The sequence below is a fragment of the Phytophthora infestans genome, genomic scaffold, assembly GCF_000142945.1.
Source record: "Phytophthora infestans T30-4 supercont1.18 genomic scaffold, whole genome shotgun sequence".
NCBI classification, from domain to species: domain Eukaryota; phylum Oomycota; class Peronosporomycetes; order Peronosporales; family Peronosporaceae; genus Phytophthora; species Phytophthora infestans.
In genome coordinates, this window is record NW_003303741.1 from 325,184 (window position 1) to 390,750 (window position 65,567).

The window sequence follows — 65,567 nt, forward strand, 5'->3', positions numbered from 1 at the left end:
TCGTGCTGCATCATAGTATAATGAGTGACCGTACGTAATATCGAAGTCACTTGCAAGATCAAGGAAGTTGTGACTTGCACCCACCCACTGGATGGTCATGTGTCCATTTCACAATTGCTTTGTTGGGACAACCCTTTTAATGCTACCAGCTCAAAAATTATCTTTTTTTGCCACACACCTACTGTAGGGCTAAGTAAGTACACGAACCAGCCATTCAGTCTTCTGTCACAACCTCGAAGTGGTGTATAGTGAGCACTAAGGATTCGATGTCAATAAAGTTTGTTTCATTATCCACTGTACCATTACAAGGTGTCCATTGCTCACACCTATACTTCTTCGGGTTGCTATCTACAAAGCCAAATTTCCTGAAGTAGCCGCAGCAGCCTCGTCATATACTTGTTCTTTCTCACTCTACTCATCGTCCACTTGGCCAGCTCTATACAGCGTCATGGCGACTAATTTGAGTGGTACAATGTCGTCTGACCATCCACTGTAGAATGTCAGATCGACCGGAAGACGCGGCAGTCAATCGCTGATCTAGGCATCGAACACCCGTCAAAATGGCTCTCTACCAGCTCCAGCATGTCCAAACTACAGCTTTTGTTTTAAACTGCCATTGTCGACATTGAGGATACCTCGAGTAGCTCGTCCAAGCTCAAAGTTCGGCTTTTCCGATGATTCGGAATCGAGAGTACCGATGGTCTTGAGATTCATTTAGTCGTTATTGTCCTTTTCTCTTGCGTTTTGTGGCCACGAAAGCCTGTCGAGGTTACAAACTTAACAAACAATTGACGCGCCATTCGAGTAGGATTGGCCCTCACTTGTCCAGATGCCAGTCGTGCTGCTGCCTCCTCTTCCTGTTTGGCACGCGCGAGAGCCACAGGGTCCATTAATTCGAGCTCAACACGCTGTTGAGCTTCTTCCTCGTCTTGCTTCGACCGTAAGTCGAGTGCAAGGAACTCGGAGCACAAACCTTCCAGCGTCAACGCCAGCTCTGGCCGCTTAATCGCAGTCACCAGAGCAATAGAAGTTGACGGCTGACTGTGCTGTTTTCTACGGTCATTTACTGAGATCTTCGGTTGCTGCGGCGTCTGAGTTATCAACTTTTTCTTTGCAGCACGTACGTGTTTCTCCATCTCACAGATGACACACGGTACTTTTGGTCGACAGAGCACACACGTCTCGGCTCGTTGTTTGGCCTCCAGCGCAGCGATCGCAGTCGCGATCTCTCTCTTCTCGATGCTTGTTTTCGCTGTCTGACTGGCCTTATACAGTGCTTCTTCCTCTTGCTGTTGCTGCTCTTCTTCACGCACACAAGACTGGAACGTCTCCAGCTGAGCCAGCACACTAAGACTCGAGCGATCAGCTCTGACAGCTCGTCGAAACATGTTGCGTAGCTCTTCCTTGTCACCGATTGGCGTACAAATGGCTACTGTCATCCCCTCGGCACACACCACGTCGGTAACTCGAGGTCCCGTATATTGCTCACTGGAAGCTCCGAGCACTTCGACTCGCTCCAACGACAACAAAGAAGCTCCACTGACACTCTCAAGCTGAACTCGAACGAATCTCCCGAACGTATCGGCAGGAGCTGTCCATTTGAGCTCATTCTGAGTATCACAGCTCAACGAGACGTGGACACTGTGTCCTCTAGCCTTCGCAAGCGCCTGTTTACCGCGGATCTCAAGGTCGAAAGCGTCCTCAGACACCATTACCGCATACTTTAACGCAGTGGATCTGGCCGACTCAGCGTCAATTGAAGTGGAAGACACTAAAACCACTCGGATGGACACAATTCGACAGTGTTGAGCCAGATTTACCTGCCAGAATGGACACATTTCGTGCTGCGTTTGCGCGAAATGTGCGGTATTTTGTCCACTCGACCGTCGAGATTGTCGCTTCTTTTGGCCTTCTCTTGCTGCGTGGTCGCCACCCAGTGCAAATTCTGCTATAGCCGTCGCGTTCTGACTGCTTTGAGTGACAGTGACTGCCGCATCGAGACACAAATTGCGTGGACGTTCAAACATACAACCAACGCGTGTCGGGTGAGGAAGAAGAGGCAACTTTACGTCATGTCCGGTACTGCCACCGATGTTCTTCCCCCAAGTATACAGCTCTCCTTCCGTCGATACAAACGCGGTGTGTGCTGGTCCACAACTCACTTTCATCGCCATGACAGTCGACGCTTCTGGCACTGTAACACGAGTAAATCTCGGCGTGAAGTTGGCTACGGCGTGGTTACTTCCAGCCACGTAGACACACCCACCGCTGTTTCTCTGAATCGCACTTAGCACTGCTGTATGTGCGGCTCCACACGCCACTTCCACCACTTTCTCGTGCTCGAAAGGCTCAACGACACGTGTCGGTGTCGAGATCACTCCAAGTTGCACTCCATTACGTGGAATTCTGTCTTCTCCGATGTCTCTGTCGTCTCCCAGTCCAAGGCGTCCTCCGTCTCCACATCCCCAGACATACAAAGCGCCAGCAACAGTCAGAAGCGCCGAGTGTGATGGTCCACACGCGATCTTCCGTACCCGAACGCCGAGACTTGTCAGCGAAGACAGAGCCATTGGAGCCAACGTGAAGCTCTCTTCCACTAGGACTGGACCAATACCGAGTTTGCCGTGTGTGGCAGAGCCCCAAGCGTACACCGTTCCATCGGTACAGAGTGCCAGGCTATGGCTGAATCCGCAGGAAATCGCTCGAAAGCGGAGGTGACGAACAGCAGGAATAACTTGCGCTGTATGAGCGTCACTATGCCACGAATCAACAGGGTTCCCTTCACTCTCATCGTTGCTTCTATCTCGCTTACACTCGACGTTTTGAGCGCCACCTAAGCGTCCAAACGAGCCAACTCCCCACGTGTATAACTTCCCAGAGGAATGGATAGCCAGAGCATGACGAGACCCCACTGCAATACTCTGAAGCGCTTGAGAGCCGTCAAAGAACTTAAGCACTGGGCCTCGAGCAGTCAAGCCGTTGATGTACAGCAGATCTTGACATTGTTCTGCGTTATGGTCCGGAACTACCACTGCGGAGTGTCCCTCACGTGCTCGCCGCTTGAGTTTCTGAGTAGCATGCGTGATCTTCCGCTTCATCTTGTCGTATTCCTCGTCGCCCTTGATAAGACGCTCTCTCTCAGCTGTAGCCATCTTCTCACGAAGCTCATTAAGGTCAAACCACAAGGCATTCGCCTTGTCCACTACAGCCATCAACGCTCTCTCACGACGCTCTTTGCGATGGCGTCTGGCTATCTCGTCCTGATGCTTCATATGCTCGTGAAATTTCTCTCCAACACACTCTCTCTCGAGCTCAAGACACTCTCCTAGTATCTTTAAGAGCGCCGTACGCGTAGGTCTGGCTACTTCCACGCCTCGTACGAAGAGAGATAAAGACAAGTTATCCACATCCAGATCAGGCTCCACTGTCTCCATCAGCTCATCCAGCGATCTCATACAGCTCCTCCCACTTAAAAGACCGTAGTATTGCCCCACAAGTTGCAGTCTCCGTCGTCTATCTTCGTCTGTGAGTGTCAACGGCACTAGCTTCTCGAACACCTGGGCGTATTTTCGACGGAGTCCCAGTTTGTCATGAACGTCGTGGCTTTCTGAGACTTGTGAGGGAAGAGCAAACAGTCTCAACATCTCGCTACGTGCAGTGAGAGGGTTCTTCCTCCAGCTCGAGTCTCGTTTTGCTCCAAACCGGGCGAGTTCTGCTAGTGCAGCGCCACCGGGATCACTGTCTTCGACGACGTTCGTAGCAGTGGCTTCATCGTAGAAATATTTCCATCGTCGCTTGTTGCCACCCCAGCAAAACACTTCACCGGCGTCGGTAAGCGCGTACGCGATGGCAGCGCCACAAGCGACCTGATTCACACGTTTCCCCCATAGAAAAGCCGTCGCTTTCGACACCTGTCGGTCGGCAAACGCACGTGCTGACGCCTCTAGCTTCGTCCTAGCGGGAGATAGTCGCTTGTCGGGATTGTCACTGTTCTTCGGCTTGTTCTCAATAGATTTAACTCCAGAAGAGAGTGAAGCCATCGCGTTGGACCCTGCTGGACTGACACGTTGTTGCCATAGCTCACGTACGACGTCGTAGTCCATAAAGTCGACGAAATCGGGTTCTTTGGGTTCGCAGTCGAAGCGTTGATGAGCTCCCTTCCCAAAGACATAGACCTGTCCTGCAGCATCCAGAGCTTCAGCTAACCTCACACGGGCAAGACAGCGCGCTTCCGTCACCAATTCGCGTCGTTGGGAAGCGATGACCTCGTCACTGAGCGTGTTGTTGGCCTCCAGAAGCGTCAAAGCCTCTTGCTTCTCTTCTAAACTCACCAGCATCGCCAGCTTCTTTGCAAGCATTTTAGGTGGTAAAAACCTGTTGAATTTCTCTCCACGTTGACGAAGCTCAGCTGGTACGTCGACGACAGCGAGCCACGCCTTCTTGAACTGCAGATACGACAGCATCTCCAGCTCTGGCTGTCATTATTAGAGCAGTAGTCAGCGCGAACCATAGCTACGTTATCATAGCAGAACACCTACGTCTTCATAGGTGGCGAAGAGCTCTTCCATCTTGTCCAAAGGCATTTTACGTCCAATGAACTCGAGAAGTTCCGTGAAGGTGGCTCTGTCAATCGCGCCTTCTTCGTCCTTATCAAACATCTCGAACAAATCTCTGGGCGCCAGTGACTGGCCCGGAGCAAACCCGCCAGTCCGATGGGGATTCTTGGGGTCGCAAGTGTACAGCGCTAGTCGAAGCTCGTCGAACGAGATGCAGCCTCGTCGACGGCGGTCACAGCGTCTGAAATACGCGTGTGCCTTGGGCTCCGTGAGATTCACACTCAACTCGTGTAGCAGCACTTTAAACTCCTCGAAATCGATATCACCGGACCCATCGGCGTCGTATTTGTCGAATAACTGCAGCGACGAGTTTAGGATCATGGTACGAGTACTTATCGTAGCTGACAACGTACAGCTTGCGGGTCCAGCGCTGCCAGAGACGTTGGGTCACTCTTCTCTGCACCTTTGAGGCCTGACTCTCCAGCTTCCAACAGTGTCGACTCGATTGGGATGCCATCGACGTATACCACACCTGATTCCATGCAAAACATTAGATATTTTGTAATGAATACTGCATGTTTTTGCGATGTTTTAACGTGGGGAGGAATCTTGAGAGAAGCACGTACGTTTGCGCTGTTTGCGGCCGATCATTGCCGCCGTGGTGTGTCACGACGCTGCGTCAAAGGAGCCTCGTCCATTTTGACAGCAGACGCCGTTTCATTTAGGTTGCAGTTTCTTGGGGTTTGCCACATTATATTGTGTGTAGGCTACTTTATCTTTGAAATGCTAATGCGATTGGATAATATGCACTTACGTCTTGGGTATTGGTGGAAAATCTGGCGGTTCGCTTGGGCCATTCAATCGTTGGCTGCGCTGCTGTTTGGAGCGTAGGAGCTTTTCACTTTTCAAAGTCGATTTCTCTCCGGATAATCTCACAAGGCTAAAATGGTGAGCTCTCGCTGTGTACTCTAAGCTACATGCAGCGTGTCTAGGTGCATTCGCTTCCCCTCGCTCTCCTCTCTCCAGTCATGTTGGTTGCGCACTTTTTCGCGTCTCAGACGCGACGGAATTGGGCGACAAAGAGAGGACCTCCATGAAACAGATACAGACAGACACACAGGAATTGCGGGGTGAAGCGGGCACCAAACAGCGGCAAATTGGCAGGATTCCAACACTTAAGACGTGTGCACAGATCACTGACGTTATGGCTTTGACTGTAGGGCAAGCGCACGAAAAAAGTTGGCATTTGCGGCAAGTACGGCACGCGCTACGGTTCGTCGCTCCGTAAGGTGGTCAAGAAGATCGAAATCTCGCAGCACGCCAAGTACAACTGCGTGTTCTGCGGTAAGGACTCGATCAAGCGTAACGTGACGGGCATCTGGGAGTGCCGCTCGTGCCACAAGACCATCGCCGGTGGCGCCTACCTGCTGAACACGGCTTCGGCCGCTACGGTCCGCTCGACTCTGGCTCGTCTTCGCAAGATCCGCGACGACGCCTCGGCTTAAATTCGCGAATCTGTGGACTAGGAACTGAGTGAGATTGAGAGAACGGCCTGCCCTCGACGAGAGAAAAAGACGCGGTCGACCTGGTGGAGCACACTGCAGGACGCATGCCTTGATTTATTAATGAAGCAAAAGCGGAGGCCTTGCATGCCACCATTCGACCGACTCCAGTGCTATTATTGTTTTTATTGTACTTGTGATATAACGGAGATGTGTTTAATAATATCAGGAACTGTCATAGGGTTCAGTAATGCGAGCAAAGATACTCGCAGATCACTACAACCTATTACTACAGTATGAAGAAGACATGGTCTCAGCGTTGCCAACGGTGTGATGGAACAACGGTGTAGGCGGGTATTGTATTGGGACGTTGGTGTTATTATCTATGGGGAAGTCGTCTATCTACCAAGTTGCCAACAGGAGGGTCGTAGCTGTATGAACTCTTACCCCCCATCAATTGCGCCTGTGTTCATCGTTCACATTACTTCTTGGGTTAGCTGATGTGCCTTTTGTCATCCACGCTCATTAGACGATGGTACGTAGGAAAATAGTCTCCTTGATCTTCTCGAGTTCGCGCGTGACTACCTTGGCGTGGAACTTCTCCACTTCTAGAGCGATGTAGCCATGACGAGGATCCGACTGCAGGTACTGCGACGTCACGTTGATGCCGTAGTCAGACAGCACCGAGTGGATCTTGCTTAATACACCAGGCACGTTCTGGTGCATGTGCAGGATACGCATCGAGTTGTTGCGAATAGGCAGCATGTCGATCTCCGGCGTGTTGGTGGACGTCGTCGTGGAGCCGTCGTTGATGTAGCGCACGAGCTTCGAAGCCACCTCCACAGCGATGTTGCCCTGTGCTTCCTCAGTGCTGCCACCGATATGAGGCGTCAGGATCACGTTCGGGAGACCACGCAGAGGCGTGTCGAACGGCTCACCGTTCTTGGCAGGTTCCTTAGGGAACACATCGACAGCCATACCAGCGATCTTGCCGCTCTCAACGGCTTCCTTAGCAGCGTCAATGTCGATAACGGTACCACGTGCGTTGTTGACAAGTAGTGCGCCGTCCTTCATCTGCGCGATAGTTTCGCGGTTGATCATCTTCTTAGTGGTGGGTGTGGCAGGGACGTGGAGAGTCACGGCATCGGCCATACCAAGCAGTTCCTCCAGTGTATCCACTTGACGGGCGTTACCCAGTGGTAGACACTTGACAGGGTCGTAGAAAACCACCTTCATGCCGAGTAGTTCGGCTAGTACCGACACTTGCGAGCCAATGCGTCCGTAGCCAACTATCCCGAGAGTCGTGCCACGCACTTCATGTGCTCCAGTAGCAGACTTGGTCCAGATGCCCTGGTGAAGCTCAGTGGAACGCAGAAATAGCTTACGATGTAGTGCAATGATCTCACTCAACGTCTTCTCCGCCACCGAGCGAGTGTTCGAGAACGGCGCGTTGAAGACCGGGATGCCCGTCGCAGCAGCAGAGGGAAGAGCAACCTGGTTGGTACCAATGCAGAAGCATCCCACAGCCCACAGACGATGCTCGTGCCAGCCTACCGTGTTGAAGAAGTCCGGATCCAGCTGCGTCTTGGAGCGGATGCCCAAAATGTGAGCGTCACCGCCGACACGTGCAAGCTCTTCACCAGACATCGCGCGCTTGTGCGTCTCCACTGTGTACCCTTCACGCTCAAAGACTTCTTTGGCGCGCGGGTGGATGTTCTCCAGTAGAACCACCTTGATCTTGTCCAGCGGGTACGTCACAGGCCGGTGGAGGTAAGAGTCGTGGGCTTCTACCTCACTGAGCTTCTTGTCCGACGAAGCATCAGGCGTCAGTACCGCCTTGGAAGCTGGCGTAGAAGCCTGTACAGTGGCGAAGCGGCGACATGCAGAGGCCTGCACGCCACGGGAACGGAGCACAGAGCCCAGCATTGAGATGGTACTGCGGTAATGAGCTTCACGCACTGGACGGCGGATGGAGATCTGACTGGAAAGATGTTTGAAGCGCAAACACAGTTTGTTTCGTTCTAAGTTAAAGTGAGCATACTGAATATCGTGCGACGAGACGAATCAATACTTTAAAGACAAATAAAGGTCGCATGTTGGTGTAGGGAACACAACGTGCGGAGCGCCACAAGAACTTGCGCGAAATCGATGGCGGACAGACGTTGACCAATGAGACGACGCCATTCGCAATCCAGGTGATTGCGTTGCAGACTCTGCCTCGGAGGCGCCATCCTGTTTGACGAGATTCTCACAAGCGTTCACACCTCCGAAAACGGCACGTGTACTTCGAAGTATGGCCCAGGCATAACACCTGAGGCATTGCTTCATCTTAATGCTCACCAATGTGGAATGCTTTGCTATTCATACATGATGTACACCTCAGATGGCGATTTACACTACAGTAACGAAAAATCGTATTTATGGCAAAATTACTGGAAGTGCAACCTTGGAAATCATCGTTCTGGAGGGCCGCCCTACATGGCGCCTATCGTGAATCACGATTCGTGATTGCAACGGCGACGAGCTTTTTGGCACCAGCAGCACTTGTCCACACCGAGCACTTGGTGTACGTCTGTGAACGCATCTGTTAGGGTCGTGTCTGGCCTTTTTTTTAAGGCTCTAGTTTCTAACCGTTAGAAACTAGACAAACGTGGTCCACATAATTGCTCAACCAAATCAAAAGCTGAGAATCAGTTTCCGTTTATCCCATGGAGCGCTTTGAAGCGTCAACGCCGCAGCACCAAGGTCATCCGAGCTATCCACCGTCTGCGTCTCCGCTGTCTGTGTCATCCCCCTCTTCTCTAACGACATCAGCGTCACCCCCGATCCCGTTTTCCGCAATCCAGAGCTCCAGTGACACCGGCGAAGATGATGTCGTCAAAGCAAATGACTCAGTTCTGATCCCGCCACCAGAATCAGACACAAACACATCAATACCAGACAGCAATATGCTTTCAGAGAGGCAGTTAATCGCTCGTGGAAGAGTGCTATTGCGAGCCTACCAGAGCCAGAAGAAGCTATGGTTGCAAAATGGAGAATATGACTCGACAGAGGTGCCTCAGACTCTCATCGGCAGTCAGGTAAACATCTTCCAACCCATGATATCCTCTAATGGAGAATATTCCACAATAGAATATTCGTCGCCCACCAAGAAAGCAGTCGCTACAGCCGAAGCTCCTTCCATCGACACTAAATTGGAGGATCTCCCACTCCCACCGCCACATCCAAGCTTTCCTCCACCCAGTAGTATCGTCAGTGGACTCAGCAACTTCAGTATTGGGGTTCTACCTCCATCGGAATTGAAGGTACACCAGCCCTTATCAGGCAACCAAAGTGAGAAGAGCTGGGCCGACTTTATGCAGTTATTGAAGGCCAATGGACACACGATGGACTCGGTGGACGCTCAATTGGCTCAAATCTGGGAGGAATTGGTGTCTGCCTACATAAATGCACGAGGTCCTCAACCTTCTGTGGACAAACTGAGTGAAGCTGTGACGCAGTTGCTACAGCAGAAACGAGAGGCTGAAAGTGCAATTGCCAAGCTGACCGAAGTACTGGGATCTCGTGCGTTTCTAGCCGGGAAACTGTCTGATGACGCAGTGCAGTTTGTGAGTAACCAGTTGAGACTGGAGCTGGAAGCCTCCCAGATACTTGTGGACAAAGTGAAGACCGAAAGTATTTCTCTTAAGGAGGAATCGACTGCGACTGTCAATGGCAATAGTCGGGCGGATGAGATTGCCAGATTGCGTCAACAGTTGCAAGACAAGGAGGAAGAGTTGCAAGCTAGTCACTCTGCAGTTGCAAAGTTGGAAGACCAGCTAACACGACAACAGGAATCTGCTATAGAGACGCAGACCAAGTTTGAACGGGCGTTGAATGTGAAGTTCCGCGAGATTGACGCACTCTGTAGCGGAATTGAGCTGCCAGTGGATTATGAACGAATCAAGACGAAGGAAGGTGTTACGGGCTACAAGAGGATAGGCGGTGACAGTAGCAACGAGCTGGAAGACCCTCGTATCCGTATAGCGCTCCAACAGCGCTCAACATCACGTACAGAAGACAAGGATAATGTCTCTGTTGCAACCGAGATTACTAGCTCCAGTAGTGCGCAACGTCCGCGTGGTATCAGCGCCATGGCCGCAGCTCCGGATAATGTTCTGCGTCGCTCGTTCTCCACGCCACACATTTCGCACGACAGCAACGTGTTCGAGGACATCCACGTGCCTCCCGATGACGGGAGGAAACACACGATCGAAGACTTCTCGACGCCGTTACCTGCTGGCTGGGAGATGCGCGTGACTGCGTCAGGTGCTGTGTTTTTCTTCAACAAGTACACGACCACTACAACGTGGACAGACCCTCGTCTACTTACACCCTCCTCAGCGTCTCAGAAGCCTCTCGCTCGCAACTCCAGCGCTACGACAACAGAGTCGCGTGCGTCCAGATCCAACTCGACTGTCGTGAACACGGAAACCATCAGAAAAGAAGAAGAAGAAGGCGTTAAGTATCTCGACGTGGTGTTCGAAGCAAGTGGCCCTATCGGTATCCATTTCCAAGCCAATGTACCGGACTCTGGCGCTACAGTGAGGGGTTTGCTACCGGACATGGCTGCTGCGAACAAGAATTCGTTGCAGCCATTCGATGAACTGGTCGCAGTCAACAAAACCCCCGTGGATGCCGCTCCGTTCCGACATGTCATGTTATTACTACAAGGAGGTTTACGCCCCCTGACACTGACGTTCAAGCGAGATCTGAGTAGTCCTCAGCGCCCGATGCCTCCTCTTCAGGATGCACCACCCAGTGATAGCAGCTCTTCTGATGGGTTCGACTCGCACTTAGACGAAGAAGTTCTGATCGACGAAGGAACTGTCGTCGACTTGGAGCAACTACGCGTTCCAGTTGAGCTACCACCGACTGTGTCTGAAGAAGAGGAAGACGACGATATGAACGTGGCGGATGTCATCATCACCAACATCTTTTCCCTCTTCTGGAAATCTCCGGAGACGACCGGAGAAGTCCAGACTGTGTAGACAGTAAACAACGCTGTATTTAACATTTTTTTTGCGAGTTAAAAAACGTTTTTTTCGCGCTACTTAGAACTGCAGGTGTAAGATCTTGGGACGAGCGATCGTGACGTCTCCAATGGAGTGTTGTATCATCGGCCAGTCCGGTGAAGACGTGATGGTCTCCACGACCGCTTTGCCCTCTGCGTTCGCGTAACATAGTACTGTATCCTCCGACTTTGTGCCTGCTACCGATGGATTCCACGCGTACGCCTGGTTCAAGCCCGTGACGCGGTTGATCGTTGGATTGGCTACCCATTCCCGACTCTTGTAGGCAGCACAGCCACCTTGATGATGGAGTTTCCATTCATCGTCGAACCCTTTCTCAGCGTACGCATCTTGTGCCATCTTAAACATTTCTCCAGCCTTCGCTCCAGTGTTGCGCGTGTTGGCAATCAACACGGCGTCTACATAAGTAGCAGCTTCGTGACGACGTAGTAAATCGTCCGGGATCGTAGCGTTCGGTGTCGTTGTGACATACACTAGACGAGTGGTGGAGGCGATCAAACCAGCACGTTGACCGCAGATCACGAGCATCGCCTTGTTCTTGACGCGTTTCTTGGTTGGTAGAGGGTGTCGGATAGTGTCGACACGCTCGTCTGCAGCTACCAGCATGACAACGGGCGTGATTCCACGTGCCCACATCTTGGCGGATAGTTGACCAGCAATTTCCCATTCACTCATGGTGGGGCGTACAGCACGAGCCACTTGGCCAATGATCTCGCCGCAGTCTTTGCCCAGAGCACGGAACACTTCCATCTCGTACTCTGTCAAGATAGAACGTAGTTCCGCGAGACGACCAGACACTTCAGTATTGATGCTGTCGACCGCGATTTTGTCGCTCTGAGCGAGCTTCTTGGCCATGTCTGCGTGGCTGCGTTGAGCATACCACGGGTCTTGCACGAGCTTGACGTGTTCCTCAAGACCTCGCATCTCTTCGTTCACTAATTTGTGACCTTCAATCTCGTTGGTCAACACTACCACTTGGGTGTTGTCGACGTAAATGGAGCCAGCTCCACCTTCTGTAGCCATGAAGACGTAGCTACGAGCACCACTGGTGATCCAAGCAAAGTTGGCTGAGAGACTCAACACGACGGCGTCGTGCCCCAACTCCCTCATCATATTCCGTCTGAGAATCATTAACATGCACAGATAATTAAATTGAGACTTCTAAGTAGGAATAAAACGGCATTATTTCGTACACTTGAGTCACTTTGTGAGCGAAATCAGCCTTGCGTTTGTCGACGTCATGGTCGAAAGCGTCCACATACTTGTGGTCGTTCATGCTTCTTCCAGCTTGGAGGTCAAATTCGGGAATGACGTAGCAAGCCCAAGCAAATCCTGTTTTGACAATTTGCAACTTCAACCACTCACCTCAGTTTTACAACCTGATCATCAGCTAATGGAGGTTGGTAAAAATGCATTGACATCATGAAGAAGAATACATGTAAGATAAAATTGTGCTGGTGGGTGGCTCTGAGAGCTCTTGGCCTAGTTGCCTATCTGCTTCTTGTTCAGTTGGTCACGGAAGTCTCGTTGCAGGACGCGCATGCCACTAACAGATTCCTCGGAAACGCCCTTTTCGTCCGCATAAATGAGCAGCTTGGCGATCCACTTGAGACGCTCTTTCAGCTCCTCAACACTCAATCCGCCGTCGTCGGCCGGCTTGGGTTTTGGCTGCTGAACAACGACCTGCGGTGTCTCCACAGGCGCACAGAAGTCCTCGTCCGTGGGCTCATCCATGATGACGCTCTCTTCTGGCAAGTTCAGCAACTCTTCCACTGTCAACGGGTTCGCAGCATGCAACCACGACAGCATGACCGCCAGTTCCTCCGAGATATGGTCTTCCACGCTATGATACTCGAGAGGGAAAGTGGAGTTCTCACCGAGTATCAACCCCGTCTCATACCAGCAGCCAGCAATCAACGAGGACGGGACTGCATCCCAACACTCGAGACACCAGGACAGAGCCTGCTTCACACCAACGCTGTCAAACTTCGCAGCAGTGCTCATGTCAGCGTCAGCATCAAGTTGATCCAGCGCGTGTTGGATCTGACGACGTCGATAGCGTCGCTTAAAGGCTGCAACCGTCCCAGCAGCAATTGGCTGCATGCTGGTAGGGGTTCCAGGAGGAAGAATGACCACCTCAATGCTCCTCAACTCCTCAGCATTGAGCCCGACATGCACCGCCGCGTTATCGACAAGAAGCAAACATCGACGTTGCTGCTCACCGAGCGTGGCATCCACATGCTTCAGCCAATTGCTGAAGATCTCGCGCGTCATCAACGTGTTCGAGTTGTGCAGATAGTTCACCTCCGCAGCCGTCGTGTTGGTGAATCCTCTGGGTTTCTCGGCCTTGCCAATGAACAAAGGCGGCAGCTTCTCCGACCCGTCAGCATTGCAACAAAATGCAATCGTCAGTCTTTTCGTCAATCTTCTGCCCGTCCGATCCGGGAACATGGTGAAAAACAAGCCCGTTTCGTCCATACTAAACACGTTTTTGGGGTCAAAGTCACGTAGTCGACGCTGCAATTCGCTCACCGCTTGCTCGACAGCCTGTTTGGTGCCTCTATTACCTTTTTGTCCACCGAATCCGTGGCGTTCGTTGAATTTGTAGAGCCAACCATTGGAGAAAGTAAGGGGGGAGTCGATTTCCAGGATTTTCGCGAACCTCGCGGCTTTGGTTCGAATAGACTCCCCCGTGACTGGAACTCCCGTCTCTTCGCAGTAAGCCACCCATCTAGCCAGCGCAGTGTCCAGGTTCGGGAACCGCACGGTACGGCGTGACTTGCAGACCAACTCCTCGTTTGTCATATTCTCCAAGTCTGGTTTCCTTTTGAGGAGTTTAGAAATCATGGCTTGTGACGGTTTACGCGGCAGATTGAGCGTTTCCTGCGCCCACGCGGCCAATTGTCCTTGCGTGATGGTGGGGTTATCCTCCTTGTGATTGCAGATCTGCAGACGCTGCGCGTTCGTGAAGGACGTGCGCGAGCGCGGCACCTTCTCGGGAGGCGTTGCCATCGTTAGCGAGGGGGAGCTGCTTTCTCGTGGAATTATGAATGGGAGAGGGAAGCCAGTGAGCTTGTGTACCGCTTTAATGGTACATCCTTTGAAACGGAATATAAAATGTTAAACGTTTTGAATAACGCTATAGTCTCAAATTATAAAGCTAGGGTTTTAGAGTTCTAATTTTTGAAGTTATACCCTTACTTCTTTTCACACAGTTTCTTCATGCCCCGGCAAAAAACCTCGAAGAAGATTGCTAAAGGTACGCAATTCACTCGAATATACCGTCAAACTGCTGTGCAATACAGCACACGGGGTTAGAAGGGTTAAAGGAGACACTAAGTATGACCACTCACAGTGGTACTTAAAGAAGACGGTGCAAGAGAAAACCGTGTATTTGTGTGGCTACTTCTGAACAATACTTCATTATGTTTGTACTATAGACCTCGCCCAAACTGAGCTCGAGCTATACCTACCTGTTTTCCTTAATCGCCTAAAGAACCTTGAGCCTCTACCAAGCATAGAAATTGGGAATGGAAGATGTCCTTCCCGAGGTTAGTGGGGTGGTGTAAATTGTGATCTAGTGAGACAGATTTGACTCGCCTTGGTCACCATAAAGTGTGACTCGCTCAGTGCATTATTTAAGTAAAGGATACAGCTTATCCAAGTGAGCATTTCCGTTCCGTCACCATATTGGTACATATAAAACCCAGGTTGTTGCAGATGATTTAACTGTACATGGCTTTTTTTAGAGACTCGCTTTTAATTTTACAATGGAATTTCGTAGTCACCACACTGTAACGATATCTTTCTACGTTGGTGTTTCTTGTTCTCACGATTTCTTTCGTGCTAATGCATTTCCTGCTGCAGCTTCTTTATGTCTTGGTACTTCGAGCTTCTCCTGGTAATTATACGGCTCAGTACCAGATTCGCGATTTCAATGAGCAGAGTTTTCGCTTAGAACACACTGATTCCTAGCCAATCATTACCTCAGTCTTCGCCACATCATTTCCCCAGATCTCATAAATGACATTGCCTGGTGCACCAAAGCACCAAATCAGGGTCATGACAGCCAGTAAGATGGCGAAAAACGACCAAGATGCCACTTACTAGACCAGAACAAAGGCTGAACGAGGACGACCGGGGTGGCGAAAGCCCTGAAGCAATTTCTGCGTGTTTCCGTATTCTACCGCTTCTAGCGGGATGTCAGTGCTCATTACGATTCCCCTAGCGCAATAAGTGCTACAATGAGGTTTGTTTTTGCCTCGTGTGTGGAGAAATGGCACTATGCGCACCTGTAACTGCCTAATTTAAGTCGAAACACGTCTACTGTGCCATCGCCTTTTCAGCGTTATGACCGAGTGCTAGGAAGTATCGGTGTTTGATGCTGTGCAACTCTTTCTTAAGTGGTCAATGCCAAGGGCTGCCTCAGTATAGCCCGTCGTAGCTGCGACTCTTCATAATACATCCGAGGTTCGGAATACAAAGTTTGTGGATAGCAAGGCCTTCGCTGCGCCATCTCGTTTGGGAGCAGCGACAAACTGTCGGGTACGTGGAAGTGAGACGAGGATCGCAATGTGACCAAGTAATCTGTCAGACTGTGAGAAATTCGACGTGGCGCAAGCGGGGGTTTCCCGATTTTAAGTGCTCTACTAGGATTGCCGCCTCACGAGCTCTGTTTGCTGCACTACGATCCACTCTCACTGCACTCAAACGTAAATGGAATATGGAGTTTACAAACGCTCTCGAGAAAAATGATATCGAGGGAGACATCGATTATTAAGTCAGCGACTGATGTAGCAGTGAGGCTGGGATGGACGACGCGGCTTATTATGCTGTCGTGAGCAAGATAATTCTGACATGGCCTTGTCGCATATCCTCACTCCACCTCAAAATGTACTAATTGCCAATGGTCCGCAGGACGTTCAGGACCACCCGGGTGAGAATACTGCGGATGATCTCGATAGATGCTGTGTTAAGAACTCACAACAGGTCACTTAATCTGACCTCCTTTTTTCGGAGGCATCACAGAAGCTACTGGCAAACTCTGAAGGCGGAGACGGTATCGTATCGCCTGCAATAAACGTTGTGCAACGTGCAGAGCCTTTAAGCGGAGACAGAGTCTCTTGGGATGCGGGTGCTTCAGTATTAGCGACGCCAGTGCATCACAGACCTCAGGTGATATCCCATTAATCTTCTAAACCCTCATGTGGAAACTCCAAGAGGCGACAAGAAACGAACTCGCCTTGGGATCGTTTATGGCAACTGTGATTGTACCGTCCGCCTCGACGACTTCTTCGCGAGGGCAGTGATATAGCCAGATTTGATTCGCGGGCGAGAGTGTATCGATCACTTTCATGTACGTTTGGATCAAATATTTCTTCGAAAACGAATTCCCGCTGTGGTCCTGAAAGAAGAAGTGCCGTCTGATTTTGTCTACCTATACACATTCAAGCGACGATTTTACGTGAGTTGGTTCAAAGGACCGCAAATAACAATTTCGTTGAATGCGTCGAAAATTATGCTGGATTCGATCCCACTGGCAACTTATTCAAGGAACAAAGATTGGGCGTTTCCAGTGTAAGTGATCCGGTGATGCTGACGTGTTCTGTTTTCGCGACTCACTATTGTCTAACTATTTTTGCGATGTCTAGAGCATTCGCCGGACTTGTGCGCGAGATATAATAAGCTTGTAAGCGTTTTGACAGCTATAAGAAGGACCTGGCGTGGGTTAGGAAGAATTGGACACGTGAAGCGAGCTTCTGTCTCCCGTTCTTGTCTCTTTTGACGCGTTTGCTAACGGCTACAGCTCACAAAGCTGCGCAACGTCTTGGCTATCACGAACATTCACATTCCGAGCCAAAATTACAGGATCTGGTGGCAGAACAGAGCTTCGTGGTATACAAGCTTTCTCCCTGGAAAAACGCGCCTTAACGACGTCGTCATGCTTCAGCGCATCTGCTCCAAGATCTCGAAGCTGTATGCTGTTGATCCTATTAACGTGATTGATCGGAAGCTGAATTTCTCAAGCTATCCAATGTCAAGATACAGCCACGATATTACCCCTGTCTACATGAAGACATTGGATAATTGAATGGTTCGATGGTCGAGCTTTCACCCATGTCCCAGCATAACCAGCTCAAAACTATCACGCTGGTACGGTATGATCCTCTTGATTCAGGGCGTAATACCAGGTTTTTCGAAGAGATTTGGAAGAGTTATACACTACCACTACTGAAAGCATGGAGCCGAAAAGATTATTCTGTCAGCGATCCTCTAAACGGCGCCAAACAAAGAAAACACGATAAAAGATCAAAAGCCTAAGCAGAAAGATGATTCGCGAAGTTCACACACCCTGAAAACGAAGAGCTCGATGATCTTGTCGTGATATTAAGATGGTTACCCATCCAGATCAAAGGAGCGCTGTCAGCGGTGGGGTCTTTTGTCTCGATCAGACGTATAGCTACCTCACTGATAGCAGAATACTCGAAAAACACAAAACGACCTCTGCAAACGATTGGAGATCCTGCGCCTCTGTATCATGCGCGAGCTATTGTACAATTTTGACGGTGTTGACGACGCTACAATAGATGGCCCAAGCTGCAGACGTTACAAGTCGATTCACAAGTACTTCACATTTTCTGAGATTAGTGAAGCGGTTTTTGAGCGTTTACTAGCAAGCAAACGTTTGATCATCGTTGCCCTTAACCGATTTAACGAAAACTCGCTGATTGTAGGAGAAGCCCTTTCTCACTTTAGCAAACTTCCTTATGTAGTTTATCTGCACGCTGCGTCATTGTCGTCATTTATCAAAGGAGACAACGTTGCGACCCGTTGCTGACACGTTGCACACGTTGCTGATGTGCTCGTGACTTTGCTGTTGCTCTAACGAGATCCAGTAAAGGGAAGGAGAGAGCTACGTCAATGCTCTTATAGACGGTGTTGACACAAATTACGACCCTTTTTCATTTTCAACACGGAAGCACTGCATTTTAGCACGACTTTGGTCTGAATCTTTGGAGGGTGCATGAGTGGCGTAAACGTGTTCCAAAACTGGGCTGGTTGGTGAAATAGCGAGTTCACCGTCCAGCTCATCAGCCAGGGAACCCGAAAAAATAATATGCGTAAAAATTAATCCGAATTTTTTAATTTAATTATTAATTTATGGCTGTCAACAACGGGAACAACCCCAATTTTGAGTAAGGTCTAGTCAAGTTACAGCGTGGGGACGCTCTGAACGTCGCGGAAAAATTAGCCTGCGCTGAATTTAGGTCGCCTGATCTCGAACGGTCGTCTTCAAGAGCCGCCGAAGAGCGTTCTATTGTGAGAGCGGCGTTCAAGAAACGCAATTGCGCACTACGTCGACGTCGCGTACATCCCGCCAACGTCTAACGAGTGTGAGCGCTTCTTCTCTCTCGCTAAGATGGTGCTGTCGGATCTACGGAAGCGAATGTCTCCAGCCAGGCTCGAGATGATAATGTTTTTGAACTACAATCGTGACTTGCGAAGTTTTGCAAATAATTGAATTATTAATTTTCTCAGCTCACATCGATGTATTAATCTAAGTATTGCATTTTCGGGTTCCCTGTCATCAGCTATCATTTCCAAGCTGCACAAACCTGCACTCCTCACGTTTGACGCCTTTTCCAGACATTGGCGCATGTACACTCAACTATTCGCCCGACTCTGAGTTTTGACTTCATAAAAATACTCCCAGATGCTCGTTTGCATGCCAGCCAGTCGAGATAACTTGGAACCAGCCCGTCAAGGACATGCTGCGAGCGACCTGGTGATGGCGGATGCTACACTAAATCTAGATGCTCAAGCCGGGAACACTTCAAGCTACGCGTTTCGAGCTGATTGCCTTTCCGCGGTCATACGCGTCGTGAGTAGCAACTTGTGACACAAAAAGCGGTGGTTCTGTCTCTTTATCTCGCTTGACACAGTAGCAGCTGCACCACCAGCCTAATGACGCCTCAGCGTACGTTTTTACAGAATAGAGCTCGTAAAGTAGGTAAAACATAGCAACAAAAAGCGTAACTATTCTTCGGTACGTATTTGGCGCGTTGGCGCGCGGCACCTCGCTTCTCGGCTCTCAACTTCAAAAGATTTAGTCTCATATTTTCGAAAATATGAGTACGTGGTCTCCTTGCATATTCTCCGAGTCTTTTTCACGCGATGATGATTTCTACTCCTCCATTTGGAGCAAGTATAGGCCCAGTAGACGTCGAGCTAGCACCTTCTAGCAGCTTGTAAACGAGTCTAGGCCATCAATACACACTTTTGTAGGCGATAGTAGACACAAACGTGCAGCTGGTAGACACAAATTGACAACGGTACACAGGAGCAGGCTCAACAGTCCATCCGTAGACAGATTACTGGCTTTTGGAGTACACACCTGGTTCGTGTACATGGAACGGACTCACGTGTGTCGCCGTCGCGGATTCAGTTATTGGCAACTGAATCTGCCAATGGCAACCAGCCATTCAGTTACTACCATTGCACCACAACGGGTGGCATCGCGAAAACTTGACACTAGTAGACCTACCACTGCAGTACCATGCCTCCATCGCAGAGCTGGTCAAAGCTTGGGGAATTTCGGAGCGAAGATGCGTTTATTAAGTATCGATGGGAATCGTTCTGCTGCTCTGTCGTGCGTGGTGTGAGGCCATTTGTGTGCTCAATTTGTCCTGGAGACCACGAAATGATAGAGAGACATCTGCACTGCAAGAGCGTAACGTATCAACCTACTGGAGTCTCTACGAAATGCCCTGTTCGCTGGAAAGTACGTCAGTGTGCTGTAAGCTCTCACTGGATTGTACTTACCAACGAAGCTGCTCATCTACGCGGTGATGTTGCTTGTGCGGTCCCGCCGCGCCCAAAAGTGACACCGGAAATGAAGGCGTTCATACATCGGATGGATGAAAACGCAGTTCCACCTCGTCTAATTTGGAGCAGCCTACTGCGAGCACCTGATCTCCCAAAACCAGTGCTTGGCTACCCGTCGTACGCCCAGGTTCAGCGTAGCGTTCGATATATCCGCTGGCTTCAAGGATCATAAAACTCAATTCAACGCGTCCAGGAACTCGTCCGGTCTAAGGCATATACGGTCGACATTGATCCTGAAACCGCTTTTGTATTTGGCAATATTGAGGACGAGAATGGATACCCATTTGTAGGAAATGGAGAGGACGAGCAGCCACTGATTTTGGGAATAACTACCTTGAAACTATTACGAAGCATCGTGGCGCTACAGAACAAGGAGCCATTTCTTATTTTTCACTTGAACGCCACATTTAAGCTCAGTGACCTAGGCTATCCAGTTATTACCTGCGGTTTCACCGACAAACGGCGTGTTTATCATCTTGCTGGATTATTCATAGTTAGCCAGCGAACTGAAAGTGAGTATTACGAGGCTGTCGAAGCTTTCGCGAGGGTATTTCAAACACATATGAAGACTGCATTAATAATTGACGCTGTGATGGGTGATGCAGAAGCTGCTCAGCTTAATGGCTTGGTGAAAATCGCTGGTTTCAGCAACTCCAAGTACTTGATGTGTTTTTTTCATGTATTGTACAATGTAAGAAAACGGATTCGGCACTTGCCAGATGGGATCCGTGGAGTTGTTTATCGTGGAATTATGGATATGCACTATACACTTAGTGAGGAAGAGTTGAGATCGGTATGGAGTAAAGTGATGAATGAATGGAGGCGTGACTCTCGATTGCAAGATTTTGTTGGCTATTTTTATACTCAATGGCTAAGAAGTCGATTCTGGCGTTGGCAAATTTACCATTCACCCGGCGGATTTGCAACAACGAACAACCCGTGTGAAGTATTCAATGCGAGCATTAAGAGATATACACAGCGAAAGGCTGTTGACACTAGACGCCTGATTTTGAAGCTTCTCACTATTGCGAAAGACTACTCAATTTGTGTGCCATCTTATCAGCGATCGTCCCTGCAGGCTCCTCCGCAAGAAGCCAAAATGCTAGCAAAAGTTCTAGTCACAACCCAGCGGGTAGCGGTATTCCGTACACATGAGGAATCCGTTGTTCGTGTTCGATATATTGGTGATCAAGACCGCGATAACAGCGATATTAGCAACATTTCTGGCATTGGTGATTCTACTGTGCAGGAAGCTACGGGAAGAGAGCTGATTAGCTCTGAAGAATGTCTGACGGATGTCGAAAAAAAGGCGGCATCAACGTTTTACAAGTTAGCTGTGAAATGGTCAGTCCGACGGGCGCATCATGCTGGAATGCCGCCTGGAGGTTGGCTAGTTCGTACTCGCACATTTGAGTGCACGTGTGCCTTCTATAAGAAGTTCCTATCTTGCGCTCATGTGATATGTGGTCGCATGGCTTTGGGGCTCAGTGTACCGGGTGTTGGCGGGCTGCACATGCAGTTTAAGGATCGTAGAGTACGGCTCGCTCGCAAAACAAAGGCGAAACCAGCGCGGTTATCAGTATTAAGCAACGAAGATCAAAGGCTGTTGTATGTCGAGAGCGGTTGTTGTACAGCGCCTATAGGACGAAGCGTCGCTTCATCACCAAGCTGGGACGCCATAAATTCGTCGGTGGAGGCATTTCTTCATGAATTTCAACCTGAAAGTGCCCAATTGGAAGAAAGTAGCTATAGTACTTACCAAAACTACAGATTGGGTGGAAGTAGATGCATCGGCGACGATTACACCAGTTTTGTTGGTCACTGTGGGATTCAGGGATCGGAGCCATTTGGGCTTTCCGATGTCGCTACCAATGACTTTCAACCGCAAGGTGCAGCGGTAACAAATGAAAGTCGTTTTCAGACAACAGCACGGAATATTGATTCCTCCACACTCTCGACAGTATCGAGAATTGACATAGCGGCGCTGTTGGCTCCGGCCGCACAACCCACACGAAGTGCACCCCCGACTCGTCAGAATGCAGAATTTGAAGAAGAGCTCCCGATTCGCAGACGTGTAGGAAGGCCCCCAGTCGCTTCTCCAGCTTTAGATATTCAGTATTTACTCCGCTGAAAGAATACCCAGATGCTGGACGTCTCCTTAAAAAAATAAAATTAATTTTACAGCGACATGCTTTTTTCGTTACGTGTATTGCATATTTGGTTTCGCGACTAACTTGAGCCGTGTCCTGTTTCACATTAACTCGACGCGAGTTAATAGGAGCCGCGTCCTGTTTCATATTAACTCGACGCGAGTTAATAGGAGCCGCGTCCTGTTTCACATTAACTCGACGCCAGTTAATAGAAGCCGCGTCCTGTTTCACATTAACTCGACGCGAGTTAATAGGAGCCGCGTCCTGCTTCATATTAACTCGACGCGAGTTAATAGGAGTCTTCATGTACCCACAAATCTGATAAAATCTGATACAGAAACGAGTGGTTGCAAAAGGAAGTCAGTTCTCGTTTGGAAGGAAAAATCGCGGATGGCAAAACGCGTGTGCGTCCAGCGCACTGAAAAGGAGAAGATCGCTATAACAAGGGTATGGATGGTGCACCCCGAGTGGTCTTTGGAGGATGCCGTCCGCGAGTTATGCGTCAAGCCGACGTCACTAAGAGATATGAGAAGACAATACTGGGATCTATCGGATGAGGTGGTCGGCTCAGAGCGCAAGAAAAAAAGGAAGTGGGCCAAAGCGAAAGTTGGAGCCTTATGAAGATCGCGTCCTCGACTATTTCGACAATTTACGAGCAGATGACAGAGGCATGTTTGGTGAAATGCTATTTTATTGCCGGAATATTGACGAGTTTATTACCGATTTCCCGAATTTGTCCACCCAAAAGACGTGGGTTGGGCGCTTTATCGCGCGCTACGCGACCCCTGGAATTCTTAATTTGGCGCGTGAAACTGTGTCTAATGAGACAGACAGCACGTCTAACGCTGCCGCAGGCACCACCCAGCCTTCCCGATTGTTGCCGTCTACAGTCGATTCTCTTGGGCTTTGCAATATTCCTGGACAGAGCAGTACTTCTACGTGCGATCCAGATCGCCCGCTGGAGTCGAATTAAGAATTTGATGGCGCCGTTAATGAAATGGTGGAGGTGGACGAAGATGCTCATGGCCCCAACATGCTCACAGATCAAGAAGTTGCAACAGAAGGTGCGGATACCATTGAGGTGGGCGCTGCTAAAAGCCCTAGCTTGGCTCTGCTGAACTCGTCTTTTTCGACAGCACTTACATACCAAACCGCGACACTGTGCGAAAAGTTCGAGATTTTTCGATTTTTCAGAACTCCAAAAATTTCTGCCTACATTCTCAACACGATGTCTGCTGCAGGAATTTTACGCCCCGAAGAAGTGGCCTTTATACTGCCTTGGACGGTTATTAGGCGGTGCGAACAAAGGGTTACAGCTTTGCAGCGTAAGACCAAAGGACTGTCGGAGAGGGATGTGTGTTTGGAGATTGGTAGTGTGGGAATCCTTACGACGTCTACCCTAGCGGCTATGAAACTATGGCACAAGGCGACCAAAGCGGTGTCCGCTGTAAAGAAAACGATCAATTGGATCCCAAGTATTGACTTTAGTACTACTACTACTATTCCTGAATTTCACGTCACCAGAGAGCCCAGTCTTGTGGAGAAGTTGCTATCAGCGCCACTTTTTGCCGCTCAGGTACCGTCACGTTGTAATACTTTATGTTGAAGTAAACCATCTAATTATTTTGGTTTTATAGATGGAGATGCTGGAACTAGCAGGGAACAATACACTCGGAGACACAACTATCACTATATTGCTGGATAAACTTTTTTCAGCTCGACCTGACATTGTTTATATCGACTTGTCAAGTCTCTGCATTGTGATCGATGGAGTAGTTTCTTTTCACACGCAAATATTCAAGGAGTTGGTGTCGGGGTTGACGACGGAGGTCATTCTGCTCCCAATAAATTGCAAAGGGATACACTGGTGTAGTATCATGGTCAGCCTCGACCGCCGTGAAGTTACTTTCTACGATCCTATGTACTCCAGCTTTTCAGACGATGTTCGAGACGTAGCGAAGTCGATCATTCCTCTCTTGCCGGAGCCTGTCCAGTCAAGATACCGTGTTCGACGTTACGAATCTGATCTTGGCGCTCAGACGGATAGTTACAACTGTGGAGTGTTCGTCATGACTGCGTTTGAGCTGTTTTGTGGTGCAAATCTGCCTTTTGAAGGTGCTACTAGCGGCGATATGCAGTACTTAAGGTACAGGTATCTTTGTATGGGCTTCGATATCTGAAGTTTGAATAAAATTGTGTTCATTTTGAAGTACAATTCTTGGTCATCAGCGCAGTCTACGCGCGATGCTGACCCCGTATGCTGTAAATGCAACAACCAAGCTACAACTTGTACTGTGGTTTTGTACGTATAGCTGTTCTCCATCACGATCTGCATTCCGACCTTTGCACTACTACTACATGTACTGTACATGTACATGTAATAGTATTTTGCGTGTCTACTGTTGCCTGGTTGCATGTGTCTACTAATCGTCAAATCCATGTCTACTGCTGTCCTTTACTCCTTGTAAACGCTGCGCTAAACCAATCTTGGTCGTCTTTCTATTCATCGCGCACAAACTCGGCGGTGATCTTCATCCGGGAAAGCCGCGATCGATGCACCTTCTTTCGTGAAAAGCATGTCCACTTCTGCTCGATACTGAAGGCAAACTGGGCTCCTGCCAGTATTGACTGACGTAATCGCGCCACAATTTCGCGTCATGAAGCTCTGATACCAGCTGTGTGGTATCCTGTGCCTTAACAACAGCCTCATGTATCGTCGGCGGCTCATCATCGATTTCTACATACACAGGAGCTTCATTAGAACTATGTGTGCTAGTAATGCCCTTGACCATATCTCGCAGCTCCTCCAACAGAACATTTTTGAGCTCATCAACAGCGGATATTTCGATTGCTCCAGAACCTTTCTCTACGCTTTTGTCGCTTCTGTTCAGATTAGCTCTCCGTCACCACTATCGTTGGAACATGCACAATCCAAATCGCGTACACCTCCGAGTGCTGCGCAAGCGCTTGTTATAGCATCAGGCGCCAATGACCCCCCCCCCCCAGTAGACTCTCTTCTCGGTCCATTACGTCGTCCAAAAGGTAACGCGTTACCGTCTCGGCCTTTTCGCTAGGAGCCCATCCTACCCAAAACTTTACCAGCTTTAGCGACCATCTCCGCTTCTCAGGCGCGAACATAAAGCGCTCCACTACGACGGAAGCAATGCGGTGTAAGCCAGATATCACCCCCTAATCCGTTCTTGCTAATTCGAGTGGCTTTAGCGACAATGTTGAGTACTTGAGTAAAGTTGCTGTCGGACATTGAAGAGCGCCATTTCACGCCGACGTTAGCGGATGAAAGTGTATCGATGGTGTTATCTGTGCAGCGCACCCACTTCCGGGGTCCTTGTGGTATTTAGACAACGCTGCAAATTCATAATACCGTCACGTCACTTGTGATGTAGTTTGTACTCGAATGTGTAGCCCAACGATCCACATGGTTTAGTGCTTCAGCCGCGCGTTCTTCTTCGGGGAGATGGTGCAGCGAGTAGGTAGTGCTAGCAAGAGGATCGTGGTCTGTTTTCCGATCTCGAATAGTGAAGCAGCCAAATCGGATTACATCACCGTTTTTATGAGACTTGCGCTGAAGACCAAGCCGGATGTCACCCTTTTTTATAAACAGAATTACATTTTCCCGACACATTCTGTAGAAGCAGAGCGAGCACACAGCAGAAAACCACAGCCGCATTGTCGTGACATTGGTGATCGTTCTTTCACGCTTTTTTACCTTATTAAGACCAGCCATGATCTGGAAGATGGCGGACGAGCGCTCCGGGTTACCTCGAGGTGCTAGCTTCCCGTCTGAGGTAGAGTCGAGGACTTAGCGATCATGAGGGTGTCCTCCGGTGAGCATCTCTGATTTCGTGTGATGCCAGCTCAGCGCTGCGCGTAGCTTCTCTGCGGGCCACTGACTTGTGTCTGCTGCTGTTAGCTGGTTGATGTACACTGCCACGTTACCGGGGAACTCAATGAAATGCTGCTTCAGAGGATTTGGGTATCCTTCTTTCTGGAAAACTCAGCAAATCACCAAAGGCTCCCGGTGTAGTCTGCCCTTGTACGTGCTTCTAGCCGCCGATCCGCGTATTTGGATGCGGCTTTGGCCGCACTGTAAAGTTGACTGGTTCGCGGCTGATCCATGACGACGCCATTCGAAAATTTGAAATAATGAAATGTGAGGTCTCTCTAAGGGAGTCAATTTTTGTAGCAGTCGTCCGCAAAAGTATTCTGTACCTTTGTCGACCACAATTGTATTGTGTATGTTGATTAGAATGGCGAAGTGCAGTAATTCCGTTATGTGTCAGCATTTTTGTGGTTTTTACCCTGATAAATATTGACCAATTACATGTTTAGCCCGGTCATTTATTTTAAGTGCACCTCAATTTCACCCAAAGCGCATTCCTAATCTATTAATAACGGACACAGCATCTCTTGCATCTGCGCTAGTGTATACAAGCAGTTTTCCGCTAAGTACTCCACTAGCGCCTCCTCCATCTCAGGCGTGCAGCTCGTGTACGCTGCGCGCGCACTACCTCTGGTCTTGACGTCGGGTGTCCCAAGCTCAGCAATCTTGCGGGCTGTAGTGGCCGGAATGCCGTTGCAGTCCGTCCCTAGGGCCCAGTCTCTTACACTCGTGTACGCGTCTAGCACCCGCGTTCAGGCGGCAAGTCCGAGCTTCGGCTCGCTTGGCATGTTTGTGGCGCTCCTAAAGTCTGGTACTGACTCGAAGCAAGTGGTTAGCGTTACACTTAATTTGCATTGCTCTAAAGTCGCTTTTTCAAATATATTTCCAAAACTTGTCTGTTACTTTAGTTTATTCGGTCCATTTTGCTTTACGATCTCGCCGGTTAGGATTGGCACAGGTGTAGTTTAGGCGGTGATTTAGCAAATAAATATAATTCGTAAAAGGTGTATACCAAAACAGGCCCGAAACGGGATCTCGGTCAAAATAACTCCCAAAATAGCGTGGCCCACTCGACGGAGGTGACGGGCGCCGGAGCCAAAGTTGACTGAGCGCTGCCCCATGAAGAAGCGCTGAAAGGTGACGGAAGTGACGGGGCGCCACACAAAGGTGCACGACGGAGTGCAGACATAAATAAACGGTGTGCGGCAACGAAAGTCGACGTCATACTTGCACCAATTTTCTTTTCAAAAGAAGGCTGCCGTAATCCTACAAAATGATAAAAAAAAACTTACCTTACGACTACTGTACAGCATGTCTCCGGAATTTGTTGGTCATCAAAACATAATAGACCTTTTCTTGAGCTGACAGAAAAATTGACATAGCTCGAATAGCCCAACGGGACCTACGACGCGCTGGTAATCTTGTCAGATGGCCAATTACATGACCTCAAAGGAAAAACCCTGTTCAACCTGCTGAGGTTAATCTACTTCGGAAGAGACGTCTTCACGGAATAAGGTACGTCTATCCCGAAAGCATAAATTTTCAGCAAATAAAGTAGCTCATTTCCCGATTTACTTCGGCTTTTTTAAATCCAAATACAAGACTAAGTGAACAAGGATACCTCGCCAGCCGATTTCGCCTAAGCTCTACGTTGACCAAGTAGATGAGAGTAGTGATGAAGCTAAAATAAGGAACGACCACAAATGCTTTTTTGTTTGACAGCTTTCCTTGTGACCAATATGCTGTGGACGTGACGTTTCAGCAGCGTTGGCGTCCTGGTGGTGCTATTGCGGACAATAAGAGTTTTTACAGCGGCAAACATCACCTCTATAGACTTAAAGTAGATGTGTCTATCGATAAGCGAGGATTCGCTATCAATGCGTCGGAGCATTCGCCTGGAGCCAAACACGACATTTCAAAGTTTAAGGACTGCAAAGTATTTCACTTGGCAAAACTGGTCAATCCTTCTGATGACGACTCTCCTCTAGATGATGGCCCGTTGCGTGAAAAAAATCCGAACGAGTGGTCTCTTCTGGCCTATAAAGGCTACTAAGGCCTGGCGGCACAGCTCCGATGCATTCACCCTAAAACGGAAGAGTGCTTAGTAAAGCGGAGGACGCCCACGATGATGGGATAGCTCATGACCGCGTGATCGCTGACAACTTATATTGTCGTCTCAACGACATCCCTGCAGACAAGTTTCAATGGAGTAAGGGGATGTACGACGACGTCTTCCGCCTGTGTCTGGCCCTGACAAACGTGCACGCTGCACGTTTCCCTCTTCGCACCAAAAACAGAGATTGGTACAGACGCACCAAACGAAAGCTGATTAATATCGGCTCGAAGGCAAAACAGAAACGTAAATTAGCGCAGGAAAAATAACGGGCTATGAAGCGACGCAGACAATCTTCTACACTAGATGATTTGGGCGGAGAGGAGGACGCAAGCGAGAATGTCTTACCCAGCTTAGTCAAGATTTCTAAGAGCACCTATGGGGCAGTATATGCATTTGTTCGAGAAACAATTTGTATTAATTCATTTTACTACATTGAAATGAAAAGATGTATTAATAGTTTTCCGAGAGAAATGTGACCTACTCCTGAATTTGTTGCTCGTCTGGTAACGATGCAATGTCCCATTGATCTGTAGCGTACCAGCTGGGTACCAAAAATTACTCCACAAATATTGAATACCTGGTAATTGTCATGTGCTACCAAACTTCTAATGTTATACTTCGAGTAGATTACGAATGACTTGTACGGTACCGTAAACCACGGTACCTTGGCAATAATTGTCCCTCTTCTCTTACAAGTTATTGTGAGCAATGTCGTCAGCCCCTTTGGTAACGATTACCCTCGCCTTGACGCCGTTTCCTGCCGTTGCTGCGCTGCATCATGTCGCTACTTGTATCTCGTCGTATTTGGACGGTTCGATGATGATCCCCTTCGACGAGGCCTGTTCGACTGGGTCGATTCGTTTGCTTGATCGCATCTGGGAGACCAGTGATCCGGATGCGGAAACAGCAACCACTTGGTCGTTGAGTCAGTACTTGCGAGCGGATACTCACTACCATCGATTCCAGTTCAACAAAGCTCTGCGTACGGCAGTGGAACGCGGAGATTTTAGCATTGTACAGTGGATTTTAGAGCATTTTTCGGATTGTACAGCGGGTGTTGAAGTGGTGGAGGAAGCAGCACGTCATGGACGATTGGAGACACTGTAGTGTTTGCTAGAGTGTGATAGTCGTAGAGATCATGATAAAAAACAAGATAAACGTTATTCTCTGGGGAGGTGATGATATCATTAATGCCATAGCAGAAGGACATGGACGAGTGGCGAAGTGGCTGTACGAGAACACACCTGATGCTCGACGCAATTTTGATACTGTGATGAAATATGCGGTGCTACATGGTGATAGATCGCTGGCTCAGTGGCTTCTCGATGTTGTGTACACAGCAGAGCCATTACTTCCACCTCCGTCCATGGATGATGCTGCAGCTGGAGGCCACATGGAAATGTTACAGTGGATTTACGACCAAAGTTACGGTGGATGTTCGGACAACGCACTCGAGGGCGCTGCGAAGAATGGTCGACTGGATATGGTCCAGTGGTCGTAGAAAAAGGAATCACGAAAGGATCCAGAGAAGCGGTGCAAGCAGCTTGTTCTGAAGGTCATCTGAGTGTTGTCCGGTGGCTTCTGGAACGCGGCAACGTCCCGTATCCCCATTTTGCAATGAATTGTGCCGTTCGTCAAGGTCACTTGAACATTGTCAAGTATCTTGGCGAGGTAGGGATTGCGAGTGCACCTTCGCTCATGCTGATTGACGCTGCTATGAATGGCCACCTGCATTTAATAAAATGGCTCCTCGAAAAGTATAATGCTTTAGAACTGTTCCCAAAAGTTGACCCTACTCGTTTCGGAAGGTCAAGCCAAACTGCGATGGATCGAGCGGCAAATAACGGACATTTGCACGTGCTTAAGTTTCTATACTCCGTTGCTGTCGAAATGCAGAATGAAGGAAAAAGTGAGGGTCCTACATGCACGAACTGGGCTCTACAGTCAGCGGCCTCGATGGGGCATCTCGAAGTTGTAAAGTGGCTACAGAAACACTACCCGAACTTGTGTTTCGCCCCCTCAACTACAATTATGGTAGCTCGCAACGGCAATCTCGAGATGCTGCAATGGCATCACGATCGAGATGACGTCGAGTGGTCCACTGATGTCATGGATTCGGCAGCTGAAAATGGACATCTTGCAGTGGTAAAATGGCTACACAAGAATCGCAGTGAAGGTTGCACGACCAATGCAATGGATTATTCTGCACGTAATGGCCATTTAAAGGTCGTGCGATGGCTTCAGCTTCATCGTTCCGAGGGTTGCACAGTCGATGCGATGGATTTTGCTGCTGGGCGTGAGCATTTTGAAGTGCTGCTGTTTTTACGAGCTCATCGCAGAGAAGGGTGCACGGCGACAGCGAAAATATTTGCTCGAGAGCATGAGCAATGGCACATTCGGAAGTGGTTGAAGGAGCACTATCCAGAGTCGGGCTTGCAGTAAGGGGAGTATCACCAGTCGCTATGCTCGACAGGACAATATATTTCTAAATCTTGTTGCTCAATGTTAATCTCATAGTGTTGCGCGCCGGTAAATTGACAAATCGTGGTACTATTGATGGTCAGTTGCCAAATCAAGTGCCCTTCGCCAGGGCAAACATGGCAAATTGCCACCATGCTTCGTGGCCACCGGCATGGGGCGTAACAGTGCTCACGAGACATCTACCCCAGTGACATCAGCGACACTCACGGCTGCGTACTTCTTGTGAGGCTCGGAAAATCGTGTAACTCACGCCTTTTTCTAGTGATTTATATGATAAATTTTATGGCACACCATAGGATGGCAGTCGGACTTGCGTTTCTCAAAAACGTAGAGCGAGCACCGAGGCAGGCCTTGTTTCTGAAGCCCCTTTCGCCCATGTTGAGCTAATAGTGGTGTACGCCGAGGCAGTGCCTCAGGCCCATGCAATGCATGCATGTGCATGGCCCATAGTTATGATGTAACCCATGCGAACGAAGGCCACCACCCAGGTTTTGCAACGTGGTCACCTGCAAAAGCTGAGTTAAAAAACGAAGTCCAGAATCTGGGTCCCACAATCTGGGACCCAGATTGAGTTATGAACCCAAAGAAACCGTGTCACTTCAAGAAGTCACGAGGTCACTGACTGAGTCACTGACTTCACCAGCGGACACAGACCGCGATCCGAGCCTATCACTTTCGAATTTCCACCTTATTCATCATACCTCGAAGCACTTCCACAACATCCTCACACCCCACAAAGATGAAGGTCTTCGCACTAGCCGCGACTGCAACTTTTGCCACGCTCTCGGTGGTTCATTCAGCTGAACAGTCCTCGCTGCACCTTCGTATCCACAACAAGGGCGGAGCTTGCACAATCGCTAACGAGTCTCAGTGTGACGGTCAAAGCTGGACCGAGAGCACCTGCTGCGCTGACTCAAACTACGAATGCCGCTGGTCGGGCGACCGACAGGACATGAAGCGCTGCCAGAAGAAGCGAAGCAAGGGACAACACCACAAAGATGTCGAGGACGACAGCGACGATGACTCCGACTTTGATATCGATATCGATACTGACGACGTCGCGAGCGCGTTCGGTATTCGCCTAGATGACTACGACGACTCCAGCGACTACGATGACTACAGTGACTGGTTCGGCGATGATGATAGCAGTGACTCCAAGGACGATGACAGCAGCGACAGCAAGGACGAAATAACCAAGCACCGCCGCTGAAAAATAAGGCTGGGTCGTGCACTATCACGAACGAGTCCCGTTGTGACGAACACAATTGGACTGGAAGCACTTGCTGTGCGAATCGTGACTAAGAGTGGCGTTGGTCCGAAGACTGTGAAACGATACCTGAAGAATAGAGGCTAAAGCGAGTGTAACTTCCGTTTCATGTTGTGCGTATTTGCAAACATTCAATAAAAAAGAACATATCAATTGCACTTTTCATGCAGCATTTGTTTTGATAAAAAATGTTTTAAAATGAGCACAACATCCTCACTCCAATCTTTTGCAATGTTTCCTCAGTGCTCACAATTCTATCTAGAGATTTCAGAGCGCTGAGACCCCCAGATACTGTCGGGTAGGCCACTCGAGGAAGCTTTTCCACTACATTGGGGCAGATTGGGACAGTTGTAGAACCTCTGGGTCGTTTGCTATACCGAAATAAAAGGCAAGACCAATCTAGATTCAACAGATTTGCTGTGGAAGGTATAGATAAAGCGTAGGTCTGGAGTAGCTTTAATATATAAACTATTCAAAGCTCGAGTAAAACTCAGGTATGAGTACCGTATAGGCCGTATTATACGGCAGTGAGCACCAATCTAGCAAATGAATCACCTCTGAAGCCAGAGCGCAGTCTTATAAAGTATTTTTTAAAAACAAATTGCAATGACCAAATCTGAGAATTAAATATTTTTTCTTGCTCAATCCAGACCCCCCCCAAAGTAAGTCACTTTAAGAGACTTCTCATTATTAATACCTTCGTCCAGTGGCATGCTCCTCTTAAAGATCCTTTGCTCAAGGTGGCCAAACTCTCTCGCGTTTGTCTTCATTAGAATGCAGAATGTACTGACATTTCAAATGGAAATAATTTTTAATTAGTAGTAAATTACGAGCTCCTTTGTCGAAAATTTTAATCGTGCCGAGGAGCTCATTTTATTTTTTAATAAAGACTTACAGAATGTGGCATCATTTCTCCTCCAAGAGCTCGACCAAAGCGAGCATGTTCCGTTGAAGCTGAAGCTTGAGATTTATCACTCATATAGTGAATGCGCACCCACCATCCAAACTCCTTGTACATCGTATTGCATCGCTTCATCATGGCCCAGGGTGTGGCCCAACCTCTCTTAGCGTTTTTGGTATCGAGAATTCAATCTCATGTCATCTTGGCTATAGCCACGACTAATGATATTAGCATTGTTGATACAGCGCTATCCCCACAAAAGATTTCCGTCCGCCAATATCAGAACTCCCGCCAGAACGACAACCTCGCGCTCCATGAAGTGCATATACCGGTATCTCCAAAACGTGGCAGTCAACCAGTGATTCACTGGTTGCCAACCAGTAAATGTCTTCAAGGCATCGTCACGGTCGCTGCTGCTTGAAGTTTACAACCACTGCATTTTGTGCAAGAGTACGAACCCATAACTCTAATCGTGCAGCCCATCGTGGATGGTTGGTCATGGGCTTGCTTGACTCGGAGGCCGTGCCTTGATAAAACTATTAAAGCAATATGAAAACGTAGCTGCCGATGCATTTTCCTTCTCATCCGTCTCCGTCAAAGGGCTGAAGCAAATGGGGAAACACGTCCGCCGCACAACGTCAACGCAGTCAAATCCTTCCGGATCGCCTGCAACCGCAACGGTAAATTCTTTTGGTCTTGTCTCTTGCGCTGCGCAAGTTGCGCACAGTGATTTCACCCCGTAAAACCACATATTTCTTTATAACTATAATTTGAAGGATATTTGATTTCTTACAAAAATACGATGCAAAAGAATCAAATACCTTATCATCCAATCTCGCAGTATCAAAATCTAAAGGTTCCACCACGTACTTGTCGCCTTGCTATGCAAACAGCCCAATTGGAACGAATGACCACAGGTCATTTGCACTTTTGGTCCTGAACACGCACTTGCCCCTTGAAAACGATGCCCAAAAACAAGTCCAAGACCCGCGACCCCAGCAACAGCTTCAGCGCTTCGTTCGACGGCGCCCAGGATGGTGTGAGTCCCGTGGCTGTGCCTCTGACGGAGAATGAGGCCCACGTGTGCGCGTCTCCAGGCAACATGCACTCCCCGACGCCCACGACCGCTGGTGTCAATGGTGTCGGTGTCGAACGCTCGCATTGCCTCGTTATCTACACAGGCGGCACTTTCGGCATGGTTCCAGATGAGAACGGCGTGTTGCACCCCAGCAGTGGCTTCTTGGAGAAGAAAATCAACGAAATGGACGAGTTCAAGTTCGAAAACATGCCTCATGTGACTGTGAGCGAGTGGGCAAACCCCATCGACTCTTCCGACATGACGCCTGATGATTGGGGCACAATTGCCAAGGAGATCGAAGCTAAATACTGGGACTACGACGGCTTCGTGGTGCTACAGGGCACTGATACTATGGCTTACACGGCCTCGGCTCTGAGTTTCATGCTCGAATATCTGGGCAAACCCGTGGTCATCTCGGGCGCCATGATCCCGCTCCACTTCCCTCACAGCGACGCACGTCGCAACTTGATCATGTCGGTCATGTGCGCAGCGTCGCTGGCTATCCCCGAGGTGTGCATCTACTCGAACAACAAGCTGCTGAGAGGCAACAGGACCACCAAAGTGGCCAACATGTCCGTGGACGCCTTCCACTCGCCCAACTTCCCGTCACTCGCGGTGACGGGCGTAGAGGCCATCGTGGACCAGCCGCTCATTCTGCCCTACCCACGTTCTCGTTTCCGTGTGTTCACAGCCTTGTCGACCAATATTTGTGTGTTCCATTTGGTGCCTGGCTTTGATGCCGAGTGTATTGAGGCCTATATTGAGCGTCACAGTGCTACCACAGACAAGGATAAGCGGAAGGCACTGGTGTTTGCACTATACGGCACTGGCAACGCCCCGTTGCGTAAGGATGGTTTCTTGCGATTGGTGAAGATGGCTATTGACGCCGATATCCCTGTGACTATCACGTCACAGTGCGTGCAGGGCCGTACACAGCTGGATACGTACGCTACGGGTGTGAATTTGTTGAACATGGGCGTGATTACGTCCCTGGACATGACAATCGAAGCTTGTGTTGCCAAACTGGGCTACCTAATGGGCAAGGGCTTCACGGGCAAACAGCTCAAGACCAAGATGGAGACCGACCTGCGCGGCGAACTGTCCATCGTGGACGCAGTCGCAAACGGCGAAGAGATGAGTCGCACGCGCCAGTACCGCAAGACTGTCGTCCGCAGCTTCGCCTCGCACTAGGAAACGCGTAATTGTTGAAACGAATAGAATTGTGATTTTTTATCGTCTGTGAATAATTGGCAATAATTGTTTATTCTCTTCATGACAATCATTGTAAAATTGAAAAATATTTGCTTCACTTCAACTTGATCTAAATTTTCTAAGTTACCTGATTCTACCCTTTAATTATCTCTACGTGTTCATACGATACTCTTCTCCTTCACTTCCCCTGACCGTCCACCCAGTACTCATTGGACTCGTAACATTTTCATTTTTCGCATTGACGTCGTCGGATAACAGCGAGTTACGGAGCTCACTCAGTCCGGATGAGTCACGACTGCGAGCACGTTCACAAGACCAACGCACAGTAAACAACACGAGCCACACCAATGTGCAGTATACCAGCACTCCCAACGCCACAGCAATGGCGAAAGTCACCACCCACAGCACGACAACCGCCCGTCTCTCAGTCACAAAATTGGTCGACGTGATCTGAGCTGCCACGAAGCCGCAAGCCACACAAAGCGCCATCAATACGAAAATGATGACGACTCGACCCTTGCGAGTAGCAGATTGCGTTGTATACCCTGCGATAACTGGTCGAGAAGGCCCGTCACGACGTGTAAAAAGCCCAAAAAGTTGTCGATCGCGGTAAAAAGAGACCAGCGGCTCAACGAGAAGCACGACCACCGGGATACAGACGCCAATGATTACTGCTGCCAGTACGAAAGCCTCGTGACTTAAGCCGCACGAGCACTCGAATGCTTCACGTACAATACGGAAGGTAACGTCGCCACTGCCACTACCTTCGACCGTGGACTGGAGACGTCTACTGCTCTGAGTACTGGCACTTTTCCCATCGGAGCGAATGCAGAGACTGTTATCCGCAACAGATGCCACATCTAACGCACAGATTCTCAGTACGCAGGTTGTGCACAGCCACGAACTGTTGTCTGCTAGATGCCACTCAAAGCGGTACACGGTCGCGTTCGCGCCTTGGTTTGAGCTGGAAGAGGATGGTGTGGATAGGTTCGCAGCGATCGTCTCGAACGCGCTATTGTCAGCACTGAAATCCACTCGGAACTTGTCAAGTCCTGGGTCAGGACCAGATAAAAGCGTCACGTGCCACTCGACCAACATCGTCGATGAAAAACTGTACACTTCGCCGTTCAGAGGCGCAGTCATTGCCACTTTCACAGTCGCAGTCTCGGATACTGCAGAGGACGCAGACGTCGACTGTGAACTGGAGTTTGAAGACGAACTCGAGGTAGATGAATGTGATGAATCGCCAGAGCTAGGGGAAGACTCTGACGCTGAATCGGAGCTTGACGACGATGATATTGCTAATAATGACATTGGCGCTAGCCTCTGCTGTTTCCTAGCAGCAATCCGGGGAGTCTGGAAGAAAATAGCCGCGTCCACTGCAGTCCTCTTCTGAGGCATGTAGCACACATAATCGGAGGCAGGAACACACTCGCTGGTGCGTTCATTGCACGTCCACCCAGTAGGACAGCTTCCAACGACGCACTTTTGCGATGGAGTCTCATCTGGAACACATTGCGCTGCCATATTCGAGCTCTGACTGTCTCGACATGTTGACTCATGTGCACAAACCGCTGACCTACCACTACAATCCTCGTAAAACGCCACGCACTCCATTCGCTCATCAAAACCCTCCACAATTAATGATTTCGCGTCTTGTGCCAGTGCCAATCGACGGTTCACTGGAACTTTCAGCACTTCAGTGCAACAATCTCGAATCGCGAATATTCCGCACAGCAAAACTGCCACCACTATAAAAATCACAATATCAACTCAGTTCAAATTAATCTTAGTGCTGTTATTTAATAATTGACGTACGTACACAATGCAGCCAGCAGCACAAGGAAGCGATCTCCGCGCTTATACGGGTGATGTCGGTGTGCCACACAGATCCCAAAGAATGGGTGCGCATTCTTCCTAATATGCAGATTTATCGTTCAGCACAATGTACCCATGTCAAGACCGGTGTTCCTCACCCAAACGTACATGTAAACGCGTAGATCAGCGCCCCAGGACTTCTTGATCCTTACACGTTGAGCTGCAAACACTTCTTTCGCTCGCTCGCCCGAGTCTGGCGCTTCCAATGGGTCATCGCTGACGTGCGAGTCGTCATCCTTGATAGCTGGTACACTGGGCAGAGCGCTGCCTGGCCCATCCACCGGTCTCAGTTCGCTGATAATCCGACTGCGTCGTTTCTTACGTGGTCTTCGATCTCTGGGCTTCTCGTTCTCTAGTTCCTCCCCACTTTTACGTTCGTCGCTGTCTCTCCCTCGAGCATAATCCTCATCTGAAGGTCTGGCCACTTCAGGCGCTAGAAGCGAGCGACGCGGCAGCGAATCCCCCAGAGACCGTCGAGGTCCTATACCGGTAGATGATGGAGGAGGGGGGGCTGCTGGACGTCGGAATGGAGGAAGCATAGACGGGCTCGCACTGCGCTCATCCAGCTCCAGTTCTTCTTCCACTGTCGAAACGCGAGACGTGCGCTCCATCGCTCATGCGACTTAACTGTCGCGCTCTTAATGGAAAAGTGAGAGCGATGATCGGATCGCGGTGCTCGACATAGTGATGGACTGTCCGTCCTGACGTGTCCCATTACCAACCTTGGTCTGTCAACAGCCAAGTCGGCAGCGACTGATCCGACACACACAATCGCTACGTCGCCCAAGTACTTTAGAGGTCCCTCCCAGACTCTGGGTGTGGATGTTGCACAGCTGCTTGGGTCGTGGCGGTGTCTCGAACGAAATTCCTTGAAGATTGGGAGCGGCGACGAACACTCTTGTGGCGTCGTCGTGACGGACGAGCTCAGGATCTTCACCCATCGACCGTTATACTTACCTACATGTAACATGGCTACGCATTCTACAATTAACTGTTTGTTTGTCAGCGTTCAGATGGCTGCGCCGTCAGCGTGGCGTCAAGTAGGTGGCTTTTCAGTGGCTCAGCTTTCCTGGGCAGACATGACCTCCAAGAGGAGCACGTCGTTGCAAAGGTAAGATTGACCGCAGTAACCGTATCGCAGACCTGGACGAATCCTTACTGAGAAATTTAAATACTCCTTGTAAGTTTATCGAGCAGCTGCAGGGCCACCAAGTTTAAATTATACTGTCTGCCCCGCCAATTTACATTTCGCTGAGCCGCAAGAATTTTGTTTATCAAGCGACTCAACACAGTGGTTCCCTTTATTGACATGGTACTGTATCTCTAAGCTAAGGCTACCTACAACTGCTTGACAAATTTGACAACGGGGAGGTAGAGAGGGTCCGTCCAGCTGTACTTCCCTTCATCCACTTTGGTGTATCCGAGCGCAGCGTAGAATGCCTTCGCCTTCTCTTTGTTGGCGTTCGTCGTCAGATATATGCTCTTAATTCCAATCTTCTTGGCCCAACTCTCAAGCTCTGCAATCATCTTCCGGCCGACACTCATGCGCTGGTACTTCGGATCAACGTACACGCGTCGAATCTGTCCCTCGTCTTTAGATTCGCGTAGCAGGCCGATGATGCCCGCGATCTTCGTAATCCCGTCTTTTATCGCGATCGCGACCAAGAAGTTGCCGCCCGGAGCAATGTGACTACCTTCGATGTCAGCTAGGTCGTTCGTGAGGTCCTTGCGAAGTAGCTCTTCCCACAGATAGCAATACTTTGGGTCAGGGTCGCATGCCATCAGACCTTCCACGTAGACCTTTGTAACCTGGGCATGGTCTTCAGGGCGATATTGCCGGACCTTGATGATTGTCGAAGTTGCAACTGTCATGGCGTGCTTTTGAGTGGGGATTATGTTGTTGTGTTTGCTTGTAGCGAGGCAAATAAAGCAATGAAGGAAGATGGGAATTCCAAGTGTCATTTAAAATGTGTTGCAGACGAATCATGCTGTTATGATGAGCGAAGAAATTCCAAGGGAACACCAGTCTATCAGTACCGGCTATCAGTACCGGCTACACCAGTCTACCAGTACCGGTATACCGACGCCGTAGCGAAATCTCGCTGAACTCTTCCTCATTTTGATTTTGCCGCCCTTCCCTTTTCGAGGTAATGCTGTATGGTCATTGCATAAGCTATCATGAATGTATTTGCACAAGGATTGTGGAAACCTTTAATTAAGTTTTGATAACTTCAGGTTTAGTGCAAGACGAATTACGTGACGTGATTGGCTGGACAGCTGTCCAAAAGGAAGTGTGTTTTCGCTCATCCAAACAGCAAGATTCGAAGGCGTAACCACGCTGAGATCCAAGCCTAAAAACTGCGAGCTAAACTTCATTGCTTCATTTTCTCCATCTCATCAAAGCCAACAGTAGTATCCCAGCCACGCCATGACAGTTGACACCTCGACGATCATCAAAGTCCGGCAATACCGTCCTGAAGATCATGCCCAAGTCACCAGGATCTACGCACAAGGTCTGATGGCGGCCGATCCCATTCCAGAATACCGCTATCTGTGGGAAGAGCTACTGCACAAGGACCTGACAAACGATCTCGCTGACATCGAAGGCAGTCACATGGCTGCGGGTGGAAACTTCTTGGTCGCGGTGGCGACAGCAGACGGATCCAGCAAGATCGTGGGCATCATCGGTTTGTTGCGCGTATCTGAAGATGTCGGACAGATCCGACGCGTGTTTGTGGATCCCAACTATCAACGCATGAGTGTAGGGCGGAAAATGATCGCAGAGCTTGAGAGCTGGGTTCAGAAGAACGGAGTCAAGAGCGTGTTCTTGACGACGAACGCGAACAATGAGAAGCCACAAGCATTTTACACTGCACTCGGATACACCAAAGTGGACGAAGGGCAGTACGACTGGAAAGACCCGCTCTCTTCAAATTTGTCAAACAGCTGTAGCCTAACTCTCGTTTGCTGATAATTGAAAATTACCATGCCAATTTTTTGCTGTTGTATTCCTTTCAATTGAAATTTGTTAACTGCTTCACGAACTTGTCGACTTCGAAATACTGAGGATTCTCCCAGAAGCGCACGACATCATCAACTTTCGTGTATCCGAGAGCGGTGTAGAACGCCAACGCCTGCTTCTTCTTGGGGTTCGTTGTCAGGAACAGACGTTCGATTCCTTACTCCTTCGCCCAGCTTTCAAGTTCCACCATGAGCTTCCGTCCTACCCCCATGCGTTGGCAATTCGAGTCAACAAACAGACGTCGGACCTCGCCAACGTTGTCAGATCTACGCTGTAAGCCGATGATCCCAACGATCTTGCTTTGCCCGTCTTGTGTCGCAGTTGCCACCCAGAAGTTGCCACCGGGGGCCATGTGGCTAGACTCGATATCTGCGAGGTCGTTCGTTAGATCCTTGCGCAGACGCTCTTCCCAGAGATAGCGAAAGTTTTTGGATTGTCGTCGAACGCCATCAAGCCCTCGATAAATATCTTGGTGACAGTGGCATGATCTTCGGGGCGATACTGTCGGACTTCAATGCTCGCTCGTTGCGATGGATACTTGGAGCTACTGGCGACAGTCATGAAGCTTACGTAAGACGAAGGTAAAAGCAAGTCTGACGGAAGAAATACGAAAATGGACAGCATAGTCGTCGCTTGTGTAAAAAAAGGAAGGCCTTGCTTAGATGAGGACATCGATGAGATGAAACTTTCGCGCTCTTGGTGAGCTTGATTAATGTGATCAAGTGATCAAAAGTCACCTGGCTGTCATTTATTTTCTCACAGCAATCTCGGATAACGTGATGATTCACGATCCGTAATCTCTGCTGTGGTGACGCTAAATTTGTCGTCCTACTTAAAAAAAACATACATTTTGTTGCAGACTAATCGGATTTGAAGCGCCAAATTTCAAATAAACTGAAACTCCATTCAACGCTACAATTCAAGCCGAAAATATCGTCGGGTTTTCCTTGCTCACCACTAGCCCACTTCAATGAAGATCACCTCACTCGACCCTTAGGCCATCAATTGATCCGGTTTGTTTCGAAGGATACATATTTGGTAGGTCTCTGACGACTTTGGTTACGCCATTTGGTCACGCCGATAGCAAACCGTTGGCAGGCATTTGAACACATCACAAACCTCGATCACTTATCTTAAACGTTTAAGGCCACCTTTCCATCTTCCGTCGATCTTATTATATATATATTTGCACTCCAACATGCCATCTCGTGATATTTGGTGAGGCCTATTATTATGCACGAACTGCTTTTAATGCCTGTTGGGGTGTTTAGATGCCAGCCAAGTGCCTACCAAGTACCAGGTGTATTATGGCGCGTCAGAGACCTAATTTATTGATTTCCCAATTCTTTATTTTCACGAGCTAAAACAGGAAGCGGTCACTCCAAGTATTGTCAGCTAGTGTCTCTTTAAAACGACAGGGTGGACAAATACTGAGCCAACATGTTCACCGATATCACCTCTGAGCACGTAAAGGAAATTCAGCTTGAGCTCCTGAACATTTCGGTAGGATCCGTAGCAATAATTAAGACAAATGAAAGCACCAGTAGCATCCATCTTTCACTGTAGCTATTTGATAATATAACCAGCGGGGACTGGATTTGAGTTGAGCTTACACCACGTGGAAAGTTAAGTGCTAATTGGCCCTATTATAATAGAATACCGACATCTCGCCAGATCTGGACAGGGCGCATCACTTTACCATCATGTGATTTATCGAAAAGAAGTCGTCCGACTCAAACAAAGACCACAAGCAAAAATGGAACAGAATAAACGCTTGTCGTACTTAGCTTGGTTATCTTCGGATAAAGTGTTTATACCTTAGCGAAGATGTTGGTACGTATAGATAGTAATGAATGAGTGAATTGCACAAGATTTCTTTGATTTAGTGACGCTTTTTTCTATTCAAAACGTGTTTGTCTTCAAGCTAATCGTGTGTACGTAGCTAGCTAAGCTACAACTCTTTGCAAAACTTCACAACGGGGAAGTAAAAAGGATTTGTCCAGTAGTAAAGCTGTTCATCAGCTTTGTTGTAGCCGAGCGCAGCATAGAATGCTTGTGATTTCGTGCTGTTAGCGTTTGTCGTCAGGTACAGGGTCTTGATTCCGTTCTTCTTAGCCCAACGTTCAACTTTTGCAATCATTTTCCGACCGACACTCATGCGTTGGAAGGTTGGGCTCACATACACGCGTCGGATTTGGCCCACGGCGTTCGATTCGCGTTGCAACCCGATGATCCCGCCATCTCGTCAGATCCTCCTTTTGCCGCAGCCGCAACAAAGAAATTGCCACCTGGAGCCATGTGACTACCTTCGATGTCAGCGAGATCGTTCGTCAGGTCCTTGCGTAGTAGCTCCTCCCACAAGTGGCGATATTCTGGGTTAGGATCGGCCGCCATCAGACCTTCCACGTAGATCCTGGTGACTTGGGAATGATCTTCAGGGCGATATTGTCGCACCGTGATGACTGTCGAGGGTTCGACTGCCATGTTGTGTCTGGATGTATGGTGCTGGACGTTGCTGAAGTTTAATGTGGAGCAAATCAAGTAGTGATACTTTTGTTAATTAAGGGCAAGAGTCCTAGTTGTGTCACAAGACAATCGTGCTGTTTGGATGAACAATATTAGTGACGTTTTTGTATCAATTGACTAGCCAATCATATCGCGTAATTTAGACCTGTATTTATGCTCATAAAATAAAAATAGCGTGGGGAGGCCTCATTTTATTAAAGAGAATCACAAAAAGGCGTTGTACCCACTATTTAATAAAAGGTACACACAACACCGGGTGGCCGTCGTTACGCAAAGTGGCTTAATTGTTGCCCGGCTAGCAACGCGTTCACATACATAAATATGATCATCAAAACAACCGCTCATCTAAACAGCGCGACGGTTCATTGACAGCTTCAAAAGCAACATGGTCATTGTTTAACTTCACTCAAGGATTTAGCAAACTACTAGTATTATAATACCGCTATGACCGCTGGAACCCAAGCAACCATCGAAATCCGACAGTATCGTCCAGAAGATCATGCCCAAGTTACCAAAATCTACGTCGAGGGCTAGCTTTTGGTCCTAATCCAGAGTATCACTACCTGTGGAAAGAGCGTCTCCGTAAGGACCTGACGAATGACCTAGCTGACATCGAAGGCAGTCACATGGCTCCAGGTGGAAACTTCTTTGTCGCTGTGGTGACAAAAGACGGGTCAAGCAAGGTCGTGGGCATCATCGGACTGCTGCGCGAATCTGAGGACGTTGGGCAGATTCGACGCGTGTATGTGGATTCAAACTACCAGCGCATGAGTATAGGCCGAAAAATGATCGCAGAGCTGGAGAGCTGGGCCAAGCAGAACAAATCAAACGTGTCTTTTTGAGTACTGGCGCAAACAGCGATGGACCAAAAGCATTTTACACGTCGCTGGGGTATACCAAGCTGGATGAGATCCTGTACAACTGGACATATCCCCAGTATCTTCGCCTCGTCAAGTTCGTCAAACGGTTGTAGTTTAGTGTGAAATTACAAGAAGCTAGATATATATTATATACAACGTAGTATATAGCTAGCATCTGCAAAAGAGATTGAACATTGAAAGCTATCAAAATTCCGAAAATGTTACCGATCCGCTTCATAAAGGTAAGTTTTCGAATGTTCAGCAGGAGATCCATTCTAAAATGAAAATACCTGGATTTATCGTGCTTTTCATTACAAGCTAACTAGGTGACCGCGCCAACTGCGTGGTTTACACTTAAGCATTTTTTTTAGCTAAATGTACTATTTAATCTACATGTCTCACTGTTGGACTTCCGATGAATGCCCACCAGAAAACCACTGGAGTGGATAGCGGCCTCGTGACCGGATCGAGTCGTCACGTACTTCCCAATTTACTCCTTAGCCATTAATACACTTGGCAAAACCTTCCAGTGGACCGCACCCGCACATCTTGGTGTTATAATAACCTCCTGTGACGTACTACAGTTGTTCAGATTTAGGAAGATATCATTCCTCGTGATTTATTTCCGTGGCAACGATTTCACAGTATTTTGGCATCTTCCGCGGGTTTTCTGGCGACATCAGCGCGATATTTGCAGGCGAGTTCGCGTTCTGCTGCAGCCGTTAACCGCGACAGCTCAATTTTAAATTCAATTTTTCGTGTTCAATTATAATAACAACGTTAGATTCACTTCTACAGCAGATAATAAAAATCAGCTAGTAAATTATAAGTTTTTTTTTAAATTCTTTTAAGACAAAAAATACTAGCTGATTTATCCTCAAAAGTTTTGATGTGGTCCTACATTTTCGGACAGAGGGTAGTCATTTTTAGCCATAACGTTATCAGATTTATTATTATAATACATGCATTATTAATCCACTCTTTAAAACCACTCTGCCGTTGCCAATCGTCCATTACTGCCTTGAATACCCACTTTGACAACCAGTCCATGTAACATGTTGTCTCAAAGGTACTTTGAGACTCGAGCAGCCCCATCAGCATTCGTAGAACGTTGTCCTCGCAACAAGCTTGAATTCAAATCACGCTTTGATCCCGTCATAAAATTCGACAAGAGCTCCTTTGCTCGGCTTTTAAGCTCTCACGTACCTCGCCAACGTTTAGACTTTAAAGTGTTCCTAAATCACCTTAAAGATCGAATCCAAAATCACTTTCTTGCCTCCTGAAGTGAGCCACACGAAGGTAGAAGATCCTGCAGTGGGAAGTGAGCCATGGAGCGAAGCGCTTTGTGGCTTGCAGCCGTCGTTCCAGCAGTGGCGCCGCACGATAAACACGTGTTGGCAATGGCGAGCCAAATACTGTCACGTCGAGAAAACTGTGACACTCAATTTTTGTCTCACTTTTAGACATCCGTTTTATCATCGATTATAAAGTATCACGTCTTTTTTTTAACTTGAGTCATCTTATTATGCCTACAATTTGAATATATAAATGCAACTGACGCCGCAGTATCCGATTTGACAGTATCAAATATCAAAGAGAAAGACATTTCTGACTCCATTCTCTGACTCCTGTCCTTTCCGGGTAGGATCCCCACGGTGTAGCTGCCTCCTCTTCCGCCACGCTTCACTTGCCCTCTCTGCCCATTGCAGCGATGTCTCTGGCGGCCGTGGACGACGAGCAGCAAGCGCGACTATGCGGACGTGCACGGGCCAAGGAGATCTTCCAGCCGATGCGGTGGAAGCGTATTGGTACACTTCCAGACGAAGCTGCTAAGCTCTACGAGAGCGCTCGACGCTCTGCGACCCGCTGCTACAGTCTCCGAGCTGTGAAGCCTCTGCAAGCTTCATTAGACGAGGTTGAGGCGGTTCTAACGGGACAAACAGCGCTCCTCGGGAGAGATGACACACCTTCGCTATTGGCGCGTCTACTACCGGCCACGTACGTGTCTGGTGGACGTGTCGCTCGCTACCCGACGCTCGAGCACTCGACAAGTGAGCGAGAGAATGTGGCACTGCAATACGCAAGACTTAAGCCGTATACAGCCCAACATCCTGGACAAGAGACTAAGAACGCAGTTCTTCTGGCGTCTGTGGACAACTATGTGCTGCTGGGCTACACGCTGTCCACAAAACTGCAACGCTCGGATACGAGTAAAAGGAAGACGTCCGAGTCGTCTACACCCAGAACAGCGAGCTCTGTGCCCTCGTTACTCCACTTATATCGCCCTGTCAGCGCTCCATCTTTCGCTGAAAGAAGACACGACTTCCGACCGGAAAAGCTGGCAACCAACGACTTTAGCATCACCTACATCATCCAGGAGATGCCGTCAACTACCGAAGAGCAGAAAGAGCCTTCCGTGACGCTCGAAGTGGTGTTTACGTGCTCTCTAACCTCAGTGGATCAAGATAAGGAGGTTCTTAACCAACAGAAGCAGCGACTTCGACACGACGCACTGTGTCTTACAAGACTCCAGCCGTTTCTTGATGCTTACCGACAAGAGAAGACACGTCCAGTAAGTCAACGACGAGAAGCGCAACACGACCCCAAGGACTGCGACCCCAACTTGCTACGTGGGAGTATGTTCGCGGGAGGACGCACGTGTGGTGTCTGCCACCGCAAATTCGGCCCCTTCCGCTGGAAAAAGCAGTGCGAGGCATGCGAGAAACTCGTGTGCAACCAGTGTCTGTCGGTATTAGCTGCTGCGCCGTCGGTTTCTCGTCGGAAGAAGCGCGTGTGCTCTATATGTCTCTACGGCGAGACAGCCAACGTCGCTGCAATGCACAAATCTGTAGCAGAAGCCAATGACGACGGCAAAAGCTCAGTCAGTTCAGCTGGTTCAGTCAAGACACACGCGTCGTCTGAAGGCTCGAGTATGAACGTGTTCCAGTTCCCGAATTTGGAGTCGTTAGTGACGAAGCACAAGGCCAATAGACCAGCAGCTCCTGCAGCTCAAGGAACGCCGTCCCGAGCGTCTGATCGTGTTCAGATCGACTTGGGATTGGACCCTTTATTGGCTTCTTCGAGAGCTTCGGATCGTCGACGAGCACGTTCACGGCAGTCGCAGCTTTCCCAGGGATCTGTGGTAAGTACGACGTCAAGTGTCAGTGCCACGAGCTTCGTTCCAGCTGACAACCGACGCGCGACGTTATCGAGTCAAATCGATCTGGACGACAGCGAGTCGACTGTGTCCAAGTCCATGCGTACTCGACGTGCCAAGACGGTGCTGCTAGAAGACGAGCTTTCAGTGAAGAAAGTGAGCTACAAATCTTTGAACTTCATCGCGCCGCTCTCGTCTTCAGCCCCGACGCATTCGCTGTATGCAACATCTGAAGAAGAGGACGAGAGGACGCAGCATACTGTAAAGCCCCGTGCAAGCTCCTGTCGGACCTCCAAGATTCAATTCGTACAGCTAAGGACTCCAGAACCTGATTATGAGCTGGATTTCAGCTGGTATAATATCTACCCGAAGGCGCCAGTCAAGCGCAGTGCTGACGAAGTGGCTCGAGCAAAGTACGTCGAAGTGACTGGCCTGAAGGTGGATGCCAGATCGTTGGTCTTTTTACGTCACGATACGGAGTTAGAGGAGCTGGCACGTCGCGTGTTGGAGGTGGCTTCGCAATGGCATGGCTGCAGTATCAACATTGTGGGTAGCTACGAAGTGTACTGCCTTGTTACCGCCTCAAATAAACCGGAACTCGACGTGGACGACGAGTTGTTGGAGCTGGAGGCTTCTCCCCTGACTGTTGATGACGTGGTGCCTAGAGAAGAAAGCGTCAGCGCTTATGCGGTGCACCATCGCTCTCCGTTCTTTGTGGCTGAAATGGAGCACGATCCACGTTTCCGAGCTCACCCGCTGCATACTGAACAAGGAGCTGTGTCGCTCTTGAGCTTCCCGATTTACTCTTCCGGTGCCGATACGAGCGGCTCACTGTCTCGAAGTGAAGCTTACTGTGTGGCTACGTTGGATCTGTGGAAACGAGACCACGTGCTTGCGAGCAGCCACGTCTCCACCGACTGGATGACCAACATTGCTGACTTATTACGCAAGATCAGTGCTCGTCTGGAAGCTCTCGCGTTGGAGTCGCACGCCTTTCTCAAGCCTCGCGGTCGAGCCAACCACTCGTTCGGATCTTCATGCGATTCTAGAGGTAGTACTAGACGTGCTGATTCGATTATTGACCTCTACGATATTGACAGTGAGTCTGTAGTAGACTCCCCACCGTTGTCTCAAGCGGAGACGATGGATCGACTCACCAGTCTGTCATACGCCAAGGTGCGTGGTCTTGGCTTGGGTGGCATGAGTGGACCTGGCTCAGCGACGTGGAAATACGACAGCGACAACGAGAGCACAACGTCCAGTCAGAGTGCTAGCAGCTCTTGTAGCCAAAGCTCACGCTTCTCTTCGCATCTCTATTCGGCCGCAGACATGCACTCGACTATTGAATCGTTGTTACAACAGGCTTCGAAGACTTCCCAGTACATCAGTGAGACGGGAGTATCCATTTAGACTTTGGTTATCTTGAATTAAGCGTCCACGTTTTTATGACATCACTAAAGCGCGGTTGTACGACTTATTCATAATAAAGTGAGCGAGGTGGACAATCTGTTGCCAGTTCTGGTTTAACTGTTGCAAACATCGTTTTAACCTTGAAATGAAAGGTGGTCAAATAGCAATCACTTAGCTTGGAAACTAGAGCAAACATTGTGCTCGATATTATTACTTCGTAAGTAATAGTTTCTCTCGGAGCTGAGCATTGAAAATTAAAGGGAAACGAGTAAAAAGAACTTCGCGAATCTTCCACAAGACTGTGATCATGACCCCCGGTCAAGCATATATGATACAGTACTGCTCACTTCTGGTACGTGTACTTGCAATGTATCGTGATTGCGGGACGGGTGAAATACTGTCGCGTCAATCTGCTTGCTGAAGACGATCATATTCCTCTGATATACTCATTTGGCAAAATGCCGACCAGGTTATCCTCGGACTTCGATGAAGAAAAAGATGTCAGTCCTCACTCGCCGATTTTGAGCCCGAGGGGCGAGCGCGAGTGGTCGCTTATTTCAAGGAACTCGCTACTATCCCTCCATCTCGAGTGGATGCGAGATTCCGCTTTACCACATGCCATCAACGTTAGAGTCCCTGCTTGCAAATTTACATTAGATTTGAAAAAGGTATCAATGAATTGTTGAGTTGTTGAGTAGACATAATTATATATCAATACAAAAAATGATTGTTTTTGCGCTCTATTTCGCATCCGTGTTAAAAATATTGGAGGGGAGTCTGATTTAAAAAAAACTTCAGAGCTAACCATGCCCGAATAGCATTTTTGCAAAAAGTGCGTGCGCCAATTGAATCACGTATAAAATCATCGCTCATACTCAGGCCTCTTAAAACTAGGCTTTGTGTTGCGAGAAAATACTGACTACCTAAACGAAGTTTTGACAGCCGCCTAGTTGAAACCGGAAAGTTCCATACAAACCACAAGTGTAAAAGCTAACCACCGCCTGCGTGAAGCCCCAAAGCTCTTTAAACAGCTCTGGGTGTTGTCATTGTTCTATAATTCTCTCATTTAAGTGGTTTCACAACCGCCCAGCGCCTGTTCATTGTTCCCTTCTTCTCTCATTTCACGATTTCCGCTATGGCTCCACAGAAGAAGAAAGGGAAAGCTCGTACTCCACTACTCCAGCCTCGTCCGCTGAAGCTTAAACAAGCCAAATTACCGCAGTCAGAGCCACGTCAGCGATATCTTACGTCGTACGAGACCGAACTTGGGCTCCAGCCAGTACCCACTATTAGTGGCGAAGTTTTAGAAGCACAATGCAAATTTTGTACAGCCTTTGGAAGGGAAGAGAAGCCAGCTTCTTCGACCGGGCCTTTTGATGTCCTGCTAGCGAAGGCAACACGTAAGAAGCCTGCAACTAAAAAGGTTTTCCGGTCTTTTCGCAGAGATAACATCGTCAGTCACATGAAAGATCAGCACAAGACTAAATACGATGAGTTTATCTCTCTTCCCAAAGGAAGTCGCGTTCGACTAACCTTTTTCGATCGTCCAGCAGGTATGGATGTATTTTTTGGCGGGACTTACAGTTGTCATATCGAGATCACAAAAGGTGTCGTGGACTTAATTCGCGAGCTATACTTCAATGACGAAGGTGAGGACAGAGAGATTACACTCGCATCTGAAGAAGTTGGGCAATCCGACCTTGTAGATGGGGCGGAGTTTGATGAATTCTTTGAAGACACGAATTGCAAGCACCTACTAGTTATTTCTGATCGTCTCCAGTTTGAGGCTGTTATTAAGTTCTCGAATGAAATGGTCAGCTTTCGCTCAATTACGAATTTGTTTCGGATTATTGGCGACACCCTTCAAAACTACAGGCTTGGCCACCCATCTCAACATGAAGTTGGTCGATATATTCGCTCCATCGTATCTATTAACCTGGCTGCCCTAGAGATTCTTTTTTCCAAGGTGTGGGGGGTTTCTCTGCTAGTTGACGGAGGTACCCATGGATCTGAGGGTTATTTCGACGTCCGTGTAGCCTTTGAATTGAACGGAAGCATTTTTAACCAACACTTACTTGCAATTCCTATGGGGACACTTTCTCACAAAGCTGCAAACTACGCAAAGCGAGTGCTCTTTGTCCTGAATAAACTTGGAGGAGACAAACTAATCCGAAAATTGATCGGTGTGGCAAGCGACGGAGCCGCTACGATGCTAGGATGTCATGGCGGGTTTGCAAAACTTATCGAACATGCATGCGAAGCGCTAGGTGAGGGTGGTCTTAGTGTTAACTGGTGTGGTAGTCACCAACTGAACTTGGTGGTTGGGGCTTTCATCGAATCTCTCATAGATCTCGTTGATTTCCGCCATATCCTTGGGCAGGAGATCACCTTCACGAGAAAGTATGAAAGTGTAAAGACTGTTATTGGTAGATGCCCCACTTACGCTAACACTCGTTGGGAATCAATTTCGGAATGCTGTGAGTTTCTATCAAGTAACTACGAGGAAATCATGCAGTTACACGATATTAAAGATGTAAAAGCACCAACTTTTGTGTGGTGGTTGATTCTTTTCGCAATTGAGGAGCTGGTGGACAAAGTCAAGCAATGCTTTAGATCAATGCAGTACAGGACCGTCACGATGAAGGACCAGTACGAAGCGTTGGAGAATCTTGTAAGGTACTTTCAAATGAAGTTCGAGGAGCAACTAGAAGGCGATGAGCCTTCGCTCTGTTTTGGGAAGATTTCCGCTCACATCCAAACCGCCTCATTTTTCTCACTTCCATTGTATGACGAGAAGATTGACGATATCGAGCGACGACGGCTAGTAAATGGACTTTCAAGTGCGATTGGCGGGTTTATTACTGGTGTTAATCAGATCAGGATTGAGGTGAAAGGGGCTGTGTCAGCTACTCTTTTGACGCTTCCTAAGGACCTTGTTGCAATGAAAGATATGACCAAGTTTGGTCAGCTGATTTTGCCTTACAAGAAAAGACTGAGAGTCCAATACGGAAGTGGGGTGATCAGCTGCATTTGGAAGCAGGTCCGTAAGTTGCGTGAAACGTACGAGCTCAACCCGGACTTCAAGGCTTATGTCGACAGGTCTTACACCAAAGGTGTAGTCGAAGCATGGCGTATTGTGAACGGTTCTGGTGAGTATTCACGTTTAGTTTCGTTTGCGCTGGGGCTGGCTTCGATTCCACCCGGTACCCATACCGTGGAAGGTGATTTCAGCTCACTTAAAGGTGTCAAAACTGCCCACCGAGGATCGCTGACCAACTATGCACTTGAAGGTCAGTTGCAGGCAAAGCAATACTTCGATCTAATTCCCCTCGCGAACTCCATTGCAGCAGAAACTCTCATCACAAAGTGAACTTCGAAGATTCTAGGCTTTTCATATCTATCCCATACTATCATCAACATTAAATACCACCCTAGTTCGTATAGTAAATAAGGCACGAAAAATCCTAGTTGAGCATCTGCTAGGTTTTTAGGTAGTACTGCCTAGTTTTGAGAGGCCTGCTCATACTAGTAATTCTCACAACGACTTGTACCAATCGCAATCCGCGTTTGCGATACGTGGCACCAAATGGATGTTGCACTTGGGTGTACAAATATTCAGATAAGTATTTCTCTTATACACTCATTTGGCAAAATGCCGACCATGTTATCCTCGAACTTAGATAGAGAAAAAAGGAGGACTGGTCGCTTATATTAAGGAACTCGCTGCTATCCCCGCCGGGATCTTCTCCGTCAGAGCCGACCCAGCCATACACGTCGCCGCCATCTTCTCCGTTAGAGCGGACACAGTCATACCCGTCGTCGCCATGTCCGCCACCAGTGTCGCGAACACCGTGTTTTGAGAGTTACCGTCTCCATGGAGGTGCTCGATAGTCACCTTAAGAGACGACGCTCCACGCAGACCCGCACTTGCTGTTTGAGTAAACGTGGAGGTTGGCGATAGTTGTACCATCGGTCTCCACGCTCACAGATTGCACGGGTAGCTGAAAAGAATTCTCCCTCACGGTCGTCGCCCTCTGAGCGCTATCATCTCCACGGAGGTTGTCGATAGAACCACCAACGGTCTCCGTGAAAACGACGACGCTCCCATGATTCGCAGACCAATGCTCACGATTTGAGTAACCGCGGAGGTTGTCGATAGTTCTACTATCGGTCTCCACAGTCACAGATTGCACGATGGGCTGACATGGAGATCGCGGCGACGGGTATCGCGGGATCGACTCTGACGGCGGCGATTGGTACGGCGGCGACGGAAATGATGGAAAAGGCTCTGACGGCGGAGATGACGGGACGAGTATGGAGGCGACGGCTCTGGTGGCGTAAATGGCGGCAACAAGCACGGCGGCGACGGCTCAGGTGGCGGAGATGGCGATGACGGGTATGACTGGGTCCGCTCTAACGGAGAAGGTGGCGGCGACGTGTATGGCTGGGGTCGGCTCTGACGGAGAAGATCCCGGCGGGATAGTAGCCAGTTCCTTGAAGTAAGCGACCAGTCGCGTTGCCCCTCGGGCCAAAATCGGCGAGTGAGGACTGACCTTTTCATCGAAGCCCGAGGATAATATGGTCGGCATTTTGTCAAATGAGTGTATAAGAGGAATACTTATCTGAATATTTGTATACCCAAGTGCAACATCCATTTGGTGCCACGTATCGCAAACACGGATTGCGATTGGTACAAGCCGTGGGGGAATTATGAGCGCTGGTCAAATTTCAAACGTGATTCGATTGGCACGCACCTTTTGCAAAAATACTTTTTAATGTCGTGCTTTTCAAATTCTTTACTATTGTAGAGTTAAATATTCATACTATTCTCTGGATTTTGATCTAAACGGAGGTCCGAATTCTTAAACCAAAGCACCTTTTACATACATAACCTTATCAAAAGATTGCAATCATTTCATATCGGAAGATGATGTCGCTTGTAACTCCGTCCACCTCGAGCACAATGATGGTCACTCATACGAGCGACATCCTGCGGAAATAACCGAAATTACGTTGGACTCTTTCGTTAAATAATGGAGCTCTTGTAGTCCACATAATGACACGACCTCATTGGTAATCTCGCAGAATGAACTTTCGCCTCCCAGTCCGAAAAAATCTGTATTACTAAAGTATTGGCTAAAGATTGGTTGCTTGCAGTGATTACCAGCCTTGGTTGCTCGTAGGAGTGCGTTTCACGGCCATCATTCTGTTTAATTTGTACTTCGTATTGATCCACATCGCATTTCGTGTGGAAATGGTTACTACGGAGTATATCGTACTGATGGTAGATGCGGATCTTTAAGCGATAGACCTCCAGAAAAGCTGACAAAAACAACCTCATATTAACACTTCTTTATTGCCATCACATTTATGGTGATTTTAGATGCTCAAAAGTTTCCAGTACGCATTTAAGCACCTGCTTTCATCGTGCGAAACGTGTCAGCTTGCTCAGCATTGCCCTACCGACCAACAAAATAATAATTTCAATGTATTCGAAGATTATTATCCAGAACCATTCTCGATCAGTAGTACTAGAGAAGAATTATGGATAAGTTGATGGGCCTGGTTCTAATAGTGTCTAAATTTGAACTCAATGCTCGAGTATATAAGCCTGTACTATCGTTTCATATTTTTAGCAACGTTAAACGAATCGAGAGTAGCTATAGCTTGTTCGAGGAAGTAAATTTGGGCTCAACCGTAGAGTACTAAGTATGCATTTTTTGTCGGCTTCGTGCTAGACGTAATCGTCCTCGCCTTGTCTAACATTGTTTTTGCGCAGTGACATCTCGGCCAACTAATTAAAACGAAAAATAGCTCGCGTTTTCCCCGGTTTCGTACCTGAAACTTTAATTGGACCTATTCCTGGCGAGACTAAACACACATGACAGGTTAATTTTTTTATACTTACTTGTCACACATAAATGCACGCTGAATGGCAAACGACCCAGTGTCGGACGCGTATTGGTGCAGTAATATAAATTTTCTTTCTTTCGCGTCTGTTTACTGATATTCACCGGCAATTGTGGAACATTTATTTTAGACCTAGATTGTATATTGCTTCTATATCGAGAGTCGCTTGCTTTACATTGTGCATTCTCGGAGGGAATATTTCTGTCCTAAGCTTTTATCGTCCTCATTATTTTTCTTGGTTTTATTAGTGCCTACTAAGCCGCGTGGACGATTCAGCACTAAGCTCACAGTAAGCCGCGCGTTCACGTGAGAGATTCCATTTTTAAAGACATTTTGGGACAGTGCAACAGTTATGGTGCCGTTTTTAGGTACGTTCTAGTACATTTCGCTGACAAACTAGAGAATTGGGGCGATTTTTGATATTTATATAGTTTAGATTAGGGAGTGCGCTTTTGAAGAAACGGACCAGTGCGCTCTAATATTAAAAATATAAAAGTCCAACCAATGGAGCTTCAGTACATTTTTTGTATCTTCTGCTAGTATTAATTAACCTCGGTAATTTTACCTGCGAGGATAGTAAACCTCAAGTCATCGATTCGAAATGATGATTTTAAAAGCCTGTTCATTTCATATTTGCATGCGTTAAAATTAAGGAGCGCATCAAAGATGGGCCGAATTAATCTCTATTGGGCTGTTCGTACTACGTGACCGTGGCGTACCAGGAATATGTCTATGTAGTATAAATTAAATGCTCTTCGTCTATGACACTTCGCACTATGAGTGCAAATTGTAGAGTGTATTAAAAGCAGAGAATCCAACTGACTGCACCTACGCTACCTTGGGCCAAGGGGGAAGCCCCTGGGCCCCTGTCCACTGCTCTGTGTCCAACATAGGCAAGTGGCAATGCCACGTACAATGCGCACCGCCTGCTCCCTGCGATCTCAGGCTGCAGGTTGCACTGGGTATCCTGATATATGCCCACACTGCCCCCGAAACCTGTAGCTATGAGTCATCACTCGAACAGCAAAAGCCGGATAAATTGTCGGAGATAGACGTATCTTGAAGCAATCCGAGATCGGTGATCGCGCTGCTGTCTATATACACCTCGACCTTGGCGGGAACGTCAGCGTAGATAGCCCGGACCGGCTCCCACGCATTCTCGATGTCTTCGAGACCAACCCACGCGACTTGCACTTCCCACTCGTTTATGACGGAGTTCTCGCGGTGATCGACAATCGCTCGCACCCCAAGCACTATCCCTTGTTTCGCCACATGCTTCTTGAGCTCCGTTGTCACCTCCAGCGATGAATCGCTGTAAAACTTAAGACGCGAACCGTGCACTTCGACGTTGCCCTTCCTTACCATGTGCTCGACAACGAAAGAGTGCGGGCGGGCCTCGTCGACACGAAATGAACCAGCCCAACGGACGAGTAGCTTGTTCCCTTGTAAACGCGAGTCGACTCACGCCTACAGGCCGAAATCACCCACCTCAAAGTTGCAGACGCTGTCCTTGGCCCGCGCCATTTCGTAGAGGTGCTTCTTCTCCTTCAGTGTGGCAGCTTCCTTGTGCATAGATCGAAGGCTACGCCGCAGTTTCTCGACTTGAGCATTCACACGCTCCGGATCCACAGGTACCAGTCGTATACCCTTGTCGGATGGCACGGCAATCGTGTCCAGAGCTGATGGGGCTTGAAGACCCGTGAAAACTTTGACCGGGGCGCGGTTCCCAACCAATGCAACTGGCGAATGATTCAAATTCGCCTGGATCAGAGGTCGTAAATATAACCAGTTTCTTGTATCCAGCTGAAAGTCAAGGAGCATAACTCGGAGGACTTGCAAGATTAAGGCGCTCGACTGTACCATTTATCCATGGGGTGTACACCGGGACAAACGGCTGCTGTGCTTTCAGCCGTTCGCACAGACTCGCCATGACCTCTGACTAAATGTGAGAGCCATTGTCGCTCTCCCATGACTCTGGTAGACCGAAACGCTTAAATCAGTCGAGGACGGAGGCCACCACGACATCGCTGCTGGCCGAGTCCGCTGGAGCTAATTCACTACAAATGAGTCATCTCATCCTTGAGAGCGAGGACGTACTTGGTGGTGCCATACTTTTCTCCAAGGAGCAAAAAATCCATGTGAAGGCGCTCATTGCGCATTGAAACTGTACGATACGTGGTCCACACACACGGTATGATCTTGCCCCCTTTCACATGCTTACAAAGAAGGCACTCGCGGATGAACTTGGCCACTTTCATCGACAGCTTCTTGATAGTGAAGCGAGCACCTAGTGCGCGGTCATCACATGTTCTCCTCGATGGGCTTGGACACCACAATGAGCCACAATAAAAGCCAGAGTAAGAGCGCATGTGCAGTTGGTGGGATCCAAATCTTGCCACCAACAGTGGCTAGACCGTCATTGACAACTGCGGTTGGAGGCATCTCTTTCTTGCAACGAACTTGAATCCCTTTGATTTCAGACACACTAGGCCACTTGAAAGCGTCATTTTCTAACGGTTAGAGCTGTGATACGGCGCTCTCACTGCGAGTCGTCACATGATGCACCGTGGCGGTGCTTGTCGCTGCTAGCTCTGCAGGTGGCTGCCCCCAGCGCGAAACAATATCGGCCCAAAGGTTGTGTTCGCCGGCAATGTGCTCGATTGTGTAGCGACAACCCGTAATTCGCAGAGCCCAGCGCTGAAGCTTGCGTTTGGCATGCTGCTTGACTTCTCATCCTGGCGCAAAAAATTGGTAAGGTTAGAGTGGTCAAAATAAATGTGAAAACCCTTCTCTCTCTCCAACATAATATCGAGATCGCCACAGGCCTGAGCGATCGGGTAGCCCTCTTTCTCCACCACAGACCAATTTATCTGCGACTTAGTGAATGTTCCGCCACGACACACCAAAATCTCGTCATGCTGTTCTTCAGCCGGTGTGTCTGTCGACCACTCTCGCACTTGCGTGAGGACCACGGCCCAGCCGGACGCGGACGCGTCCAAAAACAAGCAGATATGGGCATCCCGATCAGGAAAAAAAACAACTTGCTAGAGCTCGAAAGCAGTTCCGGCACCACACGAAACGCCGATTCATCATCCTTCGTCCACGTGAGGTCCACACCAGCTAGGCGTGACTTGCGCCGTCCACGTGCTGCCATTGCCTCTTCCAGGATATGCTGCAACGGCCTAACTGTACGAGCATAGTCCAACATAGAATCACGCAGCCAATTAATCGCACACACAAAAATGCTGCAGTGCTGCAGCCGTCGGTGGTAGAGGAATGTTCACCAGAGCTTGAAGGCGAGACGGATCGTGCTCAATACCGACTCCGTAGATTACTTTGCCGCACCAGATGACCTTCTTCGAGAATAGTCACATTTTCTCGCGTTGAGCTTAAGGCTGCGCTGCCGAAGGATGATGAAAAACGCACGGAGCTTCTCCAGAAATTCGGCAGGACTACGGGCGAACAACAGAATGTCATCAATCCACACGAGCGCTGCCCTGTACAGCAGGGGGCGAAAACAATCTTGCATCTGCGCTTGGAAATGCAGCACAGAATCGGAGGCACCTTGGGGGACACGCGTTGGTGTGAAAACGCCGTTTTCAGTAAGGAAACGGAACAGCTCTTGACTTGCAGGGGCCAATGGCAATTGTCAGAACTCCTTGAACAGATCAAAGGAGCAAAACCCATACGCATCCTTGACACTTTGAGTGACCACCGCCAAATTTGGGGTCGCTGCTGCTGGGAGCGGGACGGTGAGTCTGCTAACAGGGCGATAGTCCACAGTCATCCGATACTCATCATACGACTTCTTGACAGGTAAAGCAGCACAGGCCCAGCGACTGTCATTGTTACGTCGCACCAGCCCATTATCCACAAGCTGTTGAACGTACTCTCGCAGAAATTCTCGCTGTCTCTCCGGGTACTTGCGCAGTTTGCACCGGAAAGGAGCGGCACCCGGCACCACTTGCACTTCCAGAGGCTCCACATCCGCAGCAGGATCACTACCGACATGAAGGCGAAAGACATCTGGAAATTCACGAACCAGTTCCCGAAGGCCACCCACATGTGCTTCATCAAACCCATTCGCGACTTCCTTGTCCACCAGATTTTCCTTTGCAGCTCCGACATTCCCATCCTCTGCCTCAAATCTGAGTTCCTCATCCAGGGGAAGGTCATCTTCATCGGCAGCACTAACTGTACCATCGTTTCCCATGCTTGCCAGCTGCTCCAACAGCCGATCAATATCAATACCGATCTCCTTGAGCGTGACGCGGCCCAACCGAAACTCATCCTCTGGCCCTTCCAGCACAATGACAGGAACACGGGAAAGATGCAGTGGTCCAGCAGCTGTGGTGAGCTTTAAATCGAGTGTTGCGCCCTCCCTGCAAACAAACTCCGCTCCCCCCGTCGCCTTGACTGTGATCACTTCATCAAGTGATGTGGTGACCACCTCTGCGCTCAGCTCCTTCAGCTCCTCCATATAGTCTCGAGAGATGATATTGCGATCGGATCCTGTATCCGGACAAAGAGGGATCTCCAGAATGCCGTTAACCAGCATTACCTTCTTAGCAAAGCCTTCAGCGACATGCTCTGCGCGTTCGGACCTTGAGTTGCGCTTCGCCCGCGACGCGGCGAGTGCTGCCTCTTTCTCAGCGTCAGTAGCCGTTGGGCAGTCACGCATTGTGTGACCACCCTTGCACACCCAGCACTCCACCTACTTTCCCGTTGAAGCAAGCGCACTCGCAGCCGTCTTGAGCTTGGTGGCGGTCCCAGCTGCCGGCTTGGTCACAGCGGGTTTCGCCGACGCGGCTGCTGATGACGTCCGCGCCCTCGCCGCAGGTACAGGAGCACGTCGTCGATACGAGCATCTCGGTGCGTCATCTCGACAAGCCGTTTCACATCCACCTGCAGCACGGCAGGGGCAAGGGTTTTCTACCAGGATGCGGCAACCCACCTTCCTCTTCTGTCGATCCACTTACCCTTCTCTGCCGCGTCCCAGCATACCGAGAAGTCTTTCTCCTCCACAAGGCGGTCAAAGTCGACGAAATACTTGCTGATACGAGCCTCGATGTCCTGCTCCTGCAAGTCCATGCTGAACCACTCCTTGAACGCACCCATGACATCTGCCACATGGGCATTCAGGATCGTAGCACATTTCCGCTCGATCTCCGCCAGAATGTCAGCATCCGTCCCCATCTCTAGACTCTTCCGGAGGATGAAACGAGCCAAATAACTCAAAACGTGTGTTTCCATTGACGCCTTAATGCTGACCAGAACGTCGGCCTTGTTCTCGTTCGTCACCGCACAGCGCTCCTCAATCTACTTCTCGTGCTGGTCGCGCTCGCGCTTGAAATGGATCAACGTCGCTTGACTCCACGTGTTAAGCCGTGGGGCTCGAATGAACTTGAAGATGGGTATTGAAGTCGTCATTTCCAAATCACCGTCGCTATCCACACTGATGCCATGCATCGTAGCCAAAGAATTCTTTATGACACTTCGCACTATGAGTGCAAATTGTAGAGTGTATTGAAAACGGAGAATCCAACTGACTGCACCTACGCTACCTTGGGCCGAGGGGGAAGCCCCTGGGCCCCTGTCAACTGCTCTGTGTCCAACATAGGCAAGTGGCAATGCCACGTACAATACGCACCGCCTGCTCCCTGAAATCTCAGGCTGCAGGTTGCACTGGGTATCCTGAGATATGCCACATCGTCTCAAGAAAATGATCTAGGAAGCAAGCTCTATTTCTTCCGACGTATAACCAATTCCTGGTAATGCTTCAGAAATGAAGTACGTACAGTCCAAAATGCTTTATGTTCGCCAAGATATGTGCTGTCCAACACGCAAAAATATACATTACTTAAGCTAGACAGCTTATAAAAATAGCGGTTTGCATCAGATCATCACAGGTATCAAACTATGATGTAGCTTTGCCCTAATAGTCCATAATAGTTTCGCTAAATCAGTACAACCATCGATCGCTTTTACAAGGGGCAGTTATCGAATCAGGGTTGGAGGAGGCGTTTAGGCTTACAGTCGCCGAAAAACTCGCTCATATAAGGAGGGACGGCGCTGGCGTTCGTGCGGTGGTGAACGCAGGCCCCCTACAGCTAAGGGTGGTATGCGTGAGGACAGGTGAGTCAGCAGGGGCATCGCTTTCGCTATTAATGATCCTAATCGTGTGTCCGTCGTGACAGACGTTGGTGTGCGCTGGACTGCCTGCTGAAGGCAACGTTAGCTGCTAGACACCTTGCGATTATTGCATGCGATAGTGAAGATAGGGACACCTAACATGTCCAGTTTGCTGATCGGTCAAGGCCTGTGTATCGAGCGGATGAATGCGACGAAGTCTTCACGCTTGTCGCTCAACGACATCCGCTGTCGTGACACAAGCGCATGCTCAAGGCAAACATCTCTGCAGTGGCTCACGGATTCGGCAGTTTTTACGAGCTTGCTGCTGAAATGGCGAACAAGAACGCCTGCAGCTATACTGATGCGGTGGAACAAGCACACCCGCAGTTGAGTAATTTGATCATAAAAGCCCGGGTCTATTATCGTTTCAAAGATCAAAGCTCCTGGAACGCAGTGTCTTGCTTGGCACAGAGCGCAGTACCCACTGGGCATGCACCTGCTTTACAGAAGGATCGGTAGCCCTCCGCAAGCTTTATAATCATGAAAAACAACGAGGCGGACTTATTTCCCTTTAAATTTCAATGCTCAGCTCCGAGAGAAACTATTACTTACGAAGTTAACATTAGTTTGCAAAAGTGATTGCTATTTGACCACCTTTCATTTCAAGGTTAAAACGATGTTTGCAACAATTAAACCAGAACTGGCAACAGATTGTCCACCTCGCTCACTTTATTATGAATTAGTCGTACAACCGCGCTTTAGTGATGTCATAAAACGTGGACATCTTGCAACCCTTTTCAAAAAGACCGGATTTGGATTGATCGCGATGAAACCTACGCTCTAGTATGGTCAATTTGAAATACCGAGATTGTTGCCTCCAACCTAAGATTCGCTATTAGCCATGACATGACTAATTTGAGTGAGCCGTCTACTGTTGGCGGATCAATGTGGCCGCGTAGTCCAACATAAACCGCAGCAAATGAGAAAACGCCTCCTAGTCAATTCGCCCGTCATGTTTGTGATCGAGAGGCCTTCCGAATAATACATTCTAGGGACAGCTTTTTTTTTGCAATATTTGTAGTGAATGATTTATTTCTCGAAAAAGGCTCCAAAAAAGAGTTACTACACACAGTATGACAGAAAGTTGTTTTGCTCAAGGTTCTAAGCTTCGCCCCATAATTAGCATTTTTTGCGCTGCGGTCGCCCACATTGCTTTTTTCTCCTTCTATTATATTTTAATTTTATGGTCGTCAAACAAAATTAGCAGAAACGTGATGTTTTACCGTACTCAAATTTGAACTAATCACATCAATTATAGAATTTATAACGCCATATTCCCCCATACAGCTTTGATTTCACAAGGAATTTTGTTACAGCTCGCTTTTCACTCCATAAACAATGCCGTGTTGCACCCGGGGAAGCTCTAGATTTTTGAATGAAAACATCCTACTTTACCGGTCCGCTAAGGAATGACCCGCTCATTTAACTTGCGATAACTTTAAGTCTGCCGAATAAATGTAGACAGAGCGAGTTTCATGGTAGAGCTCTTTATTCGCACTATCCTCCATTTGTTTTTGGCAAGGCGAGTTTCCGCTAAAAGCGTCAATACCGAACATTTAAATGATCCCTTTGTGGAGGCTGGAATTTTTTGCTCACAGTATCATCAGAAATAATCAAAATCAAGCTTAAAAATATCCTGAAGAAGGAGGAAAAAGAGCTTTGAAAAGCAATCTGATTCATAATTGTTTCAAAAACTGCCAATCAGCTTGACATACAAATCGTCTAATGATGCATTTTTATCTAATCATATATGTAAGAAACTGTATAATGGAACAATCAAACACACGAGGTTTTCTTTTCAAAAAACCTCTGTTAATTCTTTAAAGGACTGGAGAGATCGTTTTTCGGCGACTGCAAGCCTAACGTCTCCTCCAACCCTGATTCGATAAATTCCCCTTGTAAAAGCAATCGATGGTTGTACTGATTTAGCGAAACTATTATGGACTATTTGGGCAAAGCTTCATCATAGTTTGATACCTGTGATGATCTGATGCAAACAGTTCTTTTTATAACCTGTCTAGCTTAAGTAATGCATATTTTTGCGTGTTGGACAACACATATCTTGGCGAACGTAAAGCATTTTGGACTGTACGTACTTCATTTCTGAAGCATTACCAGGAATTGGTTATACGTCGGAAGAAATAGAGCTTGCTTCCTAGATCATTTTCTTGAGACGATGTGGCATATCTCAGGATACCCAGTGCAACCTGCAGCCTGAGATCCCAGGGAGCAGGCGGTGCGTATTGTACGTGGCATTGCCACTTGCCTATGTTGGACACAGAGCAGTGGACAGGGGCCCAGGGGCTTCCCCCTCGGCCCAAGGTAGCGTAGGTGCAGTCAGTTGGATTCTCCGTTTTCAATACACTCTACAATTTGCACTCATAGTGCGAAGTGTCATAAAGAATTCTTTGGCTACGATGCATGGCATCAGTGTGGATAGCGACGGTGATTTGGAAATGACGACTCCAATACCCATCTTCGAGTTCATTCGAGCCCCACGGCTTAACACGTGGAGTCAAGCGACGTTGATCCATTTCAAGCGCGAGCGCGACCAGTACGAGAAGTAGATTGAGGAGCGCTGTGCGGTGACGAACGAGAACAAGGCCGACGTTCTGGTCAGCATTAAGGCGTCAATGGAAACACGCGTTTTGAGTTATTTGGCTCGTTTCATCCTCCGGAAGAGTCTAGAGATGGGGACGGATGCTGACATTCTGGCGGAGATCGAGCGGAAATGCGCTACGATCCTGAATGCCCATGTGGCAGATGTCATGGGTGCGTTCAAGGAGTGGCTCAGCATGGACTTGCAGGAGCAGGACATCGAGGCTCGTATCAGCAAGTATTTCGTCGACTTTGACCGCCTTGTGGAGGAGAAAGACTTCTCGGTATGCTGGGACGCGGCAGGGAAGGGTAAGTGGATCGACAGAAGAGGAAGGTGGGTTGCCGCATCCTGGTAGAAAACCTTGCTTCTGCCGTGCTGCAGGTGGATGTGAAACGGCTTGTCGAGATGACGCACCGAGATGCTCGTATCGACGACGTGCTCCTGTACCAGTTGATTGTGGAGAGAGCGACGATGCAGCACCATTTCCACCTGATACTCAAGGAAACCAAGGAGCCGCGAGCTGCGGCGAGGGCGCGGACGTCATCAGCAGCCGCGTCGGCGAAACCCGCTGTGACCAAGCCGGCAGCTGGGACCGCCACCAAGCTCAAGACGGCTGCGAGTGCGCTTGCTTCAACGGGAAAGTAGGTGGAGTGCTGGGTGTGCAAGGGTGGTCACACAATGCGTGACTGCCCAACGGCTACTGACGCTGAGAAAGAGGCAGCACTCGCCGCGTCGCGGGCGAAGCGCAACTCAAGGTCCGAACGCGCAAAGCATGTCGCTGAAGGCATCGCTAAGAAGGTGGTGCTAATTAACGCAGTTCTGGAGATCACTCTTTGTCCGGATACAGGATTTGATCGCAATATCATCTCTCGAGACTATATGGAGGAGCTGAAGGAGCTGAGCGCAGAGGTGGTCACCACATCACTTGATGAAGTGATCACAGTCAAGGCGACGGGGGGAGCGGAGTTTGTTTGCAGGGAGGGCGCAACACTCGTTTTAAAGCTCACCACAGCTGCTGGACCACTGCATCTTTCCCGTGTTCCTGTCATTGTGCTGGAAGGGCCAGAGGATGAGTTTCGGTTCGGCCGCGTCACGCTCAAGGAGATCGGTATTGATATTGATCGGCTGATGGAAAACGATGGTACAGTTAGTGCTGCCGATGAAGATGACCTTCCCCTGGATGAGGAACTCAGATTTGAGGCAGAGGATGGGAATGTCGGAGCTGCAAAGGAAAATCTGGTGGACAAGGCAGTCGCGAATGGGTTTGATGAAGCACATGTGGGTGGCCTTCGGGAACTGGTTCGTGAATTTCCAGATGTCTTTCGCCTTCATGTCGGTAGTGATCCTGCTGCGGATGTGGAGCCTCTGGAAGTGCAAGTGGTGCCGGGTGCCGCTCCTTTCCGGTGCAAACTGCGCAAGTACCCGGAGAGACAGCGAGAATTTCTGCGAGAGTACGTTCAACAGCTTGTGGATAATGGGCTGGTGCGACGTAACAATGACAGTCGCTGGGCCTGTGCTGCTTTACCTGTCAAGAAGTCGTATGATGAGTATCGGATGACTGTGGACTATCGCCCTGTTAGCAGACTCACCGTCCCGCTCCCAGCAGCAGCGACCCCAAATTTGGCGGTGGTCACTCAAAGTGTCAAGGATGCGCATGGGTTTGGCTCCTTTGATCTGTTCAAGGAGGTCTGACAATTGCCATTGGCCCCTGCAAGTCAAGAGCTGTTCCGTTTCCTTACTGAAAACGGCGTTTTCACACCAACGCGTGTCCCCCAAGGTGCCTCCGATTCTGTGCTGCATTTCCAAGCGCAGATGCAAGATTGTTTTCGCCCCCTGCTGTTTAGGGCAGCGCTCGTGTGGATTGATGACAATCTGTTGTTCGCCCGTAGTCCTGCCGAATTTCTGGAGAAGCTCCGTGCGTTTTTCATCATCCTTCGGCAACGCAACCTTAAGCTCAACGCGAGAAAATGTGACTATTCTCGAAGAAGGTCATCTGGTGCGGCAAAGTAATCTACGGAGTCGGTATTGAGCACGATCCGTCTCGCCTTCAAGCTCTGGTGAACATTCCTCTACCACCGACGGCTGCAGCACTGCAGCATTTTTGTGTGTGCGATTAATTGGCTGCGTGATTCTATGTTGGACTATGCTCGTACAGTTAGGCCGTTGCAGCATATCCTGGAAGAGGCAATGGCAGCACGTGGACGGCGCAAGTCACGCCTAGCTGGTGTGGACCTCACGTGGACGAAGGATGATGAATCGGCGTTTCGTGTGGTGCCGGAACTGCTTTCGAGCTCTAGCAAGTTGTTTTTTTTCCTGATCGGGATGCCCATGTCTGCTTGTTTTTGGACGCGTCCGCGTCCGGCTGGGCCGTGGTCCTCACGCAAGTGCGAGAGTAATCGACAGACACACCGGCTGAAGAACAGCATGACGAGATTTTGGTGTGTCGTGGCGGAACATTCACTAAGTCGCAGATAAATTGGTCTGTGGTGGAGAAAGAGGGCTACCCGATCGCTCAGGCCTGTGGCGACCTCGATATTCTGTTGGAGAGAGAGAAGGGTTTTCACATTTATTTTGACCACTCTAACCTTATCCATTTTTTTGCGCCAGGATGAGAAGTCAAGCAGCATGCCAAACGCAAGCTTCAGCGCTGGGCTCTGCGAATTACGGGTTGTCGCTACACAATCGAGCACATTGCCGGCGAACACAACCTTTGGGCCGATATTGTTTCGCGCTGGGGGCAGCCACCTGCAGAGCTAGCAGCGACAAGCACCGCCACGGTGCATCATGTGATGACTCGCAGTGAGAGCGCCGTATCACAGCTCTAACCGTTAGAAAATGACGCTTTCAAGTGGCCTAGTGTGTCTGAAATCAAAGGGATTCAAGTTCGTTGC

At 48.9% G+C, this 65,567-nt stretch overlaps 13 protein-coding genes across 13 annotated transcripts; 7 read left to right on the forward strand and 6 right to left on the reverse strand.

Annotated features, from left to right (window-relative positions):
• Positions 1-495: 495 nt before the first annotated feature.
• Positions 496-5,207, reverse strand: PITG_10262 (regulator of chromosome condensation (RCC1), putative; the record flags this gene model as incomplete). The annotated part of the gene is made up of 4 exons (XM_002902043.1): positions 496-4,475; positions 4,539-4,913; positions 4,970-5,088; positions 5,183-5,207. The coding sequence occupies 4 exons, from the start codon at positions 5,205-5,207 to the stop codon at positions 711-713; spliced, it is 4,284 nt and encodes a 1,427-aa protein (XP_002902089.1).
• Positions 5,208-5,423: 216 nt separating this feature from the next.
• Positions 5,424-6,248, forward strand: PITG_10263 (60S ribosomal protein L37a, putative; the record flags this gene model as incomplete). Its single annotated transcript, XM_002902044.1, has 2 exons — positions 5,424-5,504; positions 5,777-6,248. 2 exons carry the CDS (start codon positions 5,502-5,504, stop codon positions 6,059-6,061), a joined length of 288 nt encoding a protein of 95 aa, XP_002902090.1.
• A 268-nt stretch (positions 6,249-6,516) lies between these two features.
• On the reverse strand, positions 6,517-8,009 carry PITG_10264 (D-3-phosphoglycerate dehydrogenase; the record flags this gene model as incomplete). Its single annotated transcript, XM_002902045.1, has 1 exon — positions 6,517-8,009. The coding sequence occupies one exon, from the start codon at positions 7,982-7,984 to the stop codon at positions 6,584-6,586; it is 1,401 nt and encodes a 466-aa protein (XP_002902091.1).
• Positions 8,010-8,766: 757 nt separating this feature from the next.
• PITG_10265 (uncharacterized protein) lies at positions 8,767-11,088 on the forward strand (the record flags this gene model as incomplete). The annotated part of the gene is made up of 1 exon (XM_002902046.1): positions 8,767-11,088. The coding sequence occupies one exon, from the start codon at positions 8,767-8,769 to the stop codon at positions 11,086-11,088; it is 2,322 nt and encodes a 773-aa protein (XP_002902092.1).
• A 63-nt stretch (positions 11,089-11,151) lies between these two features.
• Positions 11,152-12,406, reverse strand: PITG_10266 (uncharacterized protein; the record flags this gene model as incomplete). The annotated part of the gene is made up of 4 exons (XM_002902047.1): positions 11,152-11,487; positions 11,533-12,250; positions 12,335-12,352; positions 12,393-12,406. The coding sequence occupies 4 exons, from the start codon at positions 12,404-12,406 to the stop codon at positions 11,152-11,154; spliced, it is 1,086 nt and encodes a 361-aa protein (XP_002902093.1).
• Positions 12,407-25,921: 13,515 nt separating this feature from the next.
• On the forward strand, positions 25,922-28,120 carry PITG_10268 (uncharacterized protein; the record flags this gene model as incomplete). The annotated part of the gene is made up of 5 exons (XM_002902048.1): positions 25,922-25,972; positions 26,620-26,855; positions 27,128-27,146; positions 27,459-27,544; positions 27,901-28,120. The coding sequence occupies 5 exons, from the start codon at positions 25,922-25,924 to the stop codon at positions 28,118-28,120; spliced, it is 612 nt and encodes a 203-aa protein (XP_002902094.1).
• Positions 28,121-31,347: 3,227 nt separating this feature from the next.
• On the forward strand, positions 31,348-32,096 carry PITG_10269 (uncharacterized protein; the record flags this gene model as incomplete). Its single annotated transcript, XM_002902049.1, has 1 exon — positions 31,348-32,096. The coding sequence occupies one exon, from the start codon at positions 31,404-31,406 to the stop codon at positions 31,872-31,874; it is 471 nt and encodes a 156-aa protein (XP_002902095.1).
• Positions 32,097-33,796: 1,700 nt separating this feature from the next.
• PITG_10270 (asparaginase, putative) lies at positions 33,797-35,101 on the forward strand (the record flags this gene model as incomplete). Its single annotated transcript, XM_002902050.1, has 1 exon — positions 33,797-35,101. The coding sequence occupies one exon, from the start codon at positions 33,797-33,799 to the stop codon at positions 35,099-35,101; it is 1,305 nt and encodes a 434-aa protein (XP_002902096.1).
• A 171-nt stretch (positions 35,102-35,272) lies between these two features.
• Positions 35,273-36,220, reverse strand: PITG_10271 (uncharacterized protein; the record flags this gene model as incomplete). Its single annotated transcript, XM_002902051.1, has 4 exons — positions 35,273-35,292; positions 35,338-35,917; positions 35,972-36,046; positions 36,158-36,220. The coding sequence occupies 4 exons, from the start codon at positions 36,218-36,220 to the stop codon at positions 35,273-35,275; spliced, it is 738 nt and encodes a 245-aa protein (XP_002902097.1).
• A 762-nt stretch (positions 36,221-36,982) lies between these two features.
• PITG_10272 (uncharacterized protein) lies at positions 36,983-37,539 on the reverse strand (the record flags this gene model as incomplete). The annotated part of the gene is made up of 2 exons (XM_002902052.1): positions 36,983-37,039; positions 37,153-37,539. 2 exons carry the CDS (start codon positions 37,537-37,539, stop codon positions 36,983-36,985), a joined length of 444 nt encoding a protein of 147 aa, XP_002902098.1.
• A 799-nt stretch (positions 37,540-38,338) lies between these two features.
• Positions 38,339-38,872, reverse strand: PITG_10273 (uncharacterized protein; the record flags this gene model as incomplete). The annotated part of the gene is made up of 3 exons (XM_002902053.1): positions 38,339-38,440; positions 38,540-38,581; positions 38,663-38,872. 3 exons carry the CDS (start codon positions 38,870-38,872, stop codon positions 38,339-38,341), a joined length of 354 nt encoding a protein of 117 aa, XP_002902099.1.
• Positions 38,873-39,428: 556 nt separating this feature from the next.
• Positions 39,429-40,299, forward strand: PITG_10274 (acetyltransferase (GNAT) family, putative; the record flags this gene model as incomplete). Its single annotated transcript, XM_002902054.1, has 2 exons — positions 39,429-39,904; positions 40,068-40,299. The coding sequence occupies 2 exons, from the start codon at positions 39,429-39,431 to the stop codon at positions 40,297-40,299; spliced, it is 708 nt and encodes a 235-aa protein (XP_002902100.1).
• A 4,820-nt stretch (positions 40,300-45,119) lies between these two features.
• PITG_10275 (uncharacterized protein) lies at positions 45,120-47,975 on the forward strand (the record flags this gene model as incomplete). Its single annotated transcript, XM_002902055.1, has 1 exon — positions 45,120-47,975. One exon carries the CDS (start codon positions 45,120-45,122, stop codon positions 47,973-47,975), a length of 2,856 nt encoding a protein of 951 aa, XP_002902101.1.
• Positions 47,976-65,567: the final 17,592 nt, after the last annotated feature.